The 57,767-nt window shown below is 34.9% G+C and overlaps 3 protein-coding genes and 1 non-coding gene across 4 annotated transcripts; 2 read left to right on the forward strand and 2 right to left on the reverse strand.

Moving 5' to 3' along the window:
- Nucleotides 1-4,617: 4,617 nt before the first annotated feature.
- On the forward strand, nt 4,618-4,723 carry LOC112998659 (small nucleolar RNA R71). Its single transcript, XR_003263753.1, has one exon. It is a non-coding gene; the product is annotated as a small nucleolar RNA R71 (small nucleolar RNA).
- A 6,796-nt stretch (nt 4,724-11,519) lies between these two features.
- On the reverse strand, nt 11,520-12,923 carry LOC102659408 (N66 matrix protein-like). Its single transcript, XM_006593115.1, has 3 exons — nt 12,640-12,923; nt 12,259-12,543; nt 11,520-11,652 (listed from the first exon to the last, which is right to left on the reverse strand). The coding sequence occupies exons 1-3, from the start codon at nt 12,921-12,923 to the stop codon at nt 11,520-11,522; spliced, it is 702 nt and encodes a 233-aa protein (XP_006593178.1).
- Nucleotides 12,924-14,228: 1,305 nt separating this feature from the next.
- Nucleotides 14,229-15,019, reverse strand: LOC100527339 (DEDDy 3'-5' exonuclease domain-containing protein). The gene has a single exon (NM_001251508.1). It carries the CDS (start codon nt 14,921-14,923, stop codon nt 14,297-14,299), a length of 627 nt encoding a protein of 208 aa, NP_001238437.1. The 5' UTR covers nt 14,924-15,019; the 3' UTR covers nt 14,229-14,296.
- An 11,475-nt stretch (nt 15,020-26,494) lies between these two features.
- On the forward strand, nt 26,495-30,171 carry LOC100787059 (G-type lectin S-receptor-like serine/threonine-protein kinase At4g27290). Its single transcript, XM_014764923.2, has 7 exons — nt 26,495-27,859; nt 28,266-28,385; nt 28,494-28,651; nt 28,722-28,932; nt 29,049-29,286; nt 29,361-29,511; nt 29,590-30,171. The coding sequence occupies exons 1-7, from the start codon at nt 26,572-26,574 to the stop codon at nt 29,890-29,892; spliced, it is 2,469 nt and encodes an 822-aa protein (XP_014620409.1). The 5' UTR covers nt 26,495-26,571; the 3' UTR covers nt 29,893-30,171.
- Nucleotides 30,172-57,767: the final 27,596 nt, after the last annotated feature.

Raw genomic sequence — 57,767 nt, forward strand, 5'->3', positions numbered from 1 at the left:
AACTCACTCAGTTTCAACTTCCTTTCCTCGCCAGCTTGATCCATAGAGAAGTTGCAAGTCTTCACTACCCAGTATGCTTTGTGCTCAATTTCCACTGGAAGATGACATGCCTTTCCAAAGACAACCCGATAAGGAGACATTCCTATGGGTGCTTTGTAGGCAGTCCGATGTGCCCAGAGAGCATCATCAAGCCTGGTACTCCAATCTTTCCTGCTTGGCTGCACAATCTTCTCTAGAATTCTCTTGATTTCCCTGTTAGAAATTTTTGTCTGTCCATTAGTCTGGAGGTGGTATGGTGTGGATACCCTGTGTACCACCCCGTACTTTTTAAGCAGGGCATGCATTGTCCTGTTGCAAAAATGGGTTCCTTGATCACTAACAATTGCTTTAGGTACTCCAAACCTGCAAAACAGATTAGACCTGACAAAGTCCGCGACAACTTTAGCATCATTAGTTCTAGTGGGCTTGGCTTCCACCCATTTTGAAACATAGTCAACTGCAAGGAGAATGTAAACATAACCAAAAGAGACAGGAAAAGGACCCATTAAATCTATACCCCAGACATCAAACACCTCACAAAATAGCATAGGTTGCTGAGGTATTTGTTGTCGCCATGTAAGTGTATTTCCTGCTCTCTGACACTGCTCACAAGTGCTGCAGATCTTCCACGCATCTTTAAAGATAGTGGGCCAATAAAAACCACAATCAAGCACTTTGCGAGCTGTCCTTTGAACACCCAGATGACCTCCCGGTGCGGAAGAATGACAGAACTGCAGGACTGAGTCAGTCTTATGATCTGGAATGCACTGTCTAATGACCTGATCACTGCACAATTTCCACAAGTAGGGGTCATCCCAAATAAAATGCTTAGCATCACTTTTAATTTTATCTTTTTGGGCCTTAGATGCTAAGGGAGGAAAAACAGAGGCAACTAAATAATTAACAATGTTAGCAAACCAGGGAGTAGAAAGAGAGTCAGAAATACTATACAATATATACAAATGATCATCCGGGAAATCATCCCGAACAGGTGAATTTGCATCAGAGACACGTTCGATCCGACTCAAATGATCAGCAACTAGATTTTGTGCTCCGCTCCTATCACGGATCTCCAAGTCAAACTCTTGGAGCCAGAGCATCCATCGGATCAACCTAGGCTTAGAATCAGCCTTCTTCAACAAGTACTTTAAAGTTGCATGGTCAGTATAAACAATAATGCGAGTACCAAGCAAATAAGATCGAAATTTTTCAAGAGCAAAAACTATGGCTAGAAGCTCTTTCTCAGTAGTAGTATAATTTGCTTGGGCAGCATCTAAAGTCCTATAAGCATAATATATCACCCTGGGCAATTTATCAATTTTCTGAGCAAGGACAGCCCCCAATGCATAATTTGATGCATCACACATAAGCTCAAAAGGGGCTGTCCAATCGGGTGCCTGGATGATGGGGGTGGTAGTCAACGCTCTTTTGAGGCAATCAAAAGCCTCTTTGCATCTGTCATTAAAGTCAAACTCCACCTCCTTTTGTAACAACTTGGACAGTGCAAGGGCTACTTTGCTAAAATCCCTTATAAAGCGCCTGTAGAATCCTGCATGACCAAGAAAAGATCGCACCTCTCGCACACAAGAGGGGTAAGGCAATTGTGAAATAACAGAAATTTTTGCAGGATCTACTTCAATACCATTATTGGAAATAATGTGGCCTAAAACTATACCTTGCTCAACCATAAAATGACATTTTTCAAAATTTAGAACAAGGTTAGTTTCAATGCATCTATTCAAAACTTTTTCCAAACTATTCAAACAACCATCAAAAGAGGATCCATATACAGTGAAATCATCCATAAACACCTCTATGCAATTTTCTAAAAAATCACTGAAAATATTAATCATGCACCGCTGGAAGGTACCAGGGGCATTGCACAGGCCGAAAGGCATCCTCCTATAAGCAAAAGTGCCGAAGGGGCAGGTGAATGTGGTCTTTTCCTGATCCTCAGGAGCAATAGTAATTTGCATATAACCAGAAAAACCATCAAGGAAACAGTAGTGGGATTTACCTGCCAGGCGTTCAAGCATCTGGTCAATGAATGGCAGGGGAAAATGGTTCTTTTTGGTAACCTGGTTCAGCCTCCTATAGTCAATGCAGACTCTCCAACTGTTCTGCACCCGAATAGGAATCAGCTCCTCCTTCTCATTTCTGATCACTGTGAGGCTAGTCTTCTTCGGGACTACCTGGACGGGACTCACCCATTGGCTATCGGAGATAGGATAAATGATTCCAGCTTGCAAAAGCTTGGTTATCTCCTTCTTCACTACATCAAGAATCACCGGGTTGAGTCTTCTCTGTGGTTGTCTTACCGGTTTAGCTCCATCCTCTAAATTTATTCGATGCATACATGTGGATGGGCTAATACCAAGAATGTCCGCCAGGGTCCAGCCTATAGCCTTCTTATGCTTCTTGAGAACTGACAACAACTTCTCCTCTTGCTCATCAGCAAGGGAGGCAGATATAATCACTGGAAAACTCTTGCTATCATCCAAGTAAGCGTATTTTAAATTTGATGGCAGAGGCTTCAATTCTGGTGTGGTCGGCTGGACAGTGGTGGAAGGGGATGGTTTCTCAGCCTTTACCTCATAAAGAAAGTCAGAGGTATGTGTACTTCCTGAAACATGGTTAGTCCTATCTGACTCTATAAAATCAATCTCAAGAGGTAAAACACCACCACCAGGCATGCAATCAATATCACTCTCAGATTCACTCTCAGCATCAAATTCAGACATATGATCAAGTACAATTTCAGACTCAATGCATGAAGAGTGAGAGGCATGCAGATTAGAATAAAGATCAGTCATGTATTCATCAACAACATGGTCAATTATTTCAGCACGAAATACAGAAAGATCTTCAGATGGGTATTTCATAGCATCCAGAATATTAAAATGAACAGTTATATCACTAAACTCCATGGACAGTGTGCCTGCATAAACATCTATCTTAGTTCTAGCAGTTTTCATAAAGGGTCTGCCTAGAATGATAGGAACTGATCCTTGAGAAAATCCATCTTCCATATTCAAAATATAAAAATCAACAGGGAAAATCAGTTCACCAACTCTAACTAAGACATCTTCTATGAAACCAACAGGGTAGGCAACACTTCTATTAGCTAAATGAATTACCACATCAGTTGACTGCAAGGGGCCTAGAGATAGAGAATTAAAAATAGACAGAGGCATAACACTAACAGAAGCTCCTAAATCTAGCATGGCATTGTCAAACTTACTATTCCCTATGATACAAGGTATGCTGAATGTACCTGGATCTTTGCATTTTTCAGGAATTTGAGGAACAGATTTACCAATCAATGCGGAGACATTTCTGCCCATGCTAATCCGTTCACTTCCTTTAAGCTTCCGCTTATTAGTGCACAGCTTCTTCAAGAATTTGGCATATCTTGGAATTTGCTTTATTGCATCCAACAGAGGTATGTTTACCTCTACCTTTCTAAACGTTTCCAAGATCTCTTTCTCTGCCTCTTCCATTTTTTTGTTAGAAACTGCTCTTGGAGGGAATGGAAGAGGGGGAATGTGCTGCTTCTGCAAATCAGAATTACCTGTGGAAGAAGATTCACCTGCACATAAATTGTTAGGTAAATTTTTGTCATCACCTTTTTCTGGAATAGAGTGAAGTTTGGCAGGTTCATTTGCAGATGAGGAAGGTGCTATGGGTTGAGGTCCTTGACATTCCTTTCCCGACCTCAATGAAATGGCACTGACATTTTTGGGATTTTGGACAGCTTGAGAAGGCAGCTTGTCAGAATTCTGGGACTGTTGTTGATTCAATTGGGTAGCCAATTGTCCTATCTGATTGGTTAAGCTCTGAATGGAGGCTCTGGTCTCTTGCTGAAACTGCATGTTCTGCATAGTCATTTGCCTCACAAGTTTTTCGAGGGAAGGTTGTGGAGGGGCCTCAACTGTTGGCTATTTCTGGGGTTGTTGCTGTTGTTGGATTGGTGGAGGAATGTATGGTCTGCTTGGGCCAGCAGCATTTTGGAAGGAAGGAGCAGGCTGCTGTTGTTGTTGCTGAGGGCTGGACCATTTGAGGTTAGGGTGATTCCTCCATCCAGGGTTGTATCTGTTGCTGGAAAGGTCATAATTGCTCTGCTGTGGTTGATTTTGCTGCTGAGGTTGTGGAGGTCTATTGTAAATATTTGCAGCATAAGCTTCAGGCTGCTCAATTGCTCCAGGTTGCTGCATGGAAGGGCAAAGGTCTGTATGGTGGTCAGCAGAGGAGCACAAACCACAAACTCTTACGACAGGTACAGATTTCTGATTCAAGGCCAGCTGGGTTACCAAGTTAACCAATGCATCCAGTTTGCCTTCAAGCTTCTTAGTTTCAGATGATGCAGATGGGTTTGTAGCTACCTCATGCACTCCTCTAATGACTATGGCATCATTTCTGGCGCTAAACTGTTGGGAGTTGGAGGCCATCTTCTCAATTAAATTTCTGGCTTCAGCAGGAGTCATGTCTCCAAGGGCTCCACCACTGGCAACATCTATCATACTTCTCTCCATATTACTGAGTCCTTCATAAAAATATTGGAGAAGAAGCTGTTCTGAAATCTGATGATGGGGGCAACTGGCACATAGTTTCTTAAATCTCTCCAGTACTCATACAAGCTCTCTCCACTGAGTTGTCTAATACCTGAGATATCCTTCCTGATGGCTGTGGTCTTGGAAGCAGGGAAAAATTTCTCTAAGAATACTCTCTTAAGGTCATCCCAGCTCGTGATGGACCTTGGAGCAAGGTAATACAGCCAGTCCTTTGCCACTCCCTCTAATGAATGAGGAAAAGCCTTCAGAAATATGTGATCCTCTTGAACATCTGGGGGTTTCATGGTGGAGCAGACAATGTGAAATTCTTTCAAATGTTTGTGCGGGTCTTCACCTGCAAGGCCATGAAACTTTGGAAGCAAATGAATCAGTCCAGTTTTAAGAACATATGGGACATCCTCATCAGGGTATTGGATGCACAAGCTTTCGTAGGTGAAATCAGGTGCAGCCATTTCCCTTAGAGTCCTCTCACGAGGTGGAGGTTGTGCCATGTTCTCAGAATGTGCAAAATCAGAATGCTCAGAATCATAATGCTCAAAATTATAATGCTCAAGATCAGGATGTTCAAAATCACCAATAACAGAATGCACAGATTCACTAGTTATGGAATGCTCAGAATGATCAAAAGGTATAAAATGATGCCTAACTAATCTATGAAATGTCCTATCTATCTCAGGATCAAAGGGTTGTAAGTCAGATGGATTGCCTCTAGTCATACACTACATTCAGCATGCACACAACTAGTTGCCTTGTCATGTAAATAAAGGTGTAGGTTTGAACTACAGCTACCCTCAAATGATATCCAAATGACTTGAAATTTTGCGAGCAACCTTATAAAATGATGAGAAGATAGCACAAAAAATTTCAGACAAAAATTCAAAGTCTAACTATGAAAGCTAAAAATGGTAAGTTAAGAAAAATAAGTGAATAAAACTTGAAAAATAAAAAACTTTTGACAGAATCGCTTTTTTTGGACGTTGGAGACCTCATCTGGCCTATGGTGGGCTGCCACGGCATAGGAAATTTGTTTCTACCCCAAATGCATATATAATAATTGCGATTCTGATAACCGGAGCAAAAGTTATGGCCGTTTGAAGTTTTGACAAACACAAAATTTGCTAGTTTTTTGGAACTTTCAAATCTGACCAAACTAAAGGCTCTAGCTATTTTTCTCACAAAATATGGATTAAAAGAAGTTACCACAAAAAAATTCAGCCAAAAATAACAACCCTAGCTACTAAAACAAAAAATCTCAAATAATTCAGCATGGGTGGTCGCTAAAATCTGTCTCTAATTGATTTCTACTACTACTCTGTTTTTGCCGCAAGCACAATCTTCACAGCAAAACACCCAAGACTGAAACAGGGGAAACGCTTAATGGAAAAACTGAAACAGAACACACATTAAACAAAATACCAGGACACTAAACAACACTAACACACATACTAACACAATACTAACAATTAAACATAAAACACGAAAGGATTAAACACACAACACTAGCTAGCTATTATGAACCTTTGGACACTGCTCCCCGGCAATGGCGCCAAATTTGATCGAGGCCGTACCCGAATCAAATAAACATGAAAATGCAGTAACTAGGAAGTGATCCTAGGTCGTTTCCCAACGAGCAGTGACAAACCAAATGTTCATAATATACTTGCAGTAACGATTGGGGGGGGTTTGTTTGTTTTGTGATTAAAGAGCAGAACAAGTAAACTGGAATACGAAACTACTAATATTAAAAACGGGTTGTTTCCTCTGATTCAGAAGCCATTCTCTTATCCTGGGTTATGGAGAATTCGTCCCTAACAGTCAACCACTTAATCCAACCCTATTTCAATTTACTAAGCGAAAATCAACTTAGGGTTTTCAATACGTGATTAGGCACCACATACACCAGTTAGCCCTTCGTCCATTAAGCATGAACACAAGTTAGGCTCAGAGGCAATTAATCGAACACGAAGCGTGCACTGATTAATATTCATGAATTTGGGATACTAGTGAAGGGAGAACTGCCAGGAAACCACATTACAAGCGAAACCTCAAAGAGAGTTGGGCTTCGTCCTCAAAAGGAAACAACACCAGAAAATCTAGCCTTCCATGGATTCAAACAGAAAATGCAATTGAAACATGAAGCAGAAACGTAAATGAACGGAAACGTAAATGAACAGAAACGTAAACGAACAGAAATGTAAAATGGAACAGAAACGTAAATGAGAGTAGAAGAAGAAGCAAGAACGAAATTGTAATTAGAAGCAGAAAACGTAAAATTGCATTACGAACTCAGAAGCATCAAAATAGAAAAACCAAAACCCTAAAACAAAGCTCTGAATAATGAATAGCATAACAGAATAGAATGTCTTGCATGAATCCCAAGGCAGCTATTTAAAAAGAGTCACTCAAAGTCACTGGGCCCTATTACAATACTCTGGCCCAAAACGAAATAAACACTGAACAACATAAAATAAAATTGCGAAATTTCCTAATTAGATATTAACTAAGGTAAGCGCTGCTTTATTTGCCCTCTTCAAGTCCACAACTAAAATCCGGATGAAGCCCAATGTTTCATTAATTCCTGAAATTAGATTAAAAACATCAAATTAGCTAAATGAGCCCAAATAATAAAACTGCCTAATTAATTGACAATTAAGACCAATCAATAATTAAAATGGTACAAAAAGGGTTTAGAAAATAGAAGAAAATGATGGCACATCATGCGTGCAATGATATTTTATATCATTAATGAGTTTTGTTCAAAGTAGACTGAAACTGTGAAACTTGTTGGGCTTCTCTAAACTTGTCATGATGAGAGATAGAAAGGTAAGGGTACATGGGGATACAATGTTGTAACTATAAGTCGATAGGAGGTCTCACAAACGCATTTGTATATATTTAATAACACACAAGAGGTTCTTTCAAACATAGATGCTCACGATCAATTTCTGATAGCTACTAACCCCAAAATGAACATGATGAAGGTGTTACAAGAGCATAATAGAAGTTTCATAAAATGGTTTAAAGAAACAATCTTCGGTGATGATACTGCTTCTAAAACATTAAGACTATTAGTTGTTGGCCAAATCTCAATGTCCCACTTGGAAGGGATATGATATCAACAATTTTTCCTTCTACACAAAGTCACATGATGATAAAAGTAGGGTGGATAATAGTGGGGTGAGCTTTAAGGCAGATTCCAAACACTTTTGTAGTGCATCAAATTACAACCGAATTCGAGCGTCTTTGGAGTGATTAAAGAAATCTGGGAGCTTGATTATATTGAATTAAGAGTGCTTGTTTTTAAGTGTAAATGGGTTAATAGAAATACCGGTGTGCTTCAAGATGAAATGGGATTTACTTTGGTAGACCTTCATAAGATCGCTTACAAGGATGAGTCTGTCATCATGGAAGAACAATAAAGATAGGTGTTTTACATCCAACATCTGTGTGACTTAAGAAGGTCTGCGGTTCTACAAGGAAGAATAAGTGGTATCAATCACCAAAATGATGATTCAACACTTGATATTTGTGAGACGCCTTCTTTATCCTCACAAATGCCTTCCATAATTGAAGAACATGAAGTGCATGATATACATGCAAATTGTAATGATCATGATGAAGGTTTATGGGAGAACATTCCTATGTAATTGCGTTATATGAAAGTAATGTTTATGATATTACATGATATGTAATCAATCTTTTTAATTTGCATTTTTACAATTTATTACTTTTGTATCTTTGTAATTGATCTTAATTTTAAATTTGTTTTATTTGCACAGAGTCATTACAACAACCCCAAAGTCCCCTACCCATTCATCAGATCCTTTGGAGTATACGTATAGGAGGAGTAGACAATCCACACGACTAAGAAGCTTAACGGTAAGAAACTTGGATCAGCTTAGGCCAACAGTTAATGTCAATCCTTCCAGTGGGAGAGGATCAGGCCCGCATAAAGAAAAGTTCCACAACTATATAGGCGTGGTAGCTCGGGAAAAGATTCCTATTGTCCATTGCAATTGAAAATTGCATTAGAATCTTTAAAGAATCTAATATGAAATGACATTTTTGAAATTGCTTAATTTAAGTTCAAAAGGTTGTGATTCACTAAGTCTTACATAACAAGTTCTTATGCAGGGAAAATTTTATATCCCAGAAGCATCCAATGCCAAGAAGAAGGTGATGTCATTGGTGGCCACTAGATGGAGGCAATTTAAGTCATCCCTGACCACTAAATGCGTATATGCAGACAATGTCAAAGAAGTATGGAATAAATCCACAAACTTGGGACGAATTTGTTGCAAGCCACAAAACACCTAATTCATAGGTTAGATATGGATGTCTTTTTCTATAAATTGATATTGAAATTTATAATTTGATTTTATTAATTTTCTGAAATTCTATGTAATTTATCACAGGGAATCAGAAAGAAGGCTTAGAAAATTCAAAAATACAATGATTTTCTATACTTACTATCTTTTGGGGGTTATGCTTTGCTTGAAAAGAACCTCATGGAGGAGAAAAGGAAGAAAAGACAAGAGGAAGCAATACCGACCAAGGATTCAACAATGATTGTGGACCCTTCATCTCCTATTGAAAGACATGTGAAGTGAAAGATGGGTTGCACAAAAGAATATTGGCAGATGACATCTAAGGCGGAACAATAATTTTTTATTCAATTGTGAGTTCGTATTCAGTTACACGTGTGATTTTTGTATAATAGCAACCTCATTTGATCTATGTACATGTCGTGGTTGTTACAAGACTCGTTACAAGAACAGACGACACATGGTAGCTATGTTCCCCATGGTCATGAAGGTATAATCAATACTTCCTTTGGGCGATTGGAGCACCAAGTGCCTCTAATAGTTCCTTTGCATCAATCAACCCACAATAGTTGGCTAAGATAATATGAAGCCTTAAGGAAGAGTATGAGAGAGAAGTAAAAGAGGAAAACAAATGCAGTCTAAAGAAAATTAAAGAAGAGTTGAATGAGGCCATAAAAAAAGAGTTTAGCCAAGTGGCATCCTAGCCCTCACCCCCATTGAGGCAGATATACAAGTATTTAGTGCAAATGTCAACACAAAGGGAAGCTATGCTATTACTACTGGCAATCTATCAGGGGAAGAGCATGTCGCTGATGTCATGCCCACTATGGGGTTGTACATTGAAGATGATCATTCTACCTACCTCGGGGGCTTTGGAAATGAATGAGGGGTCGTCCACCATACACAATGTGCCTTATGCAGATGATGGGGTCAAGGTTAGTGTTGCAAAAGCTTACAATGGTAATGCTCAAGTCCCTTTTCCCACATCAAAGGTGTAGTATGTGAGGAAGACCCTTGACACATTCATTGCATGGACGAGACATGTCGTGAAACCTGTTTAACATGAGGAATTTATTTATGTTTAACAGTATTAAGACATTCTTATATTGTGAATATCTCTTTACTAACATTAGGTTGATTATTATGTTTATTAACTAAATAAGTTTCATAGCTTCGTCCAAAGAAATAGGAAAAACCTATTCACAGGTCAACTCTTGTTGGTGGAACTGATCCCTTTGTTGATTTGATTCAAAATTTGTATGATATTTACGAGAAGCCTCTTGAGTTGTTGGGGAATAGGAGTAAATTAGGAATTCTGAATGTAGAAGCATCCTTTTTCATAACATATTTTTATGTAAATGAAATAATATCAGGTGACAAATGTTTAAACATGTCTATATTATAGTTGTGAATAATGTAAGTAAATTCTATTTGAAGGTGTACTTTCATTAACTAATAATTAATATTCCTTATGACATATATGATTAACAATTTTACTTTGTAGTCTTAAAAATAGGTTTATGGATGAATCGAGTATAAGGTTAGGTCATAGTTTCGTGTACGAATTCCATGGGCTTTAGTCCATACACAATGCAAAGAATAAATGTGATGCATGTCAACATTACATTGAAACATGGGTGAAGGAATCACAAAGAGAGATCTACCTAGGACCTTACTTGAGTCAGTAAGTAAATTTTAACAAATGCATTAAATGAATGTTTGCATTATAAGTAGTTAATTATTCTCAAATTCAAGGGCCATTGGCAACTTGTCATTGTGCGTCCAAGGAACGATGTTGTTGTCTGTTTTTAATCCTTGTGTAAGAAGCTTGATATTCACATCAAAGCCACAACTAACAAGTTAAGTTTGAAATTATAATTCACTTGCTATATTCTTAGCTTGGATACTTAAATGTTTTTATCCTCCTAATACATTGATGTTCTTTTTTAACCAGTGCGATCAAGAGATTAAAGACTAGTTTGGATGGTAAATCTAATCAACTTGCACCTTACTAGATTGAAGTAAAGGTTAGTCATCTAATTAATGCTTTAACAAGTTTGAGTTATTAGTTACTATAACTTTTAAATCATTTTACATGTACCCGACTAATTTGTATATTTTATATTTTGTAGTGGTTTGATGATGGAATACCATTAGACATGAAGACCATCAAAAAAATTTGCAAGCAATGGACAACACACCTTATAGAAGTTAAAAACATGCGGTTTAGAAAAGTTTAGATGATATAGGAGGAATTTATATATTGTATTAATATTTATTGTAAACATTAAAATCACTTATTAATTTATCGACAAGTATTTTCTCCATTTCTTTTGAAAATTCAAATTGACCCATATGGCCTTCTCTTCTCCCTTCTTTGTAAGCATCATACTTCTTCTCTCCATTGTTTCATTTTATTTCCAATTCATCAAGTGAAAGGAATATAGGAACTCGAGGTTATTAAAACAGTAGAATGTTAAAGGAAGCTTTGATGTGAGGTCAGGTTTTAGTTGTTTGAATATGTTAAGTTTATAGTTTGTGTTTCAACGTACTGCTCTTGTTGGAAAAAAAATACAACACAGGACTATGTGGCTACAGTTTTTGACAACTTCAGCACAAATGTGGTGCTTGATGGAAGCACAGTTAGTCTAGGATTATGGGACACTGCTGGTAAGTACTTTCTGAAGGTGTTGTACTGCTGCTGTGAGTTACATTTCCTGCTTCAATATACTGAGTTTGAATTAACATACTAAATTGCCCGACAAACGGAATGTTAATTGGTATTACTTTGCTAAATTATGGTACTGCTTTGGTTAATTGATTGTATATTGAATCTTGGGATTACTTGGATATTTGTTGCTCTGCTATGTTGGATTCAAAATGAAAGGCAGATATGTGCTGAAGTTGTATTTTTATGTTGGTTCATTGAATATGGGAGTGTCGATTCTTTGAAGCAATTGGTATTTAAGGATTGCTTTTTTAAATTACAACTATACCATAACTGACACTTGGTCTAATTAAATTAAGTATTATAATCAATTAAAGAGTTAAAATAATTAATTTAAACATTGTGGCAGTTTTTAACCGTTATTGCATGTTAAAATTATCTAGCATAGAGTCTAGTTAGAGCGATTTTAGGTTTTTTATTTATTTTTTATTTTCAAATTCAATTTGAAAAAAAAAATGTGTTTTACAAAAATGAAGCTGAAATGATTTTTAAATCATTTATCAAACACATTTACACTCATTTTTTAAACAAAATAAAATTATAAATCTGGTTTAATTTTTAAAAATTACATATTCCCTACATTAGACAATGATACTTTTTCTTGTCACTACTATTATAACCACCGTCAACATCATTGCTACCGTCAATGCCATTATTTTCGCCGCCACTACTACCAACACCAATACCACCTCTGTCATTAACACCACTAACACCATCATTGACACCATTATTGTCATTGTCATCATTATTATCACAACCACCAGTACCATCTCCACAACCACCACCACAACTCTCATCATGCCCGTCACAATCACCACCACCACCACTACTACTTCTGTCATTGTCAACACCACTACCATCACCATCACCATCATCGCAACTGACATTACTACCACAACCATCATCGACATCATCATTGTCACCACTGCCAACATTTCTGCCACAACCACCACTAATTCACTATCATTGCCACTACTAGTTGTCACCATTATCACCATCGCCACCAACATTACTATTATCACCACCACCACAACCATTGCCACCACAATTACTGCTACCACCTATATCACTACCGCCATCATTGTCAACGCTACTTGTCACCACTAGCACCACTATCATCACTATCATTGCAGCGACACCATTGGCATACCTACCACCATCACCACCATCACTATCACCGCAACAACCAATAATATCTTTATTGTAATCCCTGCTGACACCATTACTATCATCATTGTCATCACCCTCACACAAAGGCATCTTTAAACTAATTTTATTATAATATGAAACTTTCGAAATGAATTTATTTTGAAACTAATCATATTTTAAAAATTGGTTTTAAAGTTTTTAAAAACAAAAAACAAAAATTTGTTGTTTTTCTTTAAAAAAAATTTGAAACCCAAATCTAAATACCACCCCAGACAAGGCTTTAGTTTCTTGTGTCTTGCATGGATATTAAATTCACATTTTATAACTTATAGTAATATTTTTTTATATTAAATTCAAACATAATAATATGGGTTTGTCATAGTAAATCCGTCCCTACTAATTTGAATGGAAGGAGATTGAAACGTGTGAGGTGGCCATGACTCGGTTCCAATTGCACGCCTTCGCTGCACGCCTACGTACATTTTTCATTGAAGAATGTTTTACACACAAATTATTGTCAAAGAAAGAATCAATCCGAAAACAATAAATGTGAAGTTACTTCTAATCTTAAATACGTATATCAATTTGGATTTTTATTTTCAAAAATAAAAATATTTTTTAATACACATCAATCTTTTTTGACAGAAAATTTCAATAATATTTTTTTTTTATATTTTAAATCATAGAAGTGTTAACTATTTTAAAGCTTTTCCTATTACATTCATTTTAAATATTCTTATTGATAACAACTAAAATTAGATTTTTTTTTATTAATCTCATTCTTAAAAAAAAGAGATTAATAAAAAAATTAACTTTAATCCTTATCAATAGGAATATTTGTTAAAATAAACATAACTGTTTGCGTTTGTGCTTTGATCGGTGGCAAAAATTGAATAGTATAAAACAAATTTTAAAAAGTAACAAACCGACTCGTCAAAGTGCTGAATAGCCAACAACTTGGCTAAACCTTAGTATTTATTTTTTTTTATTAATCTCATTCTTTTAAAAAAAATGTATAAAAGAGGAGATTAATAAAAAAAATAATTTTAGTCCTTATCAATAGGAATATTTGTTAAAATAAACATAACTGCTTATCAATAGGAATATTTGTTAAAATAAACATAACTGTTTGCGTTTGTGATTTGATCGGTGGCAAAAATTGAATAGCATAAAACAAATTTTAAAAAATGACAAACCGACTCGTCAAAATGCTGAATAGCCAACAACTTGGCTAAACAGTTTCCGAGGTACATCCAATGTGCCAAAAGAAGATGATAGAAGATAACAGTAAACAAATAGAAATGTGATTCATGATATACTACTATTTGGTTATACACCCATGACAGAAAGTTATCAAAATCCTAAGGCAAAAAACAATAAAAGCAGCAACATATATGCCCAAGAATTGGCATAGACAGATCCAAAAACTAAGTAATAAATAAAACATAAAGAAAATTTTCAAAGAGATGGGATAAAATTAACTACTAATCTTGATTTAGGATCATTTTACCAATCTTAAAAGAAGCGTAGGCATCAATGCACGCATATTCAATCTGTGTTTGGGTCAGCTCTTTTGATTGCCATTCACTGGTGCATACAGCCTTTGACTTCTCCATCTCAAGACCTACCAACTCCTTTGCCAGATATTTCAGTGCCCCAGAAGAAATCCGATGAGGCCATTTTTCCTTTGCCAAGAGGGAAACATCTATGCCCTTATTGCACTCCAACCCATAATCATTCTTAAGCATCCTAAGATCATTGATCACTCCAACACCAACAAATTCAAAGTTAGAGTCCATCAAAAAGCTCCTTAGGGACTGGGGAATATTGTCCATGTGGAACAGTTGAATGATCAGGCACTTGTTCTCAATACACAGTTGCAAAATTGCAACTTTCATCTTGGGCTTTTTGGCAGTCGTCCATTCAGTGTCTAATCCAACTATCCTTTGTTTTCCTGCATATGTTGATGAAACGACTTGAATCCATTTATCTACTATGCCTGATTTGTCAGTGATTGTTGTTTCAATGGTTAGTCCATCACAGGACACCAAATACATAGAAGTGGATGGGTCAAACACAATTGGGTTGTTATTACCTGCGGCCATGGCCATTTTCCAATTGAAACCCTTGTTAAGAAACACGCAAGAAAAGTTGGGTTAAGGAATATGATCAGTGATTGTGGTGAACCTTAATTTGGAGGCACAAGTAAAAAGAGTCATTGATCTATATCTTTTCCTATCATTGTAAAGTTTAAATAAGGCAATTAAATGATTTAATTATCACGTTCCAATATTGTTTGACTAAGTAATTACCTACCACTTGTAAATCTTTTTATTTTATATGACATAAAAGATTTAAAAGTAAATTCATTTTAGATTTAAACTTTATAAGTGTATACTCTTATAATGAGATTAAATGACATCAGGCTGATAAAAAAAAAACCATTGTTATGTAAATTATTAGTCTTCCTTAAGGATTTAAGGCAATCAAATAATGCATGCAGGAATTAAACGAATTAACGGGATTAAATGCCATTACGCTTCATATGATGGGATTCATATTTCCCGAATCAGACGAAATTAAATGTCATCATATATTTGCTAATCTTTTCGTGCATAAAAATTATTAGTTTTAATTTTCTACTGATAATTGTTAAAATAATTTATTTGAATATTATCATATATTTGCTAATCTTTTTCGTGCATAAATTTCTCTATAGTAATAAAAAAATATCCATAAAATTAAATTGAACTATAACAATAATTAATATGGGTTAATTTTAGGCGCCACGCCATAAAAAAAAAACAAAAAAAACTTTTGTACTTTATACACAAGCCAACTCAGTTTCTCATGCCTTGGATATTAAAAGAATATTTTATAATTTATAGGAGTAATGTTTTTAATATTATTTTGAATTTTTATATATTATTAGTTATTTAGTTTAAATTTTAATAAATATATATTAATAAATATCTCAATAAATATTTAAATAATTTTTTTTACGCATGCTTCATAAAATTATTATTATTAAAAGTATTATCTTAGATAAGATCTCCTTTAATTTGGTGATAGATAAGATTTGCTTTAATATTGATATGAATTATCTAACAACCTTCGAGGACTAATATTCATAAAAAATAGACATCCAATTATGAGGCAAAATCTTATTTTATAATAGATTTTTAAATTAAATTAATTAATGAAATATGTTAGAATTTATATATATATTTATATATATATATATATATATATATCAAATTATTAGAAAGTAACAAAAATTAACAGAATTATTTGGATATGTTATGTGTATGACGTAGTATAATTTATTTTTTATTAGATTTAAGTATTAATAATTTGTAAATTGATACAAATCAATCTTTATTTAATTTTTAAATAATAATATATTAATTAGAATACTTACATTAAAGTTGTTAAATTTTTAAACAAATTTGTTACTAACATATGTAATAGTTATCATATATAATTTTTTTTAAATAATAATACAAAAATTTTTATACATTTTTTATTACTAATATATGTAATAATTGATTGGTTATATTTTCTTAAATATTTTCTTATATATATATATATATATGATCAGAATCCTGAAATTGGCCAAATACAGGCTAAAGGTCCAAGTGGAGAAGGACGCAGGTCCAAGTGGAGAAGGATAAAGACCCCGAGTGGAGAAGGATGAAGGCTTAGAGACAGAGACACTATCATGATTATTAATTGTTGCTGAAAGTCCAGATTAATTTGAAGGCCCAAGTTAAATATGTTTTTTAGTTATAATTTTATTTATTGTAATTTTGGCCCAAACTATTTAGAAGGTCCATGTCTATTTTTATCTTTGTGTTCAGATACACTATAAGTATTGGTTTTTATTTTGAATAAAAGAAACTTTTGGCATTTGATAAAATTTGGTGAGAGTTTATCTCTGGGTTCCTTGTTGAACTAATATCAGACTTATCAAGGTAATCCTTGTGGCGTCTACCCTGACTTATCTTTCTTCACTAGAAGTGGCGTCTACCCTGACTTATCTTCCTTCGCTGAAAGTGACGTCTACTCTGACTTATCTTCTTTCACCAGAAGTTGCGTCATCCAAACCTTCGTAGCCTGTATCAAACGTTCCGCCACGTAAGGTTCACATCATCTGGTGTCAGAGCTTTGGCCCAAGTGGCCAAATACAGGCTAAAGGCCCAAGTGGAGAAGGATGAAGGCCCAAGTGGAGAAGGATGAAGGCCCAGAGGCAGAGACACTATCATGACTATTAATTGTTGCTGAAGGCCCAAGTTAAATAAGTTTTTAGTTATAATTTATTTTTATTGTAATTTTGGCCCACATTGTTTAGAAGGCACATGTCTATTTTCATCTTTTTGTTCAGATACACTATAAGTATTGGTTTTTATTTTCAATAAAAAAAAACTTTTGGCATTTGATAAAATTTGGTGAGAGTTTCTCTCTGGGTTCCTTGTTGAGCCAATATCAGATTTATCAAGGTAATCCTTGTGGCGTCTACCCTGACTTATCTTCCTTCACCGGAATTGGCGTCATCCAAACCTCCGTAGCCTGTATCAAATGATCCGCTCCTACTCAGGTTCACATCATCTGGTATCAGAGCTTCGGCTCTTGATACAGGTTCTATCCTATCCTATTATGTTTCTTTGTAATTTGTCCAGGTTCGTGTTTTGTCCTTGTTCTGTTATTTGTTTTCTTGTTTGCGTCTTGTTGCGTTCTTGTTTGTGTCTTTGTTTCGTTCTTGTTCTTATTCTTGTCAAGTTTTTGTTCTTGTTCTTGTTTCTTGTGTCTTTCAGACTTTGTGTAAAAAAAAAATCTCCTTGAGTTTTATTTCAAGTTAAAAAAAAGTTGCAGAAATTTGAAAAAAAAAAAGAGAAGAAAACAAGAAAAAAGAAAAGAAAAGAAAGTGGGGTGTTTGATCTTTGAACACGGAATTGAGGCAGTTAGAGGATTTTTTTTTGCAGAAAATCGTGTACCAAATCCCCTTATCTAGATTCTCCTTTGAATTCTGAGCGTTTTGATATATAGTGAGCCTCAAACGGACAACCGTAGCAAAAGTTATGAGCATTTGAAGTTTACTGGTCATATATGTTATCTTATATGTTATCCTATCTAATATCTTATCTATTATCCTATCTAATATCTTATTTGTTATCCTATCTAATATCTTATCTATTATCCTATCTAATATCTTATCTGTTATCCTAGCTAATATCCTATCTAATATCTTATCTGTTATCCTAGCTAATATCCTATCTAATATCTTATTTGTTATGATATTTGTTACCCAAATTAAAGCTAATCTGTTATCCAAATCCAATCCAATATATTATTATCCAAATCAAGTCCAAGTTGTTATCCCAAATCAAATATGTCTGTGATTATTATATTGTCTTTCCTTTTATTTTATATTACCTTGTGTGTCTAATTTGGTCCATCCAGGAACTTAAGAGGAAACACGAGTGGTAAAAGGCAAGAGTGAAAACATCACACAAAAGCCTATATTGAGAACATCAAACACGAGTGAACTACCATCAAAGAGAGAAACACGTGAGTAGAGTGTGGTGAGGTTCGGAATTTTTTTTTAAATTACTACAAAATTTTTTGTTCCTTAATCATGGCAGGAGCTGGTGACAATGGTGGTGTATATCATCAACTGGACGGATTTCAGCGCTTGCTACTGGACGCGATGACTACACAAATGCAACGTTTGTTGAACCGTAATAATGAAGTGCTCTACAAGCTAATAGAATGACTAGAGCACCAAATGAATCCAAATGATGGGAGACCTTATAGTGGCAACAGAAGGGTCAATGATGGATCGAACCGAATAGAGGGGCAAGACAAAATTGAGGGAGTAAAACTCAATGTATTATCTTTTAAAGGCAGGAGTGACCTAGACGCCTACGTTGACTGGGAGATGAAGATTCAGCATGCATTCTCATACAATGATTATCCTGAAGAGCAGAAGGTGAAGTTAGCAGCAGCTACATTCTCAGACTATGCCCTTGTTTGGTGGAAGAAAAATCAAAGAGAGATGAAGAGAGAAGAAGGGCGGGAGATAGATACATGGACTGAGATGAGAATATGCGAAAGAGGTATGTTTCGACTAGCTATAGTAGAACCATGCGACAGAAACTCCAGAGGTTATCCCAAGGAAGTATGACTGTTGAGGACAAGGAGATGGAGATGACACTAGTGAGGGCTAACATTGAAGAGGACACCAAAGCAGTGCATGATGGCTTCACCAACAAGATTTCTTTCCAGCACCATGACCAGAAAATTATTCATAAACCTCTATCCCTTAGAGAAGTGTGTGATAACCAAATTAGAAAGAGAGAAAAGAGAGAACAAGAGAGAGACAATAGTGAGGCATGACAGAGGAATAGAAAAAGGAAGAGTGATACACTTGAGAGATGGAGTGATACACAAGAGAAAGAGTGATAATTCTAATCAGTTAACTATTTATGTTTCTCCTAGTGTTCAACCCTTATTGCAGGAAATTAAAGATGTCTTTCCCAAGGAGATTCCTCATGGACTGCCACCTTCAAGAAGCATAGAACATCAAGTTGATCTCCTTCTAGAAGCTTCATTGCCTAACAAGCCAACTTACAACAACAAGCCCCAAGAGACTCAGCATAAGGATGCACAGGTCAAAGTTGAATATGTGAAAAGATTGTATGACCAAGTGAAGGTGCAAATTGCAAAGAAGAATGAAAGTTACACTAAGAAAGCCAACAAGAAAAGGAAGGAAGTGGTACTTGAACCTGGTGATGATCCTGGACATTTGAGGGCAAATGTTTTCCAAGAAGGAGGGAATGATGAGAATCCTGAAATTGGCCAAATACAGGCTAAAGGCCCAAGTGGAGAAGGGCGAAGCCCAAGTGGAGAAGGATAAAGCCCCCGAGTGGAGAAGGATGAAGGCCCAAGTGGAGAAGGATGAAGGCCCAGAGCCAGAGACAATATCAAGACTATTAATTGTTGCTGAAAGCCCAGATTAATTTGAAGGCCCAAGTTAAATATGTTTTTTAGTTATAATTTTTATTTATTGTAATTTTGGCCCAAACTATTTAGAAGGTCCATGTCTATTTTTATCTTTTTGTTCAGATACACTATAAGTATTGATTTTTGTTTTGAATAAAAGAAACTTTTGGCATTTGATAAAATTTGGTGAGAGTTTCTCTCTGGGTTTCTTGTTGAACCAATATCAAACTTATCAAGGTAATCCTTGTGGCGTCTAACCTGACTTATCTTCCTTCACCGGAAGTGGCGTCATCCAAACCTTCATAGCCTGTATCAAACATTTCGTCCCGTAAGGTTCACATCAATATATATATATATACACACAACAATTTATCGTTAACATAAATATTGTGAAATAATTTATATTTAAGGTAATAATATTTTTTAAAAAAATCCGTACCAGAGATTATGTGAAAAATTAGTTTAAATTAAATTATATGCTTGTATTATTAGATTGAATATTCAAATCTTAAAAATCATATCTTTTTAATCCAATTCAGAAATTATTATGCGTGATTTTGATTTAATTAGGAGGAATAAAATAAATAAAAATAAAATTCATGGCATTTAATTCAGAATAATGAATATGAGATTGTCACATGATATCATCACATAGAACAAAACCTTCATATAAATATAATAGATTAAATATAATTTTGATTTCCTATTTTGATCAATCCACTTTTGATATTTCTATTTTAAAATAAAGATATTTTTATCCATATTTTAGTAAATTTTCAATTTTAGTCTAATATTTAATTTTGCATATGTTTTATTTCTTTTATTTTAGTCTAATAGAATCTTAAACCTAATATATACATTTAAGATTCCATCAAGAAATTCTCACTCCCTATATTTTTTTTAACCGTCAAATTTTTAGAAATTTTTTGTTTCTATTTTTCCATTATTTATAAAATTCAACATCATATCAATTACTCATTTATCAATAATATATTCTTATTTATCTCTTAATCTTTAAATAATTTATACACATATATTTCTTATAGTGTGGAAAGGAAAAAGAGTAAAATAGGAAATCCCATAACTATTTAATTTTATTGAATCAAAAATATTTATTGACTTTCTTGGTTTATATATACAAGCCTTAAATCAAAAAATTAAGTATAAGATATACCATAAAATATTTTACTAATTATGAGATCAACAATGAATAACAAGAGCAACAACACACTATTATTTAAAAACTGTAGAAGCTATATATATATTTAGGAACTGCTGAAACATAAATTATTTAAATTGTTGAAACATAAAAATAATAAACTATAGTAAGCTTAGAGCATCTCCAACTCCAGTTCGATGGTGAGTTTCTTAACATGAAGAAAGGGATTTTTGAAGAAATTATGCAGTGAAGACAATTTACATGGAAGGAACTGTTTCTTCAAAATAAAATGAGTTTTGTATATATAAAACGGGTACTTAGCATTAAAAAAATGATTATCCAACATCAACAACCTTCAATCCACCCATGTACAAAAAAGAGGAAAAATAATCACAACAAGAAAAATGAGCAGATCTGGGAAAATACAAAGGGGAAAGGAATATTGAAAGAATATGAAAAAATCTCATGTCATCGTAACTGATAGTGGTTGCACAAGAGAGCAGCAGTGGTGACTCAAGGACCAATGGTGGTTCTGCGAGCGAGCTGTAGTGGTGGCTCGAGGGGTTGTGGTGGTTGTGAAGGAACAACATTGGCGACGGTGGTGGTGGCACAAGGGAGTGGCTTGTCATGATTGCGAGGGAGCACACTGGTGGCTCCGTGATTGCACAAGGGAGTGACATTTGTGGCTCAACGGGCAGCGGTGAAGGGTGGTTGCAAAACGAAGAAAAAGAAGAAACCAAAGGAATAAAAAATGAGAGCAGGGAAGAAAATGGAAAAGGAAGCAAAAGGAATGAGAAAATGAAGGTGGGTGATTTTTTATTTTGTTTTTGAAAGAAAAATGAAGTTGGAACATTGGGGAAGGGGAAGGAAGATTTTGGTGTTGGGATGATATTTTTTGTTTTTAACTATGGTAGGTGGTGGGTGGTGAGTGAAAAATAATAATTTTTTTTTTCAAAATTACTATGACTGAAATTTAATTATTTTCTTCAATTATTCATATTTATTATTTATAAACATAAAAAATTGAAAAATAAATAAATTATTTTATTTGAATAATAATTAAGTTATAATAAAGAAATACATGTATGAATTTTTTTGAAATTTTTTGCGGTTTTTTAGTATTAGAGTAAAATTTTGTATTAATTTCTTAGGAGTGACATGATATTATGGAGACTACAAAAAATGTTACGAAAATCACTAAAAGATATTAAGAAACTCATAAGAAATCGTATTTAGAGATGCTCTTAGTACCTACATCTCTAAAGTAGACATTCTAAATTTGTAAGGATGAGAAAAAAATTATAACAGGTACATGAAAGACGCATTAAGAGGTTAATGAGGTTGTGAGCAATAATGAGGATGTATGTATTGTATTTTTACTCACATTGTGATTCCAATTTCACGCATGTGAATAAATATTTCTTATTTCTTTTATTATGATTAAATATTGATTGAAAGTAAAATTATGACTTATTTAAGAATAAAATATATTCAGAATTAATTATTTTATTATTTCATAATAAACATGGAATAAATATTCCTAAATATTTATTATAAATTATAAATTTTATTTATATAAATAAATATTTATTCTGTACAGAATGCACGTATGCTTAACAAACTTTTCCATGCAACTTAATTTCTGGCTGCATGACATGCGTTTAATTTGTGAAAGAGTGTAGCATCAAATTTTCCAAACAACTTCAATACTGGGTTAAATGACATAAATATGCGTGTTTAAAATAGAGAGGTGCTATTTCCACTCCACTTCTTTGCAAAAACACTCCCTCTTTATTTTTCTTTTCCAAGAATACCCAAGTAAATACACTACCCTTCCTAACTCTCCACGACAAAGGCTTCTCCATCACTGCCTTCGACAACAGCACAAGAACAGGTTCAGAGGAGACGAGACGGTGGCACACGGCACCAACAACCCTTCCTGGCTTGGTGGTTGCGGCGATGGGAAGAAGAACGAGTCAATTAACCAAAGCGACAGAGTTTTGTGAGGGTTCCGACTCCTCCAGGGCAATTCCAATAGCGTGCGTTGAGGTCATGTTGTTGCGGTCGCAGTTACAGAACGGAGAATCATCAACAGAAGTATCATCGCATCTGTTTACAATTTTTTTCCTCAAATACCCTAGAAATTAACTAATCTTCTAAGGTATTATTCACTCCCCTTTTTTCTATTTCTTTTGGCATCTTCTTCAGTCAGTGATTTAGCAAGATCTCTATAGAGAAGGCTCAAGTGTGGCATGTTAGCTACACGATTAGCACAATATTGCTAAACAAATCTGAGGCTATGTCTCTCTTTGATTATTGGGTACAGGGAGGGATTGATACTTGTTTGACTTATACGGGTCCTAGACCGTACCCTTGGAAGTTTTTTTGGCAGTGGATTCATAGGTTTTGATTTTGTTTAGTTTGTACATCTTGTAGAGACTTTGTTATTCTCTTTATGTAATATATGTTACCTATTTTGCCTTCCAAAAAGAAAAATCATTAACATCTTCAAACTAAAGAAAGAGTCTCTCTAACCAGCCGAATTGGTGTATAATTGAAGTATATACAGTAACAACATTGTCATTCTGTGTTCAAATTCCTTATATGTTTGTTACTTCCATTCGGTTTTGACAGGATTTGAGAATTCTTTTGTTAGTTTAGTTACTGATGCAGAGTTATTGAAATCCATGTTTGTGTTAATGGGGAGTGGTTTTGAAGAGGGATGACAATTTTCAAGGAATCGTTCTCTGAACGTATTGTTGTCATGATGTTGGATTACTTTGTTTTACAGGTTCTATCTTTTGTATTTTTCTAATAAAATGGCACATCTTGTGCTCTTGTATTAGCTCCGGTGAATAAAATTTCTTTTGCCGTTAAAAAAAAAAAAGCTTGATTAAACACACACGAATTGGCGACGGCATTGGAGAGGCCAAAAGAATTACAAGAGGATTGCAAAATCACAGGTTAACAAACAGGTGGAAAGAATTAGGAAAAGGGAGTCCAAAATCATGTTAATTCTAGGGTATTGTAGGGAAAAGAAAATACTAAAGGGAGTGCATTATTAATATGCGGGAGTGGAAATAGCAACTCCATTAAAATATGTGCTTTATGTTCCTTCAGCCTTAAAAACAGCTACTTAAAATTTAACGTAATGACCCTCATTAAATATATCAAATCACATAGAGACTGTAGTTTGAGGAAGATGGAGAATTCCGTTGACCTGAGACGATGACACTTGTGGATATTGTGCTAGGCATTCTATATCTACTGGAACACAGATATTAATTTCGCAGTTCAGTCTAATGGATACAATCACTTAATTTCTTGGAAAAGTCTTATATATACTGACATCTAACTACACACCAAAAATTAATTGTTCAGCATAATTTAGTTGTTTCCTCAACCAACCATATAGCATTCAAGCACAGTATTATCCCCGTTCCTGACTCTTCATTTGGACGCCTAAGCTAATAATATATACCCATGTACATTAGTCTAATCTTATGAATAAAATAATTATTCAGTCAATAAGGCAACAGATGCATCATGTTCACTCTCCTATTACTTGAAAAAAATCTGCACAAGCAACAAGGAGAGGGAGATAGAACAAGTTCTGTTGATGGGAAATTGAAAATGAAGAAAGAGAGGAACCGATAAAGATCACCAGGAATAATTACAAGCTCGAAAAAGATAGACACTAAAAGAAGTAAGGGAAAATAAGACCATTTCTCAAAAATTTATTTCCATGTACCTCCTGCAAGAGGTAAGGTACTTACAGACTGATATTAAAATTTCATGATTTATATTGTACACAGATCTCGATTTTCGCTGTTGAGTTTCGTACCAAAATCTTATCCTGTATTTTTTTTTTTTTAATGATCTGCAACTATTTTTCACATAAAATAACACTGCTGTTGAGCTGAATGGATAGTAAAATTCTCTTTGTGATATTTAAGGCAATTATACATTGAAAACTCAAACTTGAGACAATGATTAAATTAGAACAACTCTGCACTGATTGTTTCACGCATTTAAAGATAAGTCTCTTATTACCGTACGTGTTATGTTTTATTGTTATTTCGTCTGGCTAGCTTCCTGCTGCATCTTATTAATTTTTTAGTCTGTTCATCCGTCCGAGTGTTTTTTTTTTTATTCTTTTGTATTTTAAGAACGTGATTTTGTTTGTTGAGTCAACATGATGTTAAATATTTAGATAGTCTTTCAATTATAAATCAAAGTTTAAATTATTTTAAAAGTTAATAAACTTACCACATATATTATAGATTGTGATTAGATAATTTCATAAATTTTTTCATATTATCAATATATAATATTTTTTTCTTTATTTACTACAATTAATGTTTATATGTACTATTTTCAAAAGTCTCTTAAGATGAACAGATGAATGATTATTTTTTTTTTTAAAAAAAGAGTTAGATATGCAAGCTCTTATTTTGGTGGCATATCATTGCCAGTAATATAATTGATGTCTTCTAAATTAAATTAAGAGTTTTATTTTAAGTTAGGTTTTTTTTTTCTTTTTCAGTAAGAAAAAGGTTTTTCTTTCTTTAATTGGCAATAAAAATCATTTCTAAAATATAAAACATTAATTGGTTCACTGGATTGTCATGTCTGACAAATTTAGTTGATTTCTTGATGATTCATTTTAAAAGAAAAAGAAACAATTGTCTTTAATTTATTGAAAATCATACGTTAAATTAATTTACATCCCTCAACTATTTGTTAATTTTTAATTAAGTTTTTAAGTATATTTGTAATTGAATCTCTAAGATTGTATTTATTTTTTAATTTGGTTTGACAAGAACCTACTTATTTTAAGTGAATTAATGGTTAAAATTGCCATCTTAAATGGACCTATGTAACTATATTAAGCGTACTCAAATTTGAATCTACTTTTTTACTTTATCTCTATTTTGAGACCTTTAGCACTATCATTTAATGTAAAAGTTACCAAAATGGAGTAAATAAATGGATCTAAATTTAAGTTTACTCGTCTTAATATTTAATATACTAGTCAGATAATTGTTTTTTTATTTAGGATAAATTAGATGGATCTGACTCCTTTAAACTCAGGATGAACTTTAGAAGTTAAGTGTATTCAGAGTCATTCGTTGATTAAAAAATTAAAATTAAAATATTATAAAAATAAGTACTTGTATAAAAAACAATATTGAAATTAGTTAATAAGGGGTTTACCTTAATTAGTTTGTTGAGTAGTGTACCTGATTTATTGAGTTATTGTAAACCTACTTGAGTTCAATTCCTAGGGTTCAAAAGAAAACATTGAAGTTAGTTAAAATCTTAACTCTTAATTTTCCAAGCATCAATCTTGTAAAGTGCATTCATCTTATAATGAGACAACCCTTTTATAAAGACAAATTTGAAAAAGAAAAAGAAAACTGAGTTTTTAACATTCTTGGTCATTCATGTTATGGTCACTGTTGTTTCACTGAACTTTCAACTTTATATATAATAACTTATTATTAGTTGCAGTGTTGCAGAGGCCATGAAAACCAGCATCTTGTCTGAGTTACTAAAAGTTAGCATTTGAGAAGTCATTGCTCTAATAATAGCAAGATGGTGGACAACTTCAGAATGTTATTTATTTGGTTGTTCATACTATTATCCTACTTGAAAAACTCCACTTCAATGGACAGTTTATCTCCAAGTCAATCTATCCGAGATGGGGAGACATTAGTTTCAGATGAAGAAACATTTGAAGTGGGTTTCTTTAGCCCTGGAACTTCAACAAGACGATACTTGGGGATATGGTACAGGAATGTATCTCCTTTAACAGTGGTCTGGGTGGCTAACCGAGAAAATGCCCTTCAAAATAAGTTAGGAGTTATGAAACTGGATGAAAACGGGGTTATTGTGATTCTCAGCGGTAACAACAGCAAAATTTGGTGGTCCAGCAGTACATCAAGCAAAGTAGTAAAGAATCCAATTGCACAGCTCTTGGACTATGGAAATCTCGTGGTTAGAGATGAACGGGATATAAATGAGGACAAATTTTTGTGGCAGAGTTTTGATAATCCATGTGATAAATTTTTGCCAGGAATGAAAATTGGATGGAACTTAGTAACTGGTCTAGATAGAATAATATCATCTTGGAAAAATGAAGATGATCCTGCTAAGGGAGAATATTCTTTCAAACTTGATCTTAAAGGATATCCACAACTTTTTGGATACAAGGGGAATGTAATAAGATTTAGAGTAGGCTCATGGAATGGACAGGCTTTGGTGGGTTATCCAATTCGTCCAGTCACACAATATGTACATGAATTAGTGTTTAATGAAAAAGAAGTGTATTACGAGTATAAAATCCTTGATAGATCGATTTTCTTCATAGTTACATTGAACTCTTCAGGGATTGGGAATGTCCTCCTATGGACAAATCAGACAAGAAGAATAAAAGTTATCTCACTTCGGTCAGATCTGTGTGAAAATTATGCTATGTGTGGCATAAATTCTACATGTAGTATGGATGGTAACTCTCAGACATGTGATTGCATCAAGGGGTATGTTCCAAAGTTCCCTGAACAATGGAATGTGTCAAAATGGTATAATGGCTGCGTTCCAAGGAATAAACCTGATTGTACAAACATCAACATAGATGGCTTGTTGAGGTACACAGACTTGAAATTGCCAGACACATCTTCATCATGGTTCAATACGACCATGAGCCTTGAGGAATGCAAGAAGTCTTGTCTGAAAAACTTTTCTTGTAAAGCATATGCAAATTTGGATATTCGCAATGGAGGAAGTGGCTGCTTACTCTGGTTTGATGATCTGATTGATACGAGAAAATTCTCTATAGGGGGACAAGACATTTATTTCAGAATTCAGGCATCATCATTGCTAGGTACTCAATGTTTTGGTTGCTTAACTTTTGTTTCCCTTTTGCTAATTGTATGAGTATATATATTGTTTTTTTCTAATGGAAGTAGAGAGAGTGAAGTGTGGCTGTTAAAACTACAAACAAAGATGAATTTAGCAAAATTTTTGTAGTGCAGGCCATGCTGGTGTTTCATGATAATTGGAAAAATAATATAAAGGTTACTGTTAGGGAAGGTTTCAATGATTTTGGTCAATTGTTATAGGGCTTCCATATTCTAGATGACTTTCATTTTTATCACATAGTACTGGTGAACTTGACTATGCTCTTCTCAACATTCTTGCTGTCGTAAGAAATTAGTAACTTGTGCCAGCTTCTCTGAGCTGTCATTCGTACCTATAGTTTTTCATTAATGTTGCTCCACATCTGTCAGATCATGTTGCCGTCAATGGCCATGGAAAAAACACGAGAAGGATGATAGGAATAACAGTTGGTGCAAATATACTTGGATTAACTGCATGTGTTTGCATAATAATCATTATCAAAAAGCTAGGTAAATTTTTTTGGATATCGATTTAGTATATGATAGTAAGTTTATGTATCAAATGTGCACATGGTTAATGTGATAGGTCTTCTCTATTGTTAACTTCTAACCTATCAGGGGCAGCAAAAATAATTTATAGGAACCATTTCAAACGAAAACTGAGAAAGGAAGGCATTGGTTTGTCAACATTTGATTTCCCAATCATAGCTAGAGCCACTGAAAACATCGCCGAGAGTAACAAATTAGGAGAAGGAGGCTTTGGACCTGTATACAAGGTGATATGGAAAACCAACTAAAGATGTTTCTTTTCCTTACTCAAAATCTTTTTAACAATTTGGTTTGCAGGGAAGACTGAAGGATGGGCTAGAGTTTGCTGTGAAAAAGCTTTCAAAAAATTCAGCTCAAGGGTTGGAGGAGTTAAAAAATGAAGTTGTGTTGATTGCAAAACTTCAACATCGTAATCTTGTCAAGCTCATAGGTTGCTGCATTGAAGGAAATGAAAGAATGTTGATTTATGAATACATGCCAAACAAAAGTTTGGACTGCTTTATTTTTGGTACGAGGCTTTACAAATTTTACTGACATCTATTTGAATCCTCCATTTTTATCTCTAGTTTGTGAACTTATGGAGACTACAAGTGGAATGTTAATCATATGTATGCAATTGGCTAGATGAAACCAGAAGGCATTTGGTAGATTGGCCTATACGATTCAACATTATCTGTGGCATTGCTCGAGGACTACTTTATCTTCATCAAGACTCTAGATTGAGGATTGTACACAGAGATTTGAAAACCTGCAATATTTTACTAGATGCAAGTTTGGATCCTAAAATATCAGACTTTGGCTTAGCACGAACGTTATGTGGGGATCAAGTTGAGGCGAATACAAATAAGGTGGCTGGAACATAGTAAGTCTTTTAATACATTATATGTGTTTATGGGATTATAGTCACTTGATATACTTTAAAATTGATGCTTTCAGTGGTTACATGCCTCCTGTGTATGTTACACGTGGGCATTTCTCAATGAAATCAGATGTCTTTAGTTATGGTGTGGTAGTGTTAGAGATTGTAAGTGGCAAGAGGAATAGAGAATTTTCAGACCCCAAACACTTCCTCAATCTTGTTGGACATGTAAGCATATCTATATAACTACATTCTGTTAACACTTGAATCATTTCTAACTCATCAGTTTGATTCTCACCATTTTAGGCATGGAGATTGTGGACTGAAGAGAGGGCATTGGAACTACTGGATGGAGTGTTAAGGGAAAGATTCACACCTTCTGAAGTCATACGATGCATACAAGTGGGTCTGTTATGCGTGCAACAAAGACCAAAAGATAGGCCAGACATGTCATCGGTGGTTCTAATGCTTAATGGCGAGAAATTGTTGCCCAACCCAAAGGTTCCTGGTTTTTACACAGAAGGAGATGTGACACCTGAATCAGATATTAAACTTAAGAATTACTTCTCAAGTAATCAAATTTCAATCACAATGTTAGAAGCAAGATAGAATACGATGGGAAAAAGAGAAGAAAAAAAAAGGTTTTCCTTCCAATCCGGGATAAATGGTATGTTGTTATCAGCTCCTGTTTTTTTGTTGGAAATAAGGCTTTTTATGTTTAGGAATATTGGAGACTTTGAATAGAAACTTGATAGGAAGAAAAATTCTTTATGGAGGAGAGAACTTTGTATTTTTGCTTGATACAAATGTGTAGGATTACATCTCTATTTATACTATTCTAAGGAGAACTCTAGACACACTATTCTAGAGAGTTCTCAACTCTAGAGATCCAAAGAGTATTCTAGAGAATATTACAACCATAAGAAATATCTACACTACAAGAATTCTCTAGAAACATGACTCATAATTACTTAAGCCCAAAATAACTAAGTCTAAGAAATCAAATAATTAATTTAGGCCCAAATCAAGTTTATATTTCAACATTTTTATGTGTTTAAACAAGAATATTTAAATGCAATTTGAAAGACTGTGGGAGGCACAATAGGCCCAAAAATAATCTTTAGACAAGCTTTGATTCCATTTTTAAATTGTGAGTTATGGATTTAATTGAATTCTATAAAATTGATTTATAAGATAAAGATTGTCCTAGTTTATATATATTATTTTAACCTCAGCATTCATCACGTGAGATCTCCAACGTTAAGAAGCTACAATAAAACAAGCCACGTATGCTTTCCAATTGAAATTTCACAAGCAGTTAGATTGTATTTGGAGTTCAGAAGGGAAATTTAATTTTTAATAGCACTTGGACTATCTGAACCAACCATTTCATGCTATATATTATTTACTTTATGTTTGAGTAACCATGATTTTTGTTTTAACTTAGTACCTACCACATATGAATTTTTTAATCCTCACGTACGCTTTCCAATTTAAATTTCACAAGTAGTTATATTGTATTTGGAGTTCATACATTTTTTTTTTAAATTAGCTATATGACAAAATTAATAGCTAATGTGTAGCTAATCTCTATTAAAAAAATTAACTACAATATGGGTGGTAGTATGAGACAATAGCTAATTAACTACAAAAAATAATCCTAATTAATTTGTAGCTAATTTTAAGAAATTTGTAGTTATTCTCTAGTTAATTTGTAGTGATATATTGTTCAATTTTCTTTGTTCTTAGCTATGTAATTAGGTTATTTTCATAACAATTTTGTAACTAATGTATAGCTAAAATTATCCGATATCAATAGTAATTTAAAAATTATTTTCTGTTTAATTCCCAGCTAATTCATAGTCAAATTAAAATTAATATCTCTCTCTCTCTCTCTCTCTCTATATATATATATATATATATATATATATAATTCTTAGCAAATTTAATTTAATTTTTAATTTATAAATTATTTTTACTCATTTATTCAAATATTTGTCACAATTTGACAATCCAAACAAAATAATCATAGAAAATGTATTTATTTAAAAACAAGTGAAATTCATTAATAAAAGAGGCATGAAGGTAGAACCCAATGAATTTTATTACTAAACAAGAGTTAAATACATGCCAATGTTCAACATAAGAAGGTCTAAATACATGAATCCCCAACCCTACATGCACAAGGTCAAAGCACACCAAACTCAAACCAAAATTCTTATGCCCTGCAGAGTTTATTTACATTGAACACCGCCAAATTGGTAGATGTATCTCTTATACTTTTCCTTATACTTGTGTGATAGTGAAGAGTTTTATCAACTTGTGCAAAACCTGGACATACCACGTTGTAGCATCCTCTGCCATCATAGAACACGTGAAAACTGAAAACCAAAAGTATATTAAAAATAACTAGGAGAAAATAAATAATAGAGAAATTATTAGGAAAACAAATGAACATTCACTATCAAGCATATGATTAAAGATTTTTAATTTAGAATTACCAAGAGAATATGACTTACCAAATGCAAGAGCTCTTATGCCATGCTCTCTAGCATATAGATCAGGTACTAAGACAGGGCATGCATTAGGATGTATCTTACCAGATCAGAAAGTTGTTGGTATAGCACTTGCCCATCAGTCATTGGATTTGATAATCATGTTCATCAGTTCAATGCAATTGGAATTAAGAAAAATATCTTAAACATATTAGTCCAACTTAAAAGAAATATGAGGTGCACCAATGACACTATAAATTGGAAACCTATAAAAAAGTTCCAATGTATTTATTATTTACCATAGATAAAACAATGAATGGCCAAATGTGAGCAAGCCTAGTAGAAACAGTACAACCAAGAAAGTGAGCAAGCCTATTAAGGTCCAACTAACCTATTTTAGTTACATGAGCCTTTCCAATCTGCTCTTCCGCATCCAATGCCCATTTTTCCTGAGAGGAAACAATAGGAGATGATATAAATTGAGACTTGGAGATAGACTTGGTTGTTGTTGCATAGTTACCTGAGAACAAATAAGAAGAATTGCATAGGTTAGGAAATCACCTTTCCATGTTAAGGAGAGTAGCATTTGTTGCAATGCATATAAATAAGATCAAATTGAGATAAAGTGACATATAGAACAAGGGATAGATAAAGAGAGAGGAAACCAACACATAAATAAGATCAAATCAAGAAAATTGAACCATCCTTTGTAGTCAAGATGTAGTCTTACTCATCAAACACCACATGTTTTGCTTGAACCATCCTCTAGCAGAGTTAAGAGTACTAGTTGATGTATTTGAGAATTGTATGACCATTGTGGCTTGGTCAATAGCTTCTTGATGAGCTAGGAAGTTATGTAACTACTGCCATAGGGAAAGAGAATTTACCCAGGCAAAACATAAACTACAACATCACAACCAATCAAACTCAAATTTTTTTGTTTATCCATTAGTTCTATGCACACAGAAACAAGATTCAAAACTGAAAACCCAAATAGTCAAAAATATCAATCTAGGAATCAATTACAAATTGAAAATTTCAAATCCAAACACACACACACATAGAAGTAGTAATAAACCAACTAAAATATAAAAGTAGACCAAGTAAGGAGGGAGGGGAGAATCTTACCTCCTTCTTTTGGTCATGTCTCTTTGTCACCTCATGAAATGTATCTACCAATTTCATTGTGTTTTCAGGTAAGAGAAACAAAACATATTAGCCTTTGTACGTATACAGAGTGTCATACCCTAATTTTGTCTCGGGATTGTCACTCATTGATTCTTGCTAGCAAAACTACGTGGTTCGACACCAGTTACCGCACAAAACGAATGATCATTTAATGTTTTAATCAAGAATGCGAAAGATACCAAAAGGGAGGGGCAAAAAGGGTCTTTTCAGGGAATTTTCTGGACCCCAGCTCACCCAGGCTAGTGTTTGGCTCGCCTGGGCCCCTAAATTACTTAGGGGTGAAGGAATCAGCTCGCCTGGGCGAGCTGCCATGGTTCCAAAGGCCATTTTTTGGTATAAATAGGCGTGAGGGAGGCTGAGTAAAGGGTTCCAAGGTTCAGCATTGAGAGATTTTGAGAGAAGGAAGTGAGAAGAAGAAGAAAGAAGCAAAAACGAGGTCGAGGCACTACCGAATTGTGACCGTAATTGACTTCTACATCATTCTTCGTTCGTCATCCGGTTAGTTTTTGTTTTAAGGATTTGGATATGATCTATTCACCCTTAGGGGTCCTCTTTGTTGTTTTGTGCATCTTTATCTCCTTCTCCTATCATCAGTAATCTTTTTTCTTCTTGTAAAGTAAACTTCAACCAATCATTAGTGTTGTAAATCATCCTTTTAAAAGAGATTGAAAGTTAATGAATAAAACCAAAATGAAATCAATATATAACTGAATTCTTTTCATTAAAGTCACTTGAGATTGCTCAAGGTCCAACGCCTTAATGGTCTCTTTTTCCTGTTAGTTAAAAATGAAATCTTTCAAAAGCCTAAAATCAACTCAACATACAACTTTCTCACTTTAAAAAACTACATAGGTCTAAATTCCTCATCGCACTTGAGCATACATAGGAACAAGGGCAACATTCTTGTCAACCCCAAAAAAGTAAAAAATATAAAAAGGGAAAATAAATAATTTTGAAGTCACGTTGCGCACACTGAATTAAAAGCTACCATCTTGTGATGGGCGCGTAGGATGCTAATACCTTCCCCATGCGTAAACAACTCTCGAACCCTTCTTTTCAAAATTCGCAGACCTGTTTTTGGTTTTTCTAACGTTTTCCTCGAATAAATGTTGGTGGCAACTCCCGTGCGTTTTTCTTTTTTGGAAGATGCTCATTTGGCTTTTTTCCCACACTCTCGTTGAAGGGTAGGTTGCGACAGTTGGCGACTCCACTGGGGACTTGTTAGAGAGTTAGACCATTCAATCAATGTTTCTATGCTTTTAAAAGACTACAATGTCTTCATTTACATTTCAAAGACTTCCATGTCTTCTGTCTTTTACACTTTATAAGACTTCAAAGTCTTTGGTCTTTTATAGGACCCAATGTCCTTGTCTGTGTGCTTCAAAGGACTCGACGTCCTCTGTTTCCATGCTTTGAAAAAAGAAAACTTCAAAGGTCTTCTGCTCTACAGGACTTCAATGTCTTTTTCTTTATAGGCTTTTCTTCCTTGGTTTTCCCCAGTTGCTCAGTCAAATAGCAAGGTCACTCGAACGAAATTAGTGTCCTTATCTTTACTTCCCTTTTATTTCCAATAAAAGATAAGTAAAAAGTGGCAACTGTCATACCCTAATTTCATCTGGGGACTGTCACTCATTGACTCTCGCTAGCAAAATTGCATGGTTCGACACCAGTTGCTGCACAAAACAAAGTATCATTCAATGTTTAGATCAAGAATGCGAAAGATACCAAAAGGGAGGGGCAAAAGGGTCTTTTCATTTTCTGGACCCCAGCTTGCCCAGGCTAGCCTTTGGCTCGCCTGGGCCCCCAAATTGCTTAAGGGTGAAGGAACCAGCTCACCTGGGCGAGCTGTAGCTTGCCTAGGCGAGCCAACTTGCTTTAGGATGAAGCATCAGCTCGCTTGGGCGAACTGTCATGGTTGCAAGGGCCATTTTGTTTGCTATAAATAGGTGTGAGGGAGGCTAAGTAAAGGGTTCAAAGGTTTAGCATTGAGATATTTTGAGAGAAAGAAGAAGAAAGAAGAGAAAACGAGGCTGAGGCGCTACCGAATTGCGATCGTAATCGACTTCTACATCATTCTGCATTCGGTGTTCTTCGTTCGTCATCCGATTAGTTTTTGTTTAAAGGATTTGGATACAATCTATGCACCCTTAGGGGTCCTCTTTGTTGTTTTGTGCATCTTCATCTCTTTCTCCTATCATCAGTAATCTCTTTTCTTCTTGTAAAGTAAACTTCAACCGTTCATTAGTGTCGTAAATCATCTTTTTAAAAGAGATTGAAAGTTAATGAATAAAACCAAGATGAAATCAACATATAACTGAATTTCTTTTCATAAAAGTCACTTGAGATCGCTCAAGGTCCATTGCCTTAACGGTCTCTTTTTCATGTTAGTTAAAAATGAAATCTTTCGAAGCCTAAAATCAACTCAACACACAATTTTCTCACTTTAAAGAACTACATAGGTCTGAATTCCTCATCGCACCTGAGGATACGTAGAAGCAAGGGAAACATCCTTGTCGACCCTAAAAAAGTAAAAAATATAAAAAGGGAAAATAAATAATTTTGAAATCACATTGCGCACACTCGATTAAAGGCTATCATTCCTTGTGATGGGCGCGTAGGGTGCTAATACCTTCCCTATGCGTAAACAACTCCCGAACCTTTCTTTTCAAAATTTGCAGACCTCTTTTTGGTTTTTCTAACGTTTTCCTCGAATAAACATTGGTGGTGACTGGTGTAAGCTCCATTGGAGCTTGTAGGCCTAGGATCTTCTTCATCAATGGATTCCTTTGCTTCTTGGAAGATGAATGGCAGCGGAATGAAGAAAGGAAGAGAGAGAGGAGACACCACTTCAAGGAGAAGATGAGTCTAGAAGAAGCTCACCATCATAGGAGGCCATGGATAAGAGCTTGGAGAAAGAAGGAGATGAATGAAGGGAGAGGAAGAGAAGAGCACGAAATTTTATGCTCTAAATGAGCTTTGAAATCTGAAGTTTAATATTCAAATGATCAAAGTTGAAAAAAATGCACACACATGGCCTCTATTTATAGCCTAAGTGTCATACAAAATTGGATGGAAATTTGAATTTCTATTCAAATTTCACTTGAATTTGAAATTGAATTTGTGGAGCCAAATTTTGGAGCCAAAATTTCACAAATTATGATTATTGAATTTTAGCTATGGTTCAGCCCACTAATCTAAGATCAAGTCGAAGATTCTCCACTAAGTGTGTTTAGGTGTCATGAGGCATGTAAAGCATGAAGGACATGCACAAAGTGTAACTATATGATGTGGCAATGGGGTGTAGCAAGCAAATGCTCACCTCCCCCTCTAAAATTTAATTGGATTGGGCTTCTCCCAATTCAATTAAATTTATTTCTAACCACACACATCAAATATTCACTTAATGCATGTTAAATTACAAAACTACCCCTAATACAAAAACTAGTCTAGGTGCCCTAAAATACATGGGCTGAAAAATCCTACATTTCTAGGGTACCTTACCTATATTATGCAGCCCTAAATACAAGGCCAAAAAATAGTGAAACCTTAATCTAATATGTACAAAGATAAGCAGACTCATACTTAGTCCATGGACCCAAAATCTACCCTAAGGTTCATGAGAACCCTAGGGCCTTTTCTTGCATCTCTGGCCCAATCTACTTGGAGTCTTCTATCCAATGCCCTTGCAGGGTAGGATTGCATCACAAAGCAAACTAAAGAATACTAAAACCATGCAAGAACTACCATCACTGTAGAGAGCCACAAAAATGAAACATAAGCACAAAAATTATTAAAGATAGAAAAGAACACTAGACAAACATAGGCTTCCATCAATTGACAATAGACAACCAAAACTACAGCATGCAGAAGTACTCACAAGTTGCTTCTCAATCTCAACCAAGGATTAATACCATGAAGCCGAACAAACATGAAGGATTATACAAATACATATAAGTTAGAACCTTAAATTGCATACAAATGTAAATGCACAAAATATTTAATCGAAAGAACCTTCAATCCCTAAAAAAATAAATGGAAATAAAAATCACTCTTGAAAATGGAAATGAACCTTGAGTAGAATAATGTTAGGGATTTTTTTAGATTATTTGAAACTCGAACCCTGAGATGGGCAACGAACCTTATCATCTATGTAACTGTGGACCCTGCCATCGATGATGGCATGGCAAACCTCGTATAGTTTCTCAAAATCTACACATTCAAATGATTCTAGATTAAGTGAATTGGATAGAAAAGGGAATGGAAATAGATTGTAGTGGTAATCAAAACCCTAATTGGGAAGGATTTGAAGAAGAGATCACCTCGCAACAGGTACGAGGACGAAGAGACTTGGTGGTGCCGACGCTGACTCACGGTGGTCGAAGGAGTTAAGCACCTTCATTCTCTACTCCTTCGACAACGGAACCTCTTCCATTTTCTTCTAAATTCAACGAACTGAGAGAGAGATAGAGAGAGAGAGAGAGAATGGGATTTTAACTCGAAATAAGAATGAGGGTGGAGACTAAGAATAAGAATATTGGTAAAGTTACTTGCTAAAATAAAATAAATTTAATTTTAACTAGGAAAATAATATTACTGGCTAATACATAATTAATTAGCTTTAAAATAACTACTAAATTTATAAGTAGCTAAAATTCCTAGCAAATCTTAAGAATTCTGATAGTGGAAGGGAGACATTTTTTAATAACACTTGGCCTATTTGAATCAACCATTTTATGCTATATATATTATTTACTTTATTCTAGGTAACCATGATTTTTGTTTTAAGTTAGTACCTACCACTTATGCATTTTTAATCCTCACAAACTCTTTCAAGTGATGAATGGAGATAAAAACAAGAAATATCAAGGATTTTGTGCAGTCAAATTCCAACAACAGTAAATCATAAGATCAATGATTTACAAACTTGTTACAGGCCTTGAGACATTCTTATCATCTTGGAGGTCGGTAGTAACTCGCCTCGCACAATTATGATTTTAGTGGGCATTGGGACCTAATTGCTAGGCAATAATATTTTTCAAAATCTCGAGTTTTGTGTCGACCAGCACAACAATTTTATTATTTCACTCACTAGTGGGAACTTTTATGATTTTATTAAAGTAAATACTTATTTTTGTATTTAAATGTATAATTTTTTTATAAATGTGTATCGGAAAGATGAAAATACAAAATTTAATCCTCGAAAGTGTAAAAAGTGTAACAAATATATCTGGTATTTAACTTTCATCCGTCACCATTAATAGAATAGTCTACATGGCACAAATGGATGAATTTGTCAATGAAATGATTATCAACATATGTCATATGATATTTTTTTTACTTTTCATCTTCTCACTCTCTCGAACAAGAATAAGATAAATAGTCACTTTTGCTCCTGAATGTGTAATTCGTTGACAAATGTGCGCCTGAAAGATGAAAATACAAAATTTAGTCCTCGAAAGTGTAAAAAGTGTGACAAATATATCCTTTTGTTAACTTTTGTGTGTCATCGATAATAAAATAGTCAAAATTCGAAGAAGTGAAATATGGAATATATTTATCTTTAATTTGTAGTAGATTGTTACTAATTATTATAATTTGGAAAAATTTGTAATCATTGATATATTGTTACAATGTTTATTTTGGTAAACTAGTACAATGTTTATTTTGAATAATTTCTATTGTGACAGACAAATTATGGTTGATAATCAATATCATCGTTATTAATATGTTTGTTTTAAATTATGTTTACCAATATATTTTTTTAAGTGATTATTGTAATGTTATGCCTGTAACGATAAAAAATGACAAAAATTTATCCTAAAATTATATTTTACCCTTAAATAAAATAAAATTTTTGGTCTAATTAGTTCAATAGAAACATACTGATATTTAGGTCCAATAAAAATTACTAACATTTTCTTTCAATAAAAAAATATTGACATTTTCGTCCAACAAAAAATTACTGACATTTACGTCCAAAAATTGTATTTTATTGACATTTTTGTCCAATCTAGTCAAGATAACCACGTTGGAAATCATTTTAGTGACAAATTCGTCCCTCTATGCCACATAGACTATTTTATTAACAATGACATACGATAGTTAACAACCAAATATATTTGTCGCACTTTTTACACTTTTAAGGAATAAATTTTATATTTTCATCATTCAGAGACGCATTTGTCAGCGAACTACACATTCAAAGATAAAAGTGACTATTTATCCATTTTATTATTTCACTCTCTCAATTGTAACTTTGTTCATTTCACTCTCTCACACAAAACTTTTGTTTGAGAGTATGAAACATTGTTATGAAAAAAGAAAAACAATGACAATTATACGTAGTCACCAAGGATCAAAATCGGCACCTAATTGTTCAAGAGAAGCTTATTAAACCACTAAATGTCTGGTTAATATTAAAGAAATATTTATTTAATTACTTTGGTTGATTAAAACAAATTTTTTTCACCAAACTCTTTTATTTTATTTTCGCAAACGTTTAAAACATCAAAAGGATCTTATAAAAACAAACCATGATTATATAACATGTGAAAATATGTTATACATAATATAGAAGCAAAGCTTCAAGCAAAGCTTCATGGTGAATGTGATTCAAAGGTGTTTTGATGATAACAATGATGACAATAAAAGATGATGACAAAGGTGATGAACAAAATGCTCAAAGATCAAAGAACAACTCAAGTGAATCAAGAACAAGTCAAGAGTTCAAGAATCAAGAAGAATTCAAGATCTCAAGACTCAAGATTCAAGAATGAAGAAAAGACTCAATCAAGATAAGTATTAAAAAGTTATTTCAAAACTTTGAATAGCACATGAGTTTTTGACAAAATCTTTACCAAAGAGCTTTTACTCTCTGGTAATCGATTACCATAATGGTGTAATCGATTACCAGTAACAAAATGAGTTTGAAAAAGTTTTCAAACTGAATTTACAACGTTCCAATTATTTTCAAAAGGCTGTAATCGATTACAATGTTTTGGTAATCGATTACCAGTGTCCTTGAACGTTGGAATTCAAATTTAAATGTGAAGAGTCACATCCTTTCACTCAAAAGCTTTGTGTAATGGATTACACTAATTTGGTAATCGATTACCAGTGACTGTTTCTGAAAAAAAATCAAAAGATGTAACTCTTCAAAAAGGTTTTGAATTTTTCAAATAGGTTTGAAGTTTTTCTAAAGTTATAACTCTTTTGAATGGTCCTCTTGACCAGACATGAAGAGTCTATAAAAGCAAGGCTTTGTTTTGCATTTCAATAATCTAAGACACTTTTTACATTCATTCAATCAATCCTTTACAAGCCTTGAATCTCTTTGAACTTCTTCTTCTTCTTTGTACCAAAAGCTTTATGAAGTTTTTTGGTTTTCCAAACCTTGAAAACTTGTGCTATTCATCTTTTCATTATCTTCTCCCTTTGCCAAAAAGAATTCGCCAAGGACTAACCACCTGAATTCTTTTTGTGTCTCTCTTCTCCCTTTTCCAAAAGAACAAAGGACTAACCACCTGAATTCTTTTGTGTCTTCCTTCTCCCTTGTCAAAGAATTCAAAACGACACAGTCTGAGAATTCTTTTGATTCTTCCCATTCCCTAATACAAAAGTGTTCAAAGGATTAACCGCCTGAGAATTCTTTTGTATCCGCATTCACAAAGTATCAAAGGTTTAACAGCCTGAGATCTTTGTCTTAACACATTGGAGGGTACATCCTTTGTGGTACAAGTAGAGGGTACATCTACTTGGGTTTGACTGAGAACAAGAGAGGGTACATCTCTTGTGGATTAGTTCTAGTGGAGGGTACATCCACTAGGTTCAAAGAGAACAAGGGAGGGTACATCCCTTATGGATCTTTGCTTGTAAAAGAATTTTTACAAGGTTGAAAGAAATCTCAAGGACCGTAGGTCGCTTGGGGACTGGATGTAGGCACGGGTTGTTGCCAAACCAGTATAAAAACTCTTGTGTGTTTGTTTCCTTCTTCCTTACTCTTTTACATTCTGCTGTGCATTTAATTTCCGCTTTTACTTTCTGTTAAGTTTCTCTTCTACTCCTCATTCTCTTAACAATTTAGTAAAAGCCTTAAAAGAGTAATTTTTTAATTGGTAAAGGTTTAGGAATAATTAATTCAACCCCCCCTTCTTAATTATTCTGAGGCCACTCGATCCAACACATACATATGTGCATCAAGTTTCAAAATACATATAGTCATGGGGTATAGTCATTCAAAAATACATCAAGATAGTTGGTCTAGCTATTCACCCAAACAAAAGACCTATGTCAAAGCAGTGACCATCTACAAACCCCAAAGTCACCCAAATTAAGGAGTCTAAAAGCTAAGTCTTATGTGATGTTTATACAATGCCAAATAATTTATTATGATGGAGTACATTTGATGTTGTATGCATCTCACTTCTATCCCATTTATTGGTGTATTACCATTTTTTGTTGCTCACCAAGTTTCATTGGCAGTCGAGTCCTTGTTGAATGAATGGTTAATAGTAGTTTGTAGTGGTTGAAAATTGCCGCAAGTTGTGAATCTAAAACCATTAAAAATTACACAGTTTGAAGGCCTCTAACAACATTTATGAAAGGTGACTAGAACATCATTTTTAATTATAGGGACTAAAAAAATGTAATTTTCAATTTGGGAAACTAAAAAAATGATCCAAAAGAAGGACGACCAAAAACATATATAAGTTAAAAATAGAACATTGTATAACCTAGTAAGAGATAAAACTTGCACACATTTATAAGATCATTCATTCAACAAGGACTCGACTATTTTGGTAAAGAGGAAGAGGGATGATGTTCCCGGGTTGTCGGGCCGTAAGAAGTCGAAGGACCCTATGAGCCTCTGTGCCTTGAGGCAGGCTATAGGGCTGGGGCCCACTGTGAGTCGCCTCACGACTGTGCAAGATGTGCCTTCGGCTCCACGACCACCAAGTCTCCAGCTACTATTGCCACTCCTACTACTCCCGCTCCTCCACCTTCTCCTCCGACTATTGTTCAAGAGGTTTCTCCTACTATTGTTGAAGTTGATGTGCTAGCCACTTAGGCTGAGTCTATTATGGTGTCATCATCCACCGTTTCGGCCCCTTTACTAAGTATCAATGTGGCAACCACTAGTACTCCCATGGTGTTGCCTTCTTCTTCGTCAGTTCTGATGATCCTCCCTATTGCTGCTTTGGTATCTATGGCGTCGCCTTCTTCATTCTCGTGCCCTCGCATATCCCTCAATCATTTATACACCTCTAGTGATGCCGACTCATTGTGAGGTGCAACTTTCAATTGGAGCAGAAGACCCCGACTAGCTTTATGTCAGCCTTCGATAAGAACCTTATTAGGTCAGCTGGGGTGCAGAATGCTATTGATTTTGCCAAGGTTTTTCTCCAAAGGAGTTTGGCGATTATGGAGGAGAATGAACTACGACACTGAGAGGCTATGTAGAAAGTGGCATCCTTAGAGGAAGAGGTCGCCAAGTGGAGGGCTACTACTCGGACTCTATGACGAGTGAAGCACCCTAAGGTGGCCAATGCCACCATTGCTTTTGCTGAGGCCATAAGGGCAAACTCCCAACTGGCTTCCAAGGTTAGTGGTGCACTGGCCAAGTTGTTGCGCGCCCAGCTAGATGGTGATGACTTGTTTGGATGCTGCAAGGACTTGCAGGCTTAGAAGATGGGCCTGGGCGACAAAGTGGAGAACATGGCGGCTGAGAAGGACGGGCTTGCCAAGAGAAGAGTTGGAGACCTGACTTAAGGAGTAAAAATCCAAATTGGAGGAGTCTGAGCTACAGACTACCAAGGAAAGGGAGGTCAGTAAGGAGATCAAGGAAAAGTTGATTTTGTATGAGAAGGAAGCAGTGGAGTAACATGAAAAAGGCTTTCAAAAGGCTGTCAGGTAGGCTGGTTTCTTTGTGAAAGACCTTAACTTAAGCCTTTTCGATCCCTTCAAGGATGTGAAGGAGGATGTCTTGCTTGATGAGGAGGAGATTGATGCGAAGGACGAGGCTATTGATGAAGGTCAAGGCGTTGTGGAGCAAGGCAATGATGCCCGTGTCTAGGCTGCCTTTGTCTTTTTTCTTCTTTGTTGGACTTTGGTCGTATAAGCCTTGTAATTATGACAATTATTTTTTATTTTCTTCAATGCACAAGCTTTCCTTCGATGTCAAATTTTGAATTGTGTAAGTCTTGTGTGATGTATGTTGCCTTTGTCTTTGCAACACTCCATACTTGTGGTCGTATGAATAGGCCGTCATGATGTAGATAGTGTAGGAAGCAAAGTCTTGTTGATGTGGAAGTAGGAATGTGGGGGTCTTGTAAATAGAATGACACAGAGTCATCTTAGGCTTGATTTTAACATTATTAAAGGTCTTGTCATCCATCTAGTGGGGCTTCCTTCTCTATTGTGGAGCTTCTCCCTTGATGGTTGTGAAGGGTTGTGTTTGAATTGCCCCTAGTTGAAGGTCTTTCCTAACCAGTATAGGGATAGTTCGCTTGACCTGCTGCTTTCCTCCTCTAATGGTTATGAGGAGTAAGCGTGAGCTACACCTGATTGAAGGTCTCGTCATGCAATCGGGTGGTAGGTCATCTTGACCTGTAAAAGTACTCCTTTGATGGTTGGTTATGAGGAGTAAGTACATGCTTTGACTTGATTGAAGGTCTTACCAAATAATGGCGTGGTAGTTCGCTTGTTGGAACTTTTGGACCCTTGACTTTGGTTTTGTAGAAGTGTGCACCAAGGGCAAACCTTGTATTTTTGTACCAAAGGCAGACCTTGGGTTTTTGATAAGCCTGTATTCCTGCATAGATAAGAGTTAGGAATAGGAAAGATTATCAAGGGTAGACCTTGCATACCTTAAGTTCCCATGGGGATGGAACTTAGTAATTGAAAGGGCTTCATCGAGGGTGAACCTTGGGTTTATCAAGGTCGAAGCACGTACTTACTCCTCACAACCATCAAAGGATTGACCCGAGAATTGTCTGACCTGGGTTTTGAACATCGTGCTCTTGCATACATGCCACTCGTCGTGGGTCGAACACATTGTAGACGTGGTGATATGCTCTTGCATATATGTCACTCATCGTGGGTAAAACATATTGGAGTCATGATGGTAATATGCTCTTGCATGTATGTCACTCGCCATGGGTGTCATACACTAGAGACTTAGCATAATGCTTGTTCGCACATGCCAGGGGTGGCACGTATCGGAGGCTCAGTAGTATGCTCTTACATATATGTCACTCGCTGTGGGTAACCTATACTTGAGGCATAATGTTATGCTCTTGCATGTGTATCACTCATCGTGGGTGACATACACTGGATGCTTGTTAAGATGCTGCATGTGCACATGCCATTCGCTGTAGGTGGCATGTACTAAAGTCACCAAGATGATACGCTCTTGCATTTGTGTCACTCGTCGTGGGTGACACACACTAGAGTCACGATAGTAATATGCTCTTGCATGTATGCCACTCTGTGGGTGGCACACATTGGAGGCTTAGTAGGGTGCTCGTTCGCACATGTCACTCACTGTGAGTGGCATGTACTGGAGTCACCAAGATGATACGATCTTGCATGTGTGTCACTCGCCGTGGGTGGCACACACTAGAGTCATACTGCTAGAAGAAGGGCTCACCAAGGGCAGACCTTGGGTTTTAAGAGCCTCGGAGGTACGACTATGGATACTCTTGTCTTGATAAGAGAAATATGAAAAGCAAAGGATGTAGAATTTTATTCAATGTATGTAATTGAGTACAAATTCCTTTCATTACCCCAGATGTGCCTCATTAAAAATCCTTCAAGCCAAAACCTTGGATTTTTTTATTTTTGGGACAAAAGACTTGAGTAGGGAAAATAGTACAACATTGGGTTTAGAGTGTAGGTCAGCTGAAGTAGAACTTCAGGTGGGTGGCATTCCACGTTTGTGGGATTGCTTTGCCATCTAGATCTTGTAGTCGGTATGCTCTATTGTATAGGTTGGCTATGACCCTAAAGAGACCTTCCTAGTTGGGGCCAAGCTTTCCTACTCGGGGATCTTTTCTGGCTTCACCATACGAGGTCCCCGGGTTGAACCTTTGTATTGTACCTTCTGACTACTCGAAGTTTGGCAACTTCTTCTCTGATCTTTGTCATTTCTCGAACTTCTTCGGTGGTTTCAAGTTCCACCCTCATATTTTTTTCATTTTTTTGTTGCTGGAACAATAGTCTCCTTGTCAACAGTTCCCCAACTTCAACGGGGATCATGGCATCAGTGCCACATGTGAGTTGGTAAGGAGTTTCTTTGGCGGTGTTTGAGGCATAGAGTGGCATGCCCAAAGTATGTTGTAGAGTTATTCTTTCCATTGACCCTTAGACTTGTCAAGTCTAGTTTGCAGGGTCCTGAGGATGACTCTATTAACCTTCAAAAGGTAGATGTTAAACGTGCATCATTTATAAGAACAATTCAAAATCTCCCAAATAAGAAATGAGGACTAACCTTCACAACTGAAGCAAAATTGTCATCCAAAATAATGATATCAGAGCTCTCTTTAGCAACTTCTATACCTTGGATACCCATTGCAAGACCAATATCGGCCTAAACTCAAAAATAGAGTCACAAAAACAACCATGAAAGCAAAAACTAGTTTACGTCATTTGAACCAAAAAAAGTGTGTCTGAACAATAGATTCTAATAGAATATAAAATTAACAGCAATAACAAAGCTGGAAACTTGGCATCAGTTATACTCACCAAGTGTATCATTAATTCACTATAATTATTGTCATCATCTTACTTAAGATTAACGTTGTCACCAGTGATCACTTTTACCTGGGATTAGAAATCCAAACCGAGAACATTAGTACTTTTCATTAGTAAAAAACTGCACATGCCATGCATAATGCATTTCTTAACCTAAACAGTGCTCGTTTTGAATGACATTGAAGATCAAATGAATCTATAATAGAAAAATTGGCCATTGCATTTTCGTCATATCAAAATGAATGACAGGTTCTTAAATATTTAAAAAGTCAATTCACATAAATGGTACTATTAGGTCTTGCTAGTACAATAAATTCGTTCTTTTACATCTAATAATTAGTGTGTAAAACCCCTGCATTTCTCAAGTTTTACTCTCTACAAGAAATGTAATAACTAATTCTAAACATTCCACCCTTAACAAGAATAGTTACGATACGTGAAAAGATTTAATAAATTGTAGTTTTTAATTCATGAAACTCATATTAATAAAATCAATATAGATAAAATATCAAGAAAAAATTAAGATCATTACATATAGCGCACGCCATGACTTTGCTTTTTGACGCAATCTTCGCCTTTGACAAGGCTTCCACAACACGGCCATTGATGCCAGCGGTGCTCCTCTCTTTCCTCCGTCGTCACTCTCCATCAGTGTTTGCAGCAATGCCTCGTACTCCGCCGCATCGACGTAATCCTCAAGATTTTTGATGTAGCAGTCGCATTCTAACAACTAGAGGCGGAACTCGATGGAATTGTCCTCGAGGCCCATCATAATCTCAGCCAAATCCAAGATCCGGTTCTACATGCTCATCGAGCGAGTCGCCAAATCCCTAATCTGAAGCTGAAGTAGCTCGCAATTCCATCTTCTCCGATCCTCGTCGTTGTCTTCCTCAAACTCCTTGTGTCCATTATCATTGTCGTTGTCATTCTCCTCGACGTTGTCCCTTGCATTCGTGTGCTAGAATGGCATTGCGGGCTCTATCCTGAGGGCCTCATACACCACACTCACTAACCCAACTTGCTTGTTGAATGAGATCTGACTCTGAATAGCATGATCTCACCAAAGGTGGAAGAATCTTTGGTGGAGGAGGCGCGAGACATCGTTGGATTGAGCAGTGGTGCTGGTTGAGAGGAAGAGAGAAAATGAAGAAAAGTTGGGACAAAGAGATAGATTGAGAGTGGGAAGCGAGTGAGATTGAGAGTTGATGCTAGCTTTTAATTTGGGGATAAAATACAATATAAGTTTTTACAAAAAACCGATGATAACAAATTAATCAAACAACATCAGTTTTTATAGAAACCGATGTTAATAATTAATCAAACAACATCGATTTTTATAAACTGGTGTTAAAATCGGTTTTTTAATAACTGATGTTAACATTTTCACACCAACATCAATTTTTAAAAAATCTGACTTTAACAAAATCCGTTATTTACAAAAATGTCATCATCCTTTTTGTTAACATTGGTTTTATCAAAAACCGATGTTAAAATAGTGATATTGAAAGTATTTTTTCTAGTAGTGCATATCAATGTGTATAATCTCTCATCTTTCAATGGCTCTCTAGTATTTAGGAAATGACAATCTACTTTGATTTCCATATTATCATACAACACACACACACACACACACACACACACACACACACACCGATATTATAACTAGCGACAAGAAATGTTTTTGCTAAATCATTTAAACTCGTTTGTTAAAACATAGAAAAAGTAAAATAACCATACTAAAAAAGAGAGTTTCAACAGAAACTACTCTTTATGATTTTATAGAAACAATTTCTCCACTAATATTGGTGACTGAATTTGGAGAAGTAGGACTAATCAAGTTTCTTAAAAAATGCGAATATTACGTGTCATATGATTTGTGAACGGTCTTTTACTAAAAATGCACAGAATAACGTTGCACAAACAAGTCTACATATCTAGCCCAAAGTCTTGTTTAATTCAGGGTTAATGATGTTTTTGGTCAGTTAATTTTTTTTCAAATTTCACTTTTAGCTCCTAAATAAATTAAAATTCAGTGTTTTTGGTTCCTATCCTTTTCCTTAATTTGTTAATGGTCTCTATTGTCAACAATTGATGATGTGATAATAATATGGCAACTCAATGACTCTTCACGTCATTCAGGCGTTTGATGAGACAATCATATGAAATTTATTTATTAATTATATTTTTAATCCCTCATCAACTAGTCTAGATAAATATTGAAAGATTAGAAATATAGTTTACCTAAATAAAAATACATGTGGTTGTCCATCATATTTCATGAATACATGACAAGTCACTTAGTTACATACTAACATGACAACTATTATATTTTAATTAATGTTGTTACTTGATGGCATAAACTAAAACTGATAATAGGTGAAATTATAAGAACTGAAAATACAAAAAATATATTTAAAAACTAAAAGTTAAATTTGAAAAAAAATTCAGGATCAAATCAAAAACATAATCAATCCTTTAATTTAATTATCGTAAGCAAAATTTTAGCCCAAGCAGAAGTGCCCACAAACATGAGTCTTGATCTCAATATAAAACTAGGCATCTAGCCATCGAAATTCTTTAAAGGAGACAAAGGCCAAGAATAAACATAAAAGCTATATATTCACCAACAGCCTTCCCAAAAGTCAAATTTCTTTTAATCCTATCAGCTATGGGTTGCAAATGAAGCTTGCAAGGCTTACCTTCAAATAGAGGGACACCTAAATAGAAGAAAGGAAGGGATCTCACTGAGAAGCTAAGAGAATCACAGAAAAAACCCATTCTAGAGGGTGAGACATTTCCAGAGTAAAAATGACATTTCAGAAGCCCCAGGAGCTGGCCAAAAGCATCACCATACTTAGCAACAAGATCCTTAAAGAAATCAAACTCTTATTGGTACCCTTGCAAAAAAACATAATATCATATGCAAACAAAAAGTGATTGGGAAAATCGAAGTTTTTGACCCCTTTCATTAGCTGAATTTTTCCTTCCTGAACTAAAATGCCCTCCATATCCATCAAGACTAGGGGCACCATCACCATATAATGCAAAAAATGCTTTCTTTACCTCCTCATAGTGGGAACATAAGTAAGAGCTATATTATCTTCATTTGAAACTAATGCAGGCATCACTTTAGAAATTAGATCATTCCCTGCATAATAGTTAGTGGAGGCATACAAGTCTGCAAAGTAATCAACCACTATGTTTTCAATGTCGGCAGGGTCATCAAACAAACGACTGTCATATCTAAGCATGGAAATTTGCTTAGTAGCATTCTTTAGTTTTGCCACATGGTGAAAAAAGGCTTTATTTCTATCACCTTGGTAGTGCCACTGAATTCTTGATTTTTCATTCCAAAAGTTCTGCTGAAAGGATAAAGCTTCCAATACATTGATTCCAAGGCTTCCTAAAATATTTGTAACCACTAAACTAACTTACAAACTTAGAAACTTAAATTAAAAACTATTTTATATACTCTATGCTCCATATAAAATTTACATATTTAATATATACTAATTCATGCAATTCAATCAGTGAGTCGCTATCTAATATCCTGACAAAGTCAATGACCGGTCTGATTATGATAACACAACTTTCAATATTATTATAACACAAGACAGCCATGACATGCACCAATTCAAACTTTCATACCAGTTAAATAGATTTTAATGACAAATGATGCAAAGTTATGTCACATTCATAACATACAATAACATTATAAAAGGTTAATTAGAACATGTGTGGTTAGAGAGGAGGAGATGAAATTTATGGGCTTGCTACCTCAAAAAGAAACATAAATAATGGAATGAGAGATAGCTCTTCTCCACCACATTACAAGAAAGGGTTTCCACTGCCACACAAAAATGTTTATGTTAGACAAGTGGCCTCAATTATCTTAAGAAGGGGGGTTAAATTAAGATACACAAGCTATCCCCCAATTAAAACTTAACTTTCTTTTTGATTAACAATGCAACCCTTATTATGAATTACTCTAAGAAAAATTCAAAAACAAAATTCTTTAAAGCAAAATGTAAACAATAATAAATAAAAGAAGTTTAAGGGAAGAAAGAATGCAAATTTAGTTTTTATACTGGTTCGGCCACGCCCTGTGCCTACGTCCAGTCCCCAAGCAACCCGCTTGAGATTTCCACTATCTTGTAAAATGCCTCTTACAAAGTCTGAACCACACAGGGACAACCCATCCCTTGCGTTAAAAAATCCTTACAACTTAAGAGACCCTCGCTCCCTTAATCAATCTCTTTGAATAAGAAGAAGAAGAAGAAGAAGAATTCTCTCTTTAAGAGAAAGATATTACAATTGAAGATCACTCAAGATTCCTTATTGAATTTGCAAGTGTTTTGGCCAAGGAATTTTTTTTGAGAGTTATAAGACAATTTTGTATTGAGAGGATAAGACAATTTGTTCAGGAAAACTTTCTTAGGAATTTCATGTCCCAAGTCACCTATTTCTAGGCCTTTAATGGCCATTCAAAAACTTCATGAACAGTTGTGACTCTTGGAAGTTATTTTTAAAAATTCCTTACTGGTAGTCAATTACATAACTCTTGTAATCGATTACACAGTTAGTTTTTGAAGAGTTGTGACTCTTCAGATTTAAAATTTGAATTTTCATGTCTGATAATCGATTACACACAAGTTGTAATCAATTATAGGCTTTAAAATTTAAATTCAAATTTCTAAAGGCTGTTATAAAACGTTTAAAACTTACGGTAATCGATTACAAGCCTTGTGTAATCGATTACAGGCTTAAAATTTAATTTCAAATTTTGTAAAAGCATTTCAGAAGTTATTTTGGCCACTAGTAATCGATTACAACCTCTGGTAATCGATTACCAGAGAGTAAAAATCATATTTATGAAATCTCAATTTTTTTTTGGAAAATATCCTTTGGTCAAACCTGTGCATCATCAATTAAGAAACTCTTCCTTAGATTCTAGGAACTAAGTTCATCAATTATCTTGAATTTCTGGATTCTTGACTTGGATCAAACGTGAGAAGCGCTTATCTATGACATCATTAAAACTTCATAAAACTTTATATCATATTTGCTTTTACAATCATGATCAATGATATACAATTGATAATGCGTGCTCATAACCCTTACTCCCCCTCAAGATTGGAATTTATGCCTAAGTTTATGATAAATAATTCTACCCTTGTTCTCTCCCCCTTTGGCAACATCAAAAAGCCAAAAACGTTCAAAGAAAAGAACTAAGGCAACAACAAAAACCATAGCACAATCCATCCATAAACTAAATCAAACCATAGAACAAACCAAACAAGGGTTAAGTTACCAAAGCAAAGTCCCAACACAAAGCAAAACAGAATGGTAAACATCCAACACAAACTTAATCAAAGTACTAATGTAATAAATGCCAAAATACAAGGCTGAAATACATATAAAACTAAGGAAATAGAACATAAACTAAGAGTTGGCCAGGGGATCAAAGCAACGCCTAATGAAGCTCATATCATCTTCGAGTCGAGTGATCCTCGTATCCATCCCATTAAAGTGTTCACCCACAAAAGCTCGAAGACCATAGATTTCTATGAGGACATCAATAAGAAGAGATGTGGAATCACCCTGTTGTGGTGGAGGAGATGGGGTACGATCGTCAGGAATAGGCAGAGGAAAGTCTTGTTTGCGAATCAATTGACCATCAACATCCTTTTGGTAACCAAAGGAGGTAACCGCACCAACACCAATAGAGAAAGACCTCTTGACCTTGACAAATGGTTCATCATCCAAAGGAATATTGAAATGATGAAAAAAAAAGAGTAACAAGGTGAGGATAAGGCAGAGGGGCATTGGCCTGTAATGCCTTATGCATCTGGTATCGAACTAAATAGGCCCAGTTGATCTAACAACCAGTTTGAAAGGCCTACATCAGAATCAAATCCTCCTTAGAGGCTTGAGCAAGGTTTGAAGACCGAGGAAGCAAAATACAAACATTGATATAATGCATGATGCGACAATCAAAAGTTAATGACCTGGCAAGTAATCTGCCAGTCATGTCAGCCTAGTCATTGTAGACCATGCAGCGAGCATCATGACTAAAATAATCAAATTTCCAGTCATCAACTAGGGTGCCCTCAAAAGGAACACCTTGACTGGGCAATTTAGTCAAGGAAAAGAATAAGGACTGATCAATAACAATGGGAATATTTTGCACCTCAGGGTAAAAAATAACATCTTGAATTTTCAAATTATTATAGAAAACCTTAACTAATTCAGGCAAGTAAGGCAGTTTTAGAGACATGAAATCAATCAAACCAGAATTTTGAAACACCTGGTAACAATCAAATGTTTCTCCATCAAAGAATTCAAGGTCAAGATACTTAGGGTCTAAAATGACTCCATTACAGAATTGAGAGCAGTACCTTTGACACTGATCATCCGAGGAAAGAAAGTGGATGATCTAGGAGATGAAAGAGAAGGAGGAACTGGTACGGGTGGGTTTCCAAAGGTTCCTTGGCGATGATGGCCAGCAACGGTGGTGGTGGAGGAAGATCCTTTTCACTTTTTTATGATTCTGCCATTTGAGGATGTTGCAGTGGATTTTGATCGGTGGGTTTGAAATAGAATTGAAAATGATGAAGATTGGGCTTTGTTTGAAGTGATTTGGTTAAGAAATGAGTGAGATACGAAGATTTGAAGATTTTGAAGCAAGGGGCGCTGTCACATGAGAATGGGGGATAAGGGTTCTATGAAAATGCAAATATTTATAGACAGGGATGCCTTATAATCGATTAGAAGCCATTATAATCGATTACAGGAGTATCCTGTAACTACTTGAGCCTACTGGTAATTGATTACAGCCTTGTTGTTCTAAGTTAATCGATTACAGGGAATGATAATCGATTACCAGACCCTTAAACAAGGTTTTTTCACTTAAAGCTAACTATTTCTAAGTCTAATACACACCTAATTATGATAATCAACCATAATCAAACAAGCACAATCAAACACATTCAATTACAAACACAATCAAACACATTCAATTACAATCACAATCAAACACATTCAACCATCAATAATCAATTACAAACAAATCTAATCAATTTAACTATACACAATAAATTCTATTCCTATAAAATAAAATTCAAACAAAACTAATGAAGGATAATTATTATATGAAAAAAATAGTTAATATAAATATTAATAACACAAGAAACTAGACTCATAGACAATATATTGATCATAAGGAGGATAAAACTCAATTTCAGTTACCTATTGTCTAGATCATTGATATCAAAAAGACCTAATTCTCTCCTAATAGCAAAGAATGTTTCTTTAGGGAGAGGTTTTGTAAAGATATCAGCTAACTGATTCTTTGTATCAACAAATTCTAAAACACAATCTTCCTTTTGAATGTGATCTCTTAAGAAATGATTTCTTATTTCTATGTGTTTAGTTCTAGAGTGCTAAACAAGGTTCTTGGATAAATTTATAGCACTCGTGTTATCACATCTTATAGGAATATGATAAAGTAATATTCCATAATCAGAAAGTTGTTGCTTCATCCAAAGAATTTGAGCACAACAACGGCCAACATAAATGTATTCTACTTCCACAGTAGATAAAGCAACATTATTTTGTTTCTTACTTTGCCAACAAACTAGAGCAGAACCAACGAAATGAAAAGTTCCATTGGTGCTCTTTCTATCAGTTTTAGAACCGGCAAAGTCAGAATCAGAATATCCTATTAAATTGCATGTGGAATTTTTAGGATACCATAAATCTATATTCATAGTGCCTAATAGATATCTTATAATTCTCTTAACTGCACTAAGATGTGATTCTTTGGGATTTGATTGAAATCTAGCACACATACACACACTTAACATGATATCAAGTCTGCTAGCAGATAAATAAAGAAGAGATTCATTCATACATCGATATTTCTTAATGTTTATTGACTGACCGGTTTCATCTTTATCCAAATAGCAAGCAGTACTCATTGGAGTAGCCATATGTTTAACATTTTCCATCCCAAATCTGTGAATCAAGTATTTGAAATATTTTGATTGATTGACAAATATTCCATTCTTGGTTTGCTTGATTTACAGCCCAAGAAAGAAATTTAGTTCACCCATCATTGACATTTCGAATTCACTTTGCATGTCTTGATAGAATTCTTTGCATAGAGAATCTTTAGTGGATTCAAAATTAATATCATCAACGTAGATTTGTAATAATAATATATCATTCAACTTCCTTTTAATAAAAAGAGTAGTATCAACTTTACCTCTAGAAAAATCCTTTTCTTAAAGGAACTTACTCAAACGTTCATACCAAGCCCTAAGGGCTTGTTTTAAACCATATAAAACCTTTTTCAGTTTAAAAACATGATTAGTCTTATCTGAGTTTTCAAAACCAGAGGGTTGATCTACGCATACTTCCTCTTGGATATAGCCATTCAAAAAGGCACTCTTCACATCCATTTGGTAAAATTTAAAATCCATTATGGATGTAAAGGCTAATAACATTCTAATGGCTTCTAATATAGCAACTGGAGCATATGTGTCCTCATAGTCTATCCCTTCATCTTGATTGTATCCTTTGGCTACAAACCTAGCCTTATTTCTAATAACTATACCATTTTCATCTAATTTGTTTCTAAATACCCATTTTGTTCCTATAATTGAGTAATTATCAGGCTTTTCTACTAATTCCCAGACTTTATTCCTTTCTAATTAATTCAACTCTTCTTCCATGGCTATGATCCAATGTTCATCAATTATGGATTCTTTCAAATTTTTAGGTTCAATCAAAGAAACAAAAGCCATATTATTGCAAACATTATTTTTCAAAGGGAAGTATTGAAAAGAATTTTTCAAAACCTAAACATAGCACAATTTTGTTTTACAAGAAAAATTACAATATACTGGTTATCGATTACCAGTTTATTAGAACGTTAAAATTCAAATTCAATTGTGAAGAGTCACATCCTTTCATAAAATGCTTTGTGTAATCGATTACATGGTTATGGTAATCGATTACTAGTGACAAGTTTTGAATAAAAAGTTAAGAGATGTAACTCTTCCAATGGTTTTCAGGATTTTTCTCAAGGTTATAACTCTTCCAATGGTTTTCTAGACCAGACATGAAGAGTCTATAAAAGCAAGACCTTTACTTGCATTTCAATAACTTTTACAACTTTTTAGAACAACTTTTGAGAAATCTTGAAGCCTTTGGTACTCATCTTTCTTCTTCTTCCTTTGCCAAAAAGCTTTATAAGTTTTCTAGTTTCCAAACCTTGTTCTTCCATAGAAAACAAAAGTGTGCTATATCTTTTCATTCTCTTCTCCCTTTGCCAAAAAGAATTGAACAAGGACTAATTGCCTGAATTCTTTTTGTGTCTCTCTTCTCCCTTTTCCAAAAGAACAAAGGACTAACCGCCTGAATTCTTTTGTGTCTCCCTTCTCCCTTTTCTAAGAATTCAATAAGACACAGTCTGAGAATTCTTTTGATTCTTCCCTTTCCCTTAAACAAAATATTTCAAAGGACTAACCGCCTAAGATATATTTTGTTTCCCCTTTACAAAATTTCAAAGGAGTAACCGCCTGAGAACTTTGTCTTAACACATTGGAGGGTACATCCTTTGTGGTACAAGTAGAGGGTACATCTACTTGGGTTGTTGTAACTGAGAACAAGAGAGGGTACATCTCTTGTGGATCAGTTCAAGAGGAGGGTACATCCACTTGGTTGTTCAAAGAGAACAAGGGAGGGTACATCCCTTGTGGATCTTTGCTTGTAAAGGTTTTTACAAGGTTCAAAAGAAATCTCAAGGACTGCAGGTTGCCTGTGGACTGGATGTAGGCACGGGTTGTTGTCGAACCAATATAAAATTCTTGTGTTTGTCTTCTTCTTCCCTACACTTTTAATTTCCGTTGTGCACTTTTAATTATCACTTTTACTTTTGGTTAAGTTTCAATTACTGTTCTTTACTTTCTTAACTTGGTAGTAAAAGCCTAATTAAATCTAGTAACATTAAGAATGATAAGTTTTAATTAGTCAAGGTACAACAATAATTAATTCAACCCCCCTTCTTAATTATTACGAGGCCACTTGATCCAACATCAAGGAATCCATACAAATCAAAATTCCCCGCTCGCATAGTTGTTTCAGTCAAATGTCTGTTTGTGTTAAGTCAAAGTTAAATATTTATGAATTGAAAGCAATAACTTAGTGTCGCAACCTGCCCTTCGGCGGGAGGGCGACGCGGGACTCACAGGTGCGTCTTCCAAGGAAGGAAAATGCACGGAGTCGCCACCAATGTTTATTCGAGGAAAATGTCAGAAAAACCGGAACGTGTGTGGTCTACGAACTTTAAATGTGAAAGGTTCGGGAGTTGTTTTTACTCACGGAGAAGGTATTAGCACCCCATGCTTCCGTCACAAGGGACGATAGCCTTTAACCATGTGTGTAATATCATGTCTTTGATTTGTTTTATTTTCCCTTTTTTACGTTTTATGTCTTTTGTATTTTTTATCTTTTTCTGGTTGACAAGGGTGTTTCCCTCGCTCCTACATATCCTCAATTGCGATGAGGAAATCAGACCTACGTAGTTCTTTCAGAACTAAATGTTGGTTAAGTTGTTTTTATCTTTTTTCGCAAGATATATTTTAACCGAACAAAAGGTCATTTAAGGCGTTGGACCATTAAACGATCTTTTGATTTTGAAAGGAGAGAAACGTTAAGGCGTTGGACCATTAAGGATCTCTTGGGGAGGTCGACAAAAGCGGTAAAGTTACATATTGATTTTATGTTTTTGAACAGTCCATGTTAACTGATAAAAGCAAAGAGGACCGCTTAAGGCGTTGGACCTTAAAACGGTTTTTAGTGATTTTTACGAACAAAGCTTGATTTGTGAGTTGATTTTAGCCTTAGTTTCACTTTGGTTATTAGTTAATTCGTTCAAGGGAACTTCCATAGAAAAAACGTTTGATTGATTTTTTTGATTATTTTATTCAAAGATATTTTGATTCTTTTATTATTATTTTGTCTTTTTTGGTTTAATCGAGGTTACAACGTGAATGATCAGTTAGATTTTGCTTTAGCAATGATTAAAAGACATTACAACACAAATGATCGGTTGAAATTCATTTGATCATTTATTAGGTGAGAAAACGAGTTAAATAAATGGTTAAAGCACGTTAAAAGAGGGTACGGAAAACAAATGAAATGAAAATAAAACTACGCGAAACAAGTAGGGACCTCTAAGGGTGCATAGAATGAATTGAAAGATTCGATTTCGGGAACTTACCGGTTGAAGACCAAAGAACGATGAAGAACAAACGAAGAACGGTGAAGAATCTTCACGAAATCGCTCACGGAAACGTCTCGGAAGCGTTACGGAAGCACCTCGGCTTGGATTTTTTCCACTGAAACAATTTTTCTCACTAATTTTGAGAGAATCCTCAAATACCAGAAGGGCTGAAAATTTTGCTCTGCCCTTTTTCCCCTATTTATAGGCAAAAAGAGGGAGGTGGTTGCCGCCCAGCTCGCCGTTGCTTCCACCAGAAGGCACCGCCTTCTTTTGGAATCCTCAAGAAGGCCCAAGTGGGCCTGGTTGCTATTTGCACCATTTTTTTTCACTAAATACACCCCTTTTGAGTTTTTTTGTTGATTCCTTTCCGAAACATTACGGAACTTTACGGATTACGTAACGACACCCATTTTCTTTTCGGAATGTTGTGAAACTTTACGGGTTATGCAACAATGCTCTTTTTGACTTCCGAAATGTTGCAAAACTTTACGATTTGTGCAACAATGCTTGTTCTTTCCTTCCGGAATGTTGCGAAACCTTACAAATTACGTAACGATGGGTGTTAAACACTTTGAGGCGGTCAAGCGAAGGTCGCATGCCAACAAACAATGGTCCCCGGATGAAATTAGGGTATGATAGTTTCCCCTCTTTACTTATCTTTTATTGGAGATAAAAGCGAAGTAAATATAAGACATTAATTCCATTCGAGCGGAACATCATTCGGGCGATCAATATCCCAACCAGCGGAACCTGTCATTCAG

The sequence above is a fragment of the Glycine max genome, chromosome 12 (assembly GCF_000004515.6).
Source record: "Glycine max cultivar Williams 82 chromosome 12, Glycine_max_v4.0, whole genome shotgun sequence".
NCBI lineage: Eukaryota > Viridiplantae > Streptophyta > Magnoliopsida > Fabales > Fabaceae > Glycine > Glycine max.

What these genes read in the sequence shown, in the direction of transcription:
- LOC102659408 (XM_006593115.1), bottom strand. Translation starts at nt 12,923, where the DNA reads ATGCCTTTGTGTGAGGGTGATGACAATGATGATAGTAATGGTGTCAGC. An exon ending in GGTGATAATGGTGACAACTA is followed by an intron (nt 12,544 to 12,639) that starts GTAGTGGCAATG and finishes TAGTAATGTCAG; the next exon opens with TTGCGATGATGGTGATGGTG. An exon ending in AATAGTAGTGACAAGAAAAA is followed by an intron (nt 11,653 to 12,258) that starts GTATCATTGTCT and finishes ATATTGAAGCAG; the next exon opens with GAAATGTAACTCACAGCAGC.
- LOC100527339 (NM_001251508.1), bottom strand. Translation starts at nt 14,923, where the DNA reads ATGGCCATGGCCGCAGGTAATAACAACCCAATTGTGTTTGACCCATCC.
- LOC100787059 (XM_014764923.2), top strand. Translation starts at nt 26,572, where the DNA reads ATGGTGGACAACTTCAGAATGTTATTTATTTGGTTGTTCATACTATTA. An exon ending in AATCATTATCAAAAAGCTAG is followed by an intron (nt 28,386 to 28,493) that starts GTAAATTTTTTT and finishes CTAACCTATCAG; the next exon opens with GGGCAGCAAAAATAATTTAT. An exon ending in TCCTCAATCTTGTTGGACAT is followed by an intron (nt 29,512 to 29,589) that starts GTAAGCATATCT and finishes TCACCATTTTAG; the next exon opens with GCATGGAGATTGTGGACTGA.